The 72,089-nt window shown below is 35.9% G+C and overlaps 2 protein-coding genes and 1 pseudogene across 2 annotated transcripts; 2 read left to right on the top strand and 1 right to left on the bottom strand.

Moving 5' to 3' along the window:
- Window positions 1-9,288: 9,288 nt before the first annotated feature.
- Window positions 9,289-11,065, top strand: LOC140872350 (xyloglucan endotransglucosylase/hydrolase protein 3-like). Its single transcript, XM_073275170.1, has 4 exons — window positions 9,289-9,478; window positions 9,970-10,073; window positions 10,226-10,425; window positions 10,611-11,065. The coding sequence occupies exons 1-4, from the start codon at window positions 9,313-9,315 to the stop codon at window positions 10,978-10,980; spliced, it is 840 nt and encodes a 279-aa protein (XP_073131271.1). The 5' UTR covers window positions 9,289-9,312; the 3' UTR covers window positions 10,981-11,065.
- A 26,622-nt stretch (window positions 11,066-37,687) lies between these two features.
- LOC140871932 (xyloglucan endotransglucosylase/hydrolase protein 3-like) lies at window positions 37,688-39,500 on the bottom strand. Its single transcript, XM_073274676.1, has 4 exons — window positions 39,428-39,500; window positions 38,585-38,688; window positions 38,238-38,437; window positions 37,688-38,057 (listed from the first exon to the last, which is right to left on the bottom strand). Exons 1-4 carry the CDS (start codon window positions 39,441-39,443, stop codon window positions 37,688-37,690), a joined length of 690 nt encoding a protein of 229 aa, XP_073130777.1. The 5' UTR covers window positions 39,444-39,500.
- Window positions 39,501-43,167: 3,667 nt separating this feature from the next.
- Window positions 43,168-55,190, top strand: LOC140871933 (xyloglucan endotransglucosylase/hydrolase protein 3-like; annotated as a pseudogene).
- The last annotated feature ends 16,899 nt before the right edge of the window (window positions 55,191-72,089 follow it).

The raw sequence follows: 72,089 nt of genomic DNA on the forward strand, positions 1-72,089 counted from the left end.
AACCCCCGATCAACACTTGTCAAAACTCACGGCTGAGTCATCGAGCATTGCTGGCTGGCTGAGATCGGAACCTCCGTTCCTGATCGGAACGTCCGATCACCGTGCATCCGATCTGCTTCCGAAGTGGTCAGGATCGGAGCTTCCGAACTGGGATCGGAGCTTCCGATCTGGCCCAAAGTCAAAAGCCCAAATTCCTCTTCCGAAGTCCAATAACACTCCGAAATAGATCAATTACCAACCCTTAATCATGTTTAACATATTATTATCTTAAAATGGGTTCCGGGTTACTACAGTTTATGTGCTAGGTATCAATCTGATCCAAAAATAACTCATTTAAAAGCTGTTATGCGAATTTTGAAATATGTTTCGGGTACATTGGATTTGTGATTGTGGTATAGGAGGGAAACCAACATTAACTTTGTAGGTTTTAGTGATGCTGATTGGGCTGGTGATGTTAATGATAGAAAGAGCGCTATGAGTGGGTGTTTTTATCTTGACAATAATTTGGTTTCATGGTATAGTCGTAAGCAAAATTGTGTGTCACTTTCGACTGATGAATATGAATATGTGGCAGCCGGAAGTTGTTGTTCACAACTTCTTTGGATGAACCAAATGATTGAAAATTATGGTTTTAAGAGTGAACCCCCCATTGTTTATTGTGATAATTCGAGTGCTTTTGATATATCAAAGAATCCAGTCCATCACTCTCGCACAAAACACATTGACATTCGTCACCACTTTATTCGAGATTTGATAGAAAAATGTATGATTCGAATGGAGTTTGTTGGATCCAATAACCAATTGGAATATATTTTTACTAAAGCATTAGATCACGAGAGATTCTCAACCCTTCGGAGGTCTCTTAGCATGTGTGCATTATAATTCTTTGACTGTGTTGTCCTCGGTGTTACAACACCATAGACAACACTGTTGTTTTTATTTTCATGCATATTTAGGATTTTAGGCATTCTGCATTAACTTTGTGTTGTGTAGTGTTAAATCTTTGTTACAGTGATTCGAGTAAAGCCAAGTTTTTCAGCAAAATTTTTTTTTGTACATGCTGGCCCTTGAAATTCGAACTCTGACTAAACCACCAAGTAGTTGAGGGATGTACGTGTATTTCATGTTATTTTCCCATGTGAAAGGTGGTTTCGCAAATTCAGTGTTCAGATTTTTATCAAGTTTGTTGACCAATGTCATAAATACAAACTTTATCAAAGATCGGAAGAAAATGGAAAAAAACTACCTAATTGAGTCCAATGAAGACTGTTCTTTTAGTGTGCAGGCTACCAATTCTGGAATTTTTCTGAAAGACAAGGGTAATCAAGTGAGCAAGTTTCAAATACTTTTGAAAACCTTTGGTGTTTTTGATGATGTTGTCAACACGAGAAGCAACACTATACATGTGAACATATCATTTGCTTGTAATTGCATTTTATTTTATGTTACACTCTGTTTAGGCATAAAATAGGCCATGCATATGCATTTTTTGCTAATAGGGTTTTGATTTTGGGTAAGGTTCCAAAATAGACAAATTTTGATGAATTACCTTATTTACTAAATATTGAATTTTTGTGAATGATTTTTGTTTCAGTGGATTTAAGCCGATGAGGAGTTAATTCTGGATGATTTGGACTGAAATATTTACCTCGGATTATTGCCTTATTTATGGGATTTTATCTCTTAATCTCGGTTTTTAAATTTTGGCCGTTAGGAAAGTTACCGTTAGTAACTTGGAGAGATAAGGATTTAGGGTAATTATGAGTTTGTTAGAGGGAAAATATTATCGTTTGTGATAAGGATTATATATATGAGGTTTCGTATTTATAAGTCATTATCATCTTCTTGAATTGTCAATTAACCCGATTGTTTCTCTGCAAACCCTACCCCTCTCTCACTTTCAAATTTGATTTTCAATGGCAGGCTTTGATCCTCAAGATATTAGAAGCGAGATGGGGCATTTGGATTCTGATGTTGCCGTTGGTGTTGTAACACCGAAAGCTCCTCCATCATCATCTTCTCTGTCGATTGTTCCAGTTCCCATGGAACCCGTACCACTTGCTACAATCATGCCTGGTGAACCTGGAAACGAGATCGATGTGGAGAATTTGACCAATTTTGATGTTCTAAACCATGTTCATCCTCCTCCACCGATAGTCCGTATATAAAAAAGGCAAGAAGGCTACGATCCCGACTTTACTCAGTCCAAACGATTTTACAAGGGTCCTCTTATCTCCATGGCCGAAGAGAATCGTAGCTCTGGTGATGACTCAGAGGATGCTGATTACGAGTTTGTTGCTCGCAAAAAACCCTCATCCACCGATGCCTCTGCCTCCGCTCCAACTGCTGAATCTGATTCTGAGAGCGGTAATTCAAGTTCTTCTGATAAGGTTCCTTTTCCTGCTCAAACCAAGCAAGTAGATGGTGAATCATCCAATCCTACGGAGACTGATTTTTTTGATGAAGATGCCACTCTGGCACAAATCTCGGAGAGCCTCAAGCAAAGAAAGGCTACGCCCTCTGCCTCCACAGGTCATCTCTCCAATGATGAGCCTCATACTGAGATGATAGAGGAGTTTGCCGAGGGCAAAGAACATCAAGATACTGATAATTCCTCATCTTCCTCTTCTGCCGATTCTGATGCTGAATCTTCTGATAAAAGTGCTGATATAGAAGACGAAGAAGACTCTGATGAGGTTTCCAACATGAATGCTGATGACAAACCTCTGGAGAAAGAGGACATTTCAACTGCTGAAGCCAGTGTTGTTGTTGGTGTTGTTAACACCATTGACAACACTGTTGATGAGGAATATGATATCGACTCTGATCATTCCCTCATGTTTTACTCTGAAGAAGCTGCAGCAGTTTGGCCTCTCTTCATTCATAGAGGACTGCTGGATGAGAGAAACATTGATGTGAGATCCTATGATAGGTACAATCTCATTGATTTTCTTAAGCTTCGCAAGCTCTACTCTACTGTCATTGCTGTTGTGCCATATTGCAAGAAGGCACTTCTGGAATTCTATGCAAATCTCACTGCCCCGGTTGGAGATCCAGAATCTGCCAAGTATGGACTTGTTTATCTTCGAGGAAGATTGTTTGAGTTTACTCCGTCAGTGATTAATGCCCTATACTCTACTCCGGATGTTGAAGATGGTGTTCATCCTGATATTAATACAGTGATATCAGTTTTGACTGGTGGATTGGCCACAAGTTTCTCCGATCACTTCTCGGTGGCCAAGCTCACTTCATTTTACTCTGCTTTGCACAAGATCTCTGTGAGGACACAGGCGCTAATCTCTCAAATCATAATGATTAATTCAAGATCAAATAAGGACATTTAATCCAATAACATGAATTAAGATCAAGCAATCAAAGGACTAAAATTTTTTTTATTTTTTTTTAAAAAGGTTGCCCTGCGCGCGCGCGAGCTCGCCTCTCGTGCGAGCGCAGGCCAACGGGACAGCAGCCCTGCAGGTTGGCTCGCGCACGCGCGAGCTGCATGCTCGCCCGAGCGCGGGCCAATCGTCCTGGAAAAAAATGCAGCACTAGATTTCTGTTGTCCAAGCCTTTCCAAGTCATGTAGAACATCTAACAAGTTATGCCAATGCTAACATAATCCTATCCAAAAGAATACAAACATGTTCATGCCAAATCCTCTAAGATAATATCAAAGTTAATGGCATAAATAATACAAGCATCTTCATAACCAAGAGAGCATGTTGCTACAACAAGATAAGTTCCATTTATTCATATAAACCAACTCAAGTTTACATGTAGAATCTACAAAAGTGACTCAACTAATTTCAAATGTAACAACAACATAAACATCTAGATTAAAGTCTAGTCTCAAGCCTTTAATACAAACATCAAAACATGAAAGGATAAACTACTCCAATGAATTCAACATATCAACATTGGAATCTAAATCTAACATGCTTGATATTACAAAAGAACATAACTTCTTCTATAACCCGAGTCTCCACTCTAATATCTCAATCTCTCGTTTCCATGTCAAGTCTCACTCGCTTACTTTTCAACCTGATGCAATGCATACATACAAGCAAAACAACAGCCGGATAACTCCGGTGAGAATAAATCTCAGTATAAAAGACATATATATAAATCAAGTAGATATAATTCAAATAAAAAATCCACTATCACAATCATCATTTCCTTATACCCTTACCTGTCGAATATCTTTCAAGAAAATTCATTCAATAACATAAAGACTCAAAGACAAGTTGAGGGTTAAAGGATTCAAGTCTCACAGAATCGATATTTTTAAAAATAATCTCGTTGGGATCCCGGGAATATAATAAGGCCCAAAATCAAGCTTCCTACCTACGCTCCCGCTCGAGGTGATAACAATCTCGTATTCCCTGGACTGTGAACACTATACTGAGAATCGTGGCAAAAAGAAATCAAGTCAGATCTCTAGCCTCTCATATACAAGTTCACCACGTCCAATATTTTCTTTTCGATTCTGTTTTCAAGGTTTCGAAATAATTGTGGCTCAAGAGGTTTACTCTCAACTCTATAACCAATCTACTATAACTCATCAATTCAAAATAATCTATACTCATTAATCTCAAATAAATATCAATCAACCAAATAAACTAAGTCAAGTAATTCATATAGATCCTATAAGATTAAGTAAACCAATTAATCATGCATGTATGTGATTTAATAAACTCGAAAACCACCACATTCTCGAGTTATTCTACCTGTCGAGGGTAATGTCGAATCATACCTTGATCTTGATCTTTTCTTCTCAAAACTCTTGTAACTTCTGATCACACAAGCTTCCACAAAAATCTGCTCAAACCTTCTTGCTATTCCAAGATCTAGTTGTGTCCAACTTGAAGCTCATTTCAAGTCACTTCTGGACTCGTCGACTTCACTTCGATATCCTTCAACTTCAATCTGACTTGAAGTATGTTACAACTCAACATTATCTTTCCCAAACTCATTTCAACTCATCAAAGTTTAATCAACTTCAAGACTTGTTCAATAACCAAAAATCCAATCGACGACGAATCAATTCGAAACCGATGATTCTAATATTTTAAACATCAACCAAACATTGATATCTAACTCATATCACTATCATTACATCACTACAATTTCGAAATCAACACCCCAATTTTTCAGAAATTCATCAAACTAAAACCGACGGCGTAACGGCTCGAATTCGGTAATTCCAAAAGCATAAACATCATCAATACTATACTTCAAACTCATTTTCATACTCATTCCAATCTAAGATACACGAAATCAGCAGCATAAAATTTCCAGAAATTCAGAAAATATTCGATAAATGAAAAACATGTCCAAACGACGATCTTTTTGCGAACCGTCTTAAATATACTATCGTCGTATATACTAGAACATATTTATACAATCAATTCTTAATTCTAACAACATATTCAAAATTAAACCATCGTAGAATTTAGCCAAAATTACGTCAAAGTGTAGCACTCAAAGCCGTGATCGCAAATATACGATCAATTTGAAATTCTACCGGCCGGATTGATTTTTACCGAAATTGGAAAGTAAGCAATCGGCCATGGAATTAATTCTCTAAGCTTTCTGCCTTTTCTCTAGTTGGAAATCTGATGGAGATTTTATATTTCATGCAATTCCATACACATCACACGTGTAATCCATTATCATGGCCAAAATTGCACTTTGGTCCCCAAGCTTCTCAAATTTTGCAAATCAGTCCCTGGTCCAAGTTAATCCCATAAATAATCAAGTAAATCCTTTTTATTTCCAAATTCTTAATTTCAATTCTTAAATCCCAAATAATCAATTCCAATATTTTATTCTTTTAATTTAAGAATCCCAGAATTTAATTCTCAAATATCCGTAATTCTCAAATTAAATACTTTCGACTCGGAAATTACATCTCTAATTTCCATAATTTTTAAATTGAATATTTTCCAAATACGAAATTTAAATTCCTAATTTAGTAATTAATATTCATATTTTCAGGGCCTTACAATCTCTGTGTGTAATTGGACGCCCTCATCCAACTCCAATGTGATCACAAGACCACATACATTCATTATACATGCCATAGGCACAGACGATGCTTTTAATTTTGGAAATATGGTATTCCGAACAGTGATGCCATTTGTCGATGGAGGTTTGAAATCCACCAAACTACTTTTTTCCTCAATTTATGGTCTTTTGAAATCACAGGGTTTCATTCAAAATATCACTGAAGAACTCTCTCAACTCTCCGATGAGTTGAAGATCGCAGCTGCACTTCTGAAAGGAAATAGGAAGATTGATCTTCCTTGGAGTGAAGTTAGTCACAATGCTGCTGCTGATACTACTGATGTTGCACCCGGTGTTGCCAACACGGGTGACAACACTGAAGAAACAGTGCCTATTACTACTCCTCTGGAATTCACTACTGCTACTATTCAGCTCTTAATGACTCGTGCTGAGGAGAAGATTGCTCAAGCTCAGGAAGACATTGCCTTCTATAGCACGGTCTTGGCTGATTGTCGAAGACAACTTGGCATTTCTGGCCAAACAGGGGGAGATAGTGCACAAGCTGATGAAGCTGGTCCATCCGGGACTAAAAATGATAATGATGAAGCTACTGATCAAGAGGGTTCACATAGTGAAAGTGATCAGTTTTAGATTTTTTTGCTTCATTGTTTAGTTTCTTCTCATTGATTAATATAACTATTTTTGTTTACTTTAGTTATGTGCTTTATTGATCTACACCTTATAACCCTCCTATGCTATGTTATGAATCATAGGATCCCTAAGTCATGGTTCATGTTATCATTGGTGTTGCCAACACGAGAGACAACACTTTAGGGGGAGAAGGATTTTTAAACTCAGGGGGAGTTTATGTTTATTCCTACTTGTGATTTGTTTTGTCCAGAAAGCAAAAATGGGGAGATTGAAAGAAATTCTATTCCTTGAAATTCTCGGTCCTAATTATTAAGTAATATTTGATTTTACTTTCTAGAAAAGTTATAATATTTGGCAAATATTATGTTTATATTTCGAATATCTTATGAAATATATTTGCAATGATCAATTATATCTTGATAAGGTAGTTAATAGATATATTAAGTATTTGATATTATCAAGATATGATTTTGTTAGATTTGATAGAGTTTTATTCCTGCTTAAACATGTTTTCTTATTCATGTAGAACTCTATCTAAGGAAACCTTCTAGTCTTGGACTCTAATCTATAAAAGGAGGTTTTCACGCACAATAAAGAGGGGCTTCAGACGTACAATCCACTGCGTAACCATTGAAGAATTCCATTAGTGAATTTGAAGATTCTGAAGCAAGGTTTTTGCAATCATCGTTATTGTTTGTCCCCGTGTTGCCGTTGGTGTTGAAGACATCGGAGACAACACTGTGGAAATAGTGTTGTTCGAAGATCTTTATTGTCTCTTCAAATTTAGGCTACAGGAGTTGCATCTGATTTGTTTTACTCTGATTATTTAGGATGCAAGTTTGATTTCTCAACTTGTTAAGAAATTTAGGATTTACTAACTTTTCGTAAAATCACTAGGATTATTTTTGTAAGACTGATCTTACTTTTACTAGTGATATTTAGCCCTAAGGCACCCGCACGAGTTTTTATACTCGTGCAAAATTATTTACTTGTGTTTTATTTACGCTTTAATTTTTCGCTCCACTGTGTTGTTGTTGGTGTTACAACACGAATAACAACACTGCATGTTTTACATAACAAATCACGTACACCGTTTTTTTCAGGGGCTCAGACGCTACTCTCCGGAACCAAACCAAGACGAAGACCACAAAGGTTCTCCAAACCCAAACTCACGCCTACACATAGTAGGAAATCCCAAGACACTGCCCCACTCTCTTACACAGATCGGCAGCCTCACAAAGAAGCCGTTGGATTGAATGCTCACACAGAAACGAGGACGAGAGAGGGCAGCAACACTACACCAAAGAAGAAAGCACCAAGCTACCTTCACTCTCTCAGTTCTCACACAACAGACTTCAAGGGCGGACGACCGCCTCACTCTCTTGCCCTCACAGAAAGCACACATTAATTAGCAGAAGGAGGCGCCTATGGCCCTCACCAAACACAGTAGTAAATCCCAACCCTACGTGAATGAGGAAGAAAGAGAAGCATCACACACAAAGAAACGCTATGCTTCACTCTTTTCTTGATCTCACTCAATCACTCTCTTGGACGCCTCACTCATAAGCAGAACAAGGAAAATGGAATGCTCACATTCTCTCTCACAAAGAAGCTGCCTCACACAGAAGCAGAAGAGAATAAATTGAACACTCACTTAGAGCCCGTTTGGTTTCAGTAGACAATTAAGTAAAAGTGATTTTTTTTATTAAAAAGAAGTGCTTTTATTAACACAAATGTGTTTGGATAAATTTTAAGTGCTTTTAAAAGCACTTATTTAGGCCCCGTTTGGTTTCAAAAGCCAGATCACAAAAGCACTTTTTTTTTTATAAAAAAAGTGCCTTTTTGGTTAACAAAGTGTTTGGGGTGGCCATTTAAGTGCTTAAAAAAACACTTTTTAAAGTAAAAAATAGAGCTTTTTCAAAAGCTAAAAATTGTAGCTTAAAAAAGCATTTTTTTTAAAAAAATTATCTATCAAATCCAAACGGGCTAAGCTAAAATAAGTGCTTTTTTAAAAGCCCATATTTATAGCTTTTCAAATGCTTTTTTTAAAACTCAAATTTTAAAAAGTGCTTTCAATATATTTATCCAAACACAAAATTATTTCAAATTTTACTTTAAAAAGTACTTTTAAAATCCAACTTAAAAAAACATTTATTTTTTAAAAACTGAAAGCAAACGGGCCCTTAGCAGATTAGGGAAAAGGGGATTAAATACAAGACTTGGTAGTGGGCTGAATAATTATAATGATAGTTGGGCCAAAGCCCAACACGCTGCCTAATGACATTTTACTATTTTTAAATTCAAATTAAGCAGGGAAAAAACATTATTAATCAAAAATTTATATTCAGAGAAAAAATAATCGCAACTCAAAATTATTTGAAGGGAAAAGCAAATATATTTTTTTAAAAAATCACATTGACTTTTAATTACCACAATGTTTTAACTGTAAATTATTATAGATTTTATGTGAGATATCTCTTTTGCAAATAAAGGTAATAAACTTTAATGTATTTACAACTGGATGGGAATTTTAAACAATACTAATTAATTATCTATTAACAATTAATTCTACTTGCATGTATAAATACCACCAAAAATCTAAACAATATAACACAATAGTTTCACATTAGTATTCTTAAATATTTCTATTATTTAATGGATTTTATAATTATATTAACCATTATTCTCAGTGTTCTTTCAATGAAATCAAATGGAGCAAATAATAGTTTTGATCAATATTATACCTATTTATGGGGTACTGATCATTTCTGGGTTAATCCTCAAGGAACTGAGGTGCAACTTAAGATGGACAAAAACTCAGGTTAATTGATATGAATTTTTTACTATTATTGCATTATTCTGATTTCTGATCACTCGTTTTTTTAAAAAAATTCTTTGAGTTTGTATTATGTTTTTTAGAGTACACTTTGCATAATCAATAACATATATACACTCACACACACACACACACACACACACACACACATATATATATATATAAATATATATATAAATATATATATTTGTATAAGAGTCAACGAGATGAATTCGATCTCCATGATTCGCAGAGAATGCAATTATTGGAGATATCGATTGTTTGAGTGCAATAGCTATCCATGCTAATAGGGTAATCACATTTGGACATAGTTGCCACTGTTGTCACCAGATATAGATTTTGGTGAAGCGACAAGGGCTCGATACTACATATACAGTGGATTAAATGTTTTCCACGCTGTAACATAACAACATGAAAAATATTCATGATCAATTAATTATGTCCTTATGTATATATATTTTTCATTGTATGTACAGGTGGTGCTGGATTTAAGTCAAAACTGGACTTCGGATCTGGGTTGTTCCATATAAAGTTGAAGACACCAGATAAGAAAACAAAGGGGATTGTTACATCCTTCTATGTAAATTGTTAACTTTTGCTATGATTTCTTTAATAACTGATATACACTACGTACAACATAATTAATATCGGCATATATTTGATCATATGAATATGATGAATATAAATCTAGATTATTTATTTATACATGTTTGTTAATTGGTGTAATGACAGTTGACTTCGAACCCAGATGATGGCACACCTCAAGGGAACCATTTTGAGCTCGATTTCGAGTTTTGGGGTGTGGATAGAAGGGTACAAACGAATATTTTTCTTAATGACGGAGGGCGGAGAGAGCAACGCTTTCATCTGTGGTTTGATCCATCCAAAGATTTTCATATGTACCAAATTATCTGGAACTCACACCAAATAGTGTAAGTGTCCCAATTTTGATGTGATGCTTAAATCCAATAATTTTGACATGCAACTTAGCCAACTTTTGAATTAAGAACAAAACTTAACCAATTTTATTTTTCCAAAAAAAAAACCCTTAATTTATTCAATCCTAGAATGAAATGTTTTATATAATTAAATTCATATTTGTTGAATGTGATTTTAGATTCATGGTGGATAACATTCCCATAAGAGTATTCAAGAACAACAGTGCCAAAGGGATAACATTTCCAAACAAGTCGATGCATGCAGATGCAAGCATATGGAATGCACCATTTGCGGGGCCTGTTACATGGAGCGAAGCCCCTTTTATAGCCCAATATCAAGATTTTGGTTTCGATGCGTGCTCGGCGCCGGCTAAATCCGGGGATATTTCGCACTGTTCTTCGCAGCAATATTTTTGGAACAAACCTGAATATTGGGAGCTGAGTGCAGCACAAAAACAACAAATGGATAAATACAAGAAATCTTATATGTTTTATGACTATTGTTCCAACAAGATTACTTGGAAACCGGAATGCTCACTTAATGAGTAACGAGTAAACTCAATTTTATTGTAATAAAGGTTCTTTACAATGTTGTCATTTGGTTCAATTAATATGATGGCAACCTATTGCTTATTGGATGATAAATCATTTTATTTTACATAATAAGAATGAATTATAATTCACTGAAAGAACCATATGCGCGGCATGTATTAGAAAAATATAAGCCATATATTGCGACAGACTCGCACGAGAAGGTGTATGTATATGAAATCGAATTTTTAACCATTTATCAAGAATTTTTCCACTAACTCGACACTACTTGAGGGCATATATATATATATATATATATATATATATATATCTAACTTATTATATTAATTTATATCATTTAGGTTTGGTCAAACTCTGGACCCATGAACCTAACTGGTTCAATCCGGGTTGGAGCCGTCAAATTTTATATAATTTTAAATTTTCAATAAAAAAATTTAAAAAGTTTAAAAATCATTAAATTTATTTTCCAAATTAAATAATAATAATATTCAGTACAAAAATAATATTATCACTATTTAAAATCTATTAACTTGTATTCAATAGATAATTAATGAGAAGAAAAAATTAATGATATATTTTTATATTAAACATATAATAATAAAATAAAATCATTACAATAAAAAAAATTATAAACTAAAATTATGGCTAGAGTATTAATTATTTAAGTATAATAATAATAATAATAATAATAATAATAATAATAATAATATACATATATATTTTATATCTATATATATGTAAGTATATTTTGGCGGACGAGTTTGGTCAAACCAGGGACCTTTCCACATCTTTTTAGACCCATTAGGTCGGGTCTAAACCTGCTCCACCAGGACGGGTTTAATACAGGGTTAAGTCTAGACCCGGTCAATTGTCATCCCTAAAAATAAGTAAATTGAGTTATTAATTTAGTGGCATGTTCGAAAGTGGGTGGTGGGTTTGGAAGGACCGTCCACATTTTTTAAAATTATGTTATTATGTTATTTCGATAGTATCGTATGTATGTTGAGGAGTTTTGAAAATATTTACGAATGATTAATTATTTTCTAATAATTTAAATCATTTATAATCAATTATTATATTTGATGAAATATGAAAGATTTATATTATTTAGGGGAAATCACAATTTTAGTCTTTAATTTTTCTTATTTGTGATTTAATTTGGTCATTTATTTTTCATATTTCAATTTTAGTCATTTATGTTTTGATTTTTGGCAAACTTAATCTTTTTTCGTCGAAAGTGATGATGTGACAGTACACAATTCAGTTTCAGATCGTCATTGCATTGCTGCCACATCAGTGTCATGTCCGAAAAAGGACTAAAGTTAAGATAAATGACTAAAATTTTTATATCAGACAACATATAAGATCGAAATCTCATAAAGAAATAAACATACTTGACCAAACAATGTTTTATACTATTTTTTTTTTGGTGACGTTGGAAACCGCAGCTGCTATCTTCGGTGTGCACTGGATAAACCCCCGGACTAACGCAATAGTCTGCAAACTACGTTAATCAGGTAAACCACATTAGGCAAGCCCTGTGTGACAAGCTAGTCCAAGAAGGTGTTGGTAGGAGGAATCGAACTTCTGAGTACTCCTGACTAAGAATTCACCTACTTCACCAATTTGGATACGTTAGGAGCAATGTTTTATATTATTTATTCATACTTAAGGTGGACCCTTTATCGCACAAATATTACTCGTAGTCACATTTTTTTTTTTTTGTTTCGTTTGATTAATTACATGATAATGAACGTCGAACGATATGGATCAGAGTATCAGACAACGAATGAGGAAAGGACGACTTCAAATAGCACGAAACGATGCTCACCTCATCAAATATATCGAGGTAGAAATGGCTGCGTACAGCTCAATAACCGAGGCTGTCTTATTTTTAATCTAAACTCATAAAAAAAACAAAGCTCCTGCACGTTTTCATTTACACTAATATTCCAGTGCACATGCTATATACGTTCTTGTATATTAATCCTTTTTTTAATGAAAACAACAAAAAATTAAAAATAAAAGTAAATGTTATTAAATTAAAAATGCAATGTTTTTGTAAACAAATAATCATCAAATTAAGCGCAATAAATACATCAATTTTACAAAGATAGATAGCATTTTCGTAAACAAAAAAACACCGAAGGACATAAAGTAATTGTCATTTTGGTAAACAAGAGACAATATCAAAAGGTTATGTAAAAAACAAAGAGACCACATAAAATGACCATTTTACCAAATAAATTTGATTTTATTGGGAATTGAGTTAGAATATAATCTTATATTCGTCTCAAACTTTACCAATTAACTAGAAAAAAGGTTAATTACAAATACCATATTATAATAATATAAAGTACTCTGGTGCATGCGTTGCATTCTTGCACAGTCTGTTTTTTTAACAAACAAAAACAAAAATAAAATTTTAAATCTTAAAAATGCAAAAAAAAAAAAAATATAACATCTTCGTAAACAAATAGTTACCAGAAAGCAATAGATGCGTGAATTTTAAAAAGGTGCGGGATATTTTCGTAAATTTTTTTTTATAAAAAACAAGGGCAGAAAGTGAGTGTTATTTTTGTAATTGAGAAAACATCTAATATCTAAAATAAAAGAAGGTCAAATAAAATGACTAATTTGCGCATTACAATTTTGGTTTTTTGGAATTAAGTTATGATATAATCGTAATTTCTTCTCAAACTTCACCAATTAATTGAAATTAAGTTAACTAATGGATCGGTAAATTTTCTTTAAATCCCCAAATCTAAACATAACTTTGCATCCAGTCTTGTCATAACAAAATTGTGTTTGAACTCCTTGATCCATGACAAAATATTTTTGCACTCCCTAGATCCACATGTTTTTTACGGATGAAAATCGGTACAAAACATTGAAAATACAGAATTAATACATGATATTCGAGCATAATTTTTTTCAAATCTGGTACTACTATATGATTTTTATGTAATAAAAAATATATGAAAGTATTGATATTAATTACATATTTGTCATTTTTTTAATGAACAATGGTACTATATACAACACATTGGAATATGATATTAATATATGATATTGGAGTACCAATTGTTTTAAATCTAGTACTAATATATGATTATTGAGTATTCAAACATGTGTTGCAAGTGTTGATATAAATAAAATTGCCCAAAATTTTATCTTTTGTATCAGATCTAAACTAGTTAGTGTTCAAATATAATATATTAGTAACATAGTTTCAATATTTTGTATCGATTTTCACATGTATTACACGTAAAATAATATATGGGTCCAGGGAGTGTACGTAGAAACATTTTGGTGTGAATCAGAGAGTGCAAACATATTTTTTTCCCTACAATAACTGAATGTAAAGTTATGTTTAAATTTGGAGAGTTAAAACAAATTTACCCTTAAAGGATCTCTACTATAACGATATAGTAAGATATTTCACCCAAAGTTTAATTAATTAACTCTAAAATCTCAAAAACTTTCAAATTGTGTATTATTGATCGAACAAATGTACTTGCTAACCCCATTACGATATATGTAGTAAGCCACATTCCTGTAAGTATAGAACTCAACTAATTCAGTAAGCACCTGAGTTTCCTAGTAGCTGGGATGGACCAATAGTCATACACCATGTAAGATTTCGGTAGCGTTCCATTATTTGTTTATGTTAAGCATTTAGTTCCGAGTATTCAGGCTTGTTCCGAAAATATTGTGGAGACGCGCAATGGGCGATGCCGGTGGATTGAGCCGGATCGGAACACGCGTCGACATTGGAATCTTGATAATGAGCGAAGAAGGTGGCTTGACCCCGGTCGACGACTCCGGCCCAGGGTGCATTCGATATGGTCGCCTCTGCATGCATCGACCTGGTTGGATACTCCATGCACTCTTTTTTCCATATATGTTTGATAGGTTACACCTAAAAATTCAACTGGGTCTGAGCCCAATCATGAATGCCCACTCCAAATATTTTTGAGGCCCAAACTTATTTAAATATTATATATATTTAATTCAAGCAGACCCTGAATTCTACAAAAGCCCATAAGAAGTCTTACACGTAAACCATGATTTGTTAGCTGGAATAATGCAGCAAAACTTGCGTCATCGAAAGTTCAAAGAGTCAATAGCGGGAAGGCCGCCCAAAAACTTAGAGAAATTACTGGAAAGAGCTGAGAAATACATACGAGTTGAAGAATCTATAGAGCCGCACTACTTGAATAAAAGAAAAAGAGAAGAAGATAAATCTGATATTAGAAAGCGAGACGAGAAGCAAACAGCACAGAGCCCTCGCCTCCAGAATATACCTCTCAATGCACGTCTGACCAATATACTGGTCGTGGCTAAAAAACAGGGATTGTTGCGTCCTCCTCGCCCAATGCAAAATAATCCAAAGCGCCAATGTTCGGAAAAGTACTGCCATTTTCATAAAGATAAATGTCATACTAGGGAAGATTACTTCAGTTTGCGAGCAGAAATTGAAAAACTCATAAAGCACGGACATTTTGGGGAATTTTGTGGACAAGTCCCACGGTGAGAAGCAAGATGACAGGCTTCGGGACGAACAACCAAAACGTGACTATCAAAAGCGCCATGAGGAAACTGGGAAACAACATGAGCAAGCTGATGAAAATTTACCCTCGGGAGGGGTAATCATCGTAATCACTGGGGGTCCTGCTTGTGGCGATTCGAACAATGCAAGAAAATCTCTTCTGCGGGCAGCAAAAGAAACCAACAATTTATCTAGCCCCACATCCTTCCTGATATATTAAATTGGAACCATCCAAGATGAATTATCATTCAGTGAAAAAGATCTGGAGAACCCTCGGGGTACCCATAATGATGCTTTAATCATCTCAGCCACAATCTCCAATTTTTGGGTAAAGAAAATTCTAGTGGATTCAGGAAGTGCGGCCGACATAATTTTTCATGATGCATTCGTGAAGTTGGGTATTAGTAATGCACAGTTAACTCCAGTCAACACTCCACTAGTCGGATTTTCTGGAGAGATAGTTGAAGCTTTGGGAAAAGTAACACTTCCTCTTTCCTTGGGTTCTTACCCCAAACGGTCTACTAAGATTGTGAAATTCCTTGTAGTAAAATCTTCATCTGCATACAATGTGATATTGGGACGACCAAGTCTCAATATATTCCAAGCCATCAGATCGACCTATCATATGAAGCTGAAGTTTCCGACTCCAAGAGGAGTAGGAGAAACCATTGGTGACCATCGTCTAGCCAGAGAGTGTCATGCGGTGACACTACGGGGTTCATCAGGAAATTGTAAAAGACAAATTTCTAGTGAGGAAAGAGCACCGAAACCTGGAAAATTTTTACGTGAAAATGGAATACATTTGGTGGATGAAGAAGCCGAGAGCAAAGAGAGAATAACAGCAACCGAAACTCTGAAACACGTGGCAATCATTCCAACTGATCCCAAGAAAACCCTGAAGATCGGGACCGAAATACCTCCTGAGTTGGAAGAGAAGTTGAAAAATTTCCTCGGTCTCAACTTGGATGTATTTGCCTGGGGAGATGAGCCTCTGCCCGAAATACCTCATGAACATGCGCTCCATCAATTCCGTATTGATCCAAAGATGAAACCTGTAAAGCAAAAGAAAAGAGCATTTGGTCCAGAGAAAAATCGGCATATAGCCGCTAAAGTGGAGAAACTCTTAGCGGCAAAGTACATCAGACCAGTTACATACCCAGATTGGCTTGCAAATGTTGTTTTAGTACCGAAGCCTGGAGGAAAGTGACGTTTGTGTATAGATTTCACTGATCTCAATAAAGCATGCCCCAAAGATCCGTTTCCACTCTCACGAATTGATTTGCTAGTCGATTCGACAGCAGGATGTGAGCTGCTCACTTTTCTTGATGTGTGTCAAGGATACAATCAGATTGGTCTTGAAACGACCCTGACCTCTACTAATTAATAATTAAATAAATACGGGTTTTCATAAATTTTCGGCATGACCTAACTATTTAAATAACAATCCACCTGTCACAGACATCAATTTAAAAGAAAAGAAAACAACTGACAATACTAAATAAACTAGACCGAAAAAAAGAAACGAGAACCCAAGAAATATTTTCGTTAATCAAATATCTCAAATTCTTAAACAGTTTGATATTACAAGCCCATAAACCATAAATAAATCCTTTCGTTTACACTGTCCAATCAATAAATAATAAACTTTAAAGTAATAAAGATTGAACAACTAATGCGGAAGACTGACATATGTCGGAGGGAAGTGCCGTGCCCGCATTGCAGTCTGCTCGATAGTCATGCCCCTCAATCTCATAAAATAATCTAACCTGCACCAAGTAAATGTAGTGAGCCTAGGGGCCCAACAAAAATATGGAAAAAATAACGAGTACTACATAAATACAAGCACACACAAATTAAAAATAGCTTGTAATAAAATATATTTTTGTGCCCTTAACTTAAATAAATGTTTTCTGAATAAATGACGTAAACATGAATGAAACATATGCATGGCTAAGTTGAACATAAATAACTGAATAAACTGAGCTGAAAATAGTCATAAATATTGAACTTAGATCCTTGGATTGTGACTCTGTGATTTCGATCATGATCATGGCTGCAGTGCACTATGCCGCAAGGAAGTCAGGATTTCTCCCAACCGTCTTGCCCATACTTGGTAAGGGAAGCTAGGATTTCTCCCGGCCCATCCAAACCCATACTTGGTAAGGGAAGCTAGGATTTCTCCCGGCCCGTCCAAACTCATAAATTTGGTAAGGGAAGCCAGAACGTCTCCCAGCCCATCCAAACCCATACTTTCTATAGTCACAATCATCTCACTTTGTTCCTGAAAATATTTTCTTTCATACTTGAATATGGACTTAGCATGCATATGTAAATATGTCGTACATGTAAATATTTGATCGTTAATCATGCAAATGACTCACTCATGGATGATCGGGATGGTGATTTAGGAACTAAACCAAAGGATGGGAACACTAAATCCATAAATTTGTACTTAAGACAAAATGGGAGCGGTTAGCCCGTAAAATTTATAACTTACTCGATTCTTATTCAAAAAGGATTCCGCTTGAAACCACGACTCCATGGCACTTAGAACTAGGTAGAGAAATCATCCTCGGAATTTATTTCCTAAGCAATTATTTTACAAAAAAACTAATTTCGGGCAGCAGCCCTTGAGCTTAAACATTATTTCTGCACCTAATAAATAAAAAAAACTCTTACACTCGACCCAAACTTAACCGAATTACTTCCCGCTTGAAATGACGTAATCCCGACATGTAAGACTAATTCCAGACCCAAGCTCATAGCCAAATTCTGGTTTTAACCCAACCTTAGTCATATATTCCCGGACAGCTCAAACGTTCCAGAAATTCTGCTCAAGCCCACTACTTGTACTTAAACAAAAACTTAACTATATTTCTCCCAAATCTTCAAGTCACTAAACTAGGACCAAGACCAACATTTAACCTCATTACAAGCACCTACAACTCACCTCAAACCTACCTAAACTCAGCTCGAAAGCAGCCCCCCAACCACCCTCAAAACCGAGCCTCTTATTCCCAATTTCGATCGCACCTCCAAACAAACTTACAAGCCAACTACAAGCCCACATAAAAGCTACCATGTGACTACATTTCACCCATGGTCACCATCCCAATTCAACACCAACAAAGCACAAGATTTTTGAACAAACATGATATGTAAACAATCCGAAAAGTTCGAACCACAGGCCATGAATAAAAGTCTGGAAAGTTTTCGAGCACATGCCATGAACAGCCTGGAGGTTTCGAACACCTAAGATATGAATAAAATTGGAAATGCTCGAACCAACACCGTGAGAGTGAAATAAATTTTGAACACATAGCATGAAAGCAAAAACATCTGGACATTCCGAACTCATGCTCGTGGTATCAACTCTAAAATTTCGAACATCACACCATGACACGAAATCTGGAAATTTCTCGAGCCAACATGCTAAGGGAGAACCAATCTGAAATTTCGAACAAAAAAGTATGGAGAAAACAGGACATTCAAACTCACGACATAAATATACAAGTCATAGCAGTAACCCGAACCAAGCAAATGCAAGAAATTTCTTAAAATTTTCGAAGAGCAGGGCATAGCATATAAACCAAAATTTGACAAGAAATGCATCACACAAATTATATTATTCCACATATTGAAGGAAGAAAACCATCATCCTTGCCTAAACTTAGAGAAGAAACGAAATGGGGAGCTCGAAAGGGCTGGAATCGAGCCGAGGGAATGGAGAAGAAACTCGAGCAGCTCGAGCTATGGATGAGCTGCGCCGCTGCTGGTGGCTGTCCGGACGTGCAGGCGGCGGGCGGTGACGGGAAACAGGTGAGGGAGATGAAGATGCCACTTATTCTTGGTGAAGAGGATTGAAGAATGTCGTGAGGTGTGTGTGTGTGTTAGGCGTAAGTTTTAGTGTATATTTTGGGTGTAAAATGTTGGAGGCTAGGGTTTAGTCTTGAGTCTAAGGGGTGTATTCGTTGCAGAGATTTATTGACTTTTTTTAAATGACAAATTTTTGTGGAGTTGATAGATTTCTGCAAACTTTTATAGAATCTCACATACTTTTAATTACTTTCACAGAATCTTGCAGATTTGTTTTTCATGACTTCTATTGACATTTGTAAACTTTTTTCATGACTTTTATTGGCATTTGTAAATTTTTTTGTAGAATCATATGTGTTTTGTAATTCATGATTTTGATTATGCTTTATTTAGTGGAATTATTAATCGAGTATCAATATCTTATATTTATCTCTCTTTAAAATAATTTTATTTCTTTAAAATAATTTTATCTATCATATAAATAGTTTTTACTTATCAATTTCGTTTATAAAAATCAATAAGTAGTATTAAACTTGTTGCAATTATGAAATTAATATGAATCTATAAAATTTGAATTATTTAGTTTTATATAGTATAATATTCTCATTTATATAATATATATATACACACACATTCGTGTTAATAATTTTTTAAAACTACGTCAACATATATAAATCATATACATATACATATACATATACATATACATATACATATTATTATTATTATTATTATTATTATTATTATTATTATTATTATTATTATTATTATTATTATTGTTATTATTATTATTGTTATTATTATTATTATTATTATTATTATTATATATGTATATGCATATTTATATTAAAGTGAATAAAATTTAAATTTTGATTTATAATAAAAATTAAGCTACAAATTAAAAATATAAAAATTAATTAAAAAATCAAATTTTATATAATTAATAATGAATTAATTATAAAAAATTATTATTGTTATTTTCAATTTATGAACAATAAAATATTATAAGTTTTTGTCGTGTAGTATAATAAGTTTTTATTTAAAAATTTAATCAATATGATTTTAATTCTCGTGAGATTTTGTAATTAAAATTCAAAAAATTATGAAAGATAAAATTTTTATTTTATTTTATTTTAAAGGGGTGTATTGGTTCTTAGAAATAGAAAAAATATGTTTGTATATATATTATTTTTAATTTAATATAACTAATATTTATGTGGCTAGTTTATAGACTATTTTAATAGAAATGAAAAAAAAGTGTGAAAGTGTCCATCCAAATCTTTAGGTTCAACCAAAGACAATTATGGACATTTTATTGTTGTACCTTTGCCTTTAAATATTGTACTTAATAGAATTCCATGGAGTTTTTAAAAGTTCATTGACATTTTGAATACCTCTAGATTTTTGTAGAGTTTTTAAAAGTCAAGTTTGAATACCACGTGACTTTTTAAAATTCTACAAATGTTCATCTTGAATACCACTAAACTTTTGTGGAGTATATAAAAGTCTAGATTGAATACCTCTAGACTTTTAAACTCCATAAAAGTCATTAAAAGTATACAACCAATACACCCCCCTTAAGTGTAAGGTTGAGAGTGTATGTATAGGTGTAAGCATATAAAATGTGAGTGTGTGAGTGCAATGGGAAAAGTGCTACTCAACTTTAAAAGTGCTACTCAAACTAGCAACTTTGGGTCTAAATATTTAATTGCACTAAAAAAAAATGCACAAGCTAGAAAATCCAGGAATTAAACACTATAAATATTTTGATGTCACGACAACGAGTAAAATATTTAAATAACAAGTTGAGCGATTAAAATAATTTAAACAGGCTAGGCTAATGTTTAAAATAATTTAAATAAATAAACAAGCGAAAATAAAATAAAATAAATAAATAAAAATCTTTAAAATGATTTGTACAATTATAAAGGATTTAAATAAATAAGCTAGAAATTTAAAATAATTTAAAATAACTAATCACTAAACTTAGGCTATTTAAAATAAATAAATTGGACACTCGAAAATATTTAAACAAATAAGCTAAACAGTTAGAATCATTTAAAATAATAAACTAAACAATTAAAATAATTTAAATAAGCAAGCTTAAACCTTTAAAATATTAACACAATGAAGTTGCACAATAAAAATCATTTTGAATAAATAATAAAATATTTTATTAGCACATAATTTCAAATAAATAATTTAAATAAATTAAACTTAAAAATAATAACAATCCTAATATTTATTTAATTTAATGCATGTGATTTAGTAAATTGGATTTTAGGTGCTACGGGTCTAGCATCAGAAGATCAAGAAAAAATCAAGTTTCATCACTGATAGGGGGATTTATTGCTATGATGTTATGCCGTTTGGGCTGAAGAATGCTGGGGCTACCTATCAACGTCTGGTAAATACCATGTTCGAACACTTGATCGGGCGTAACATGGAAGTTTATATAGATGACATGCTCGTCAAAAGTATCTAAGCGTCTAATCACTTGGAAGACCTTGAGGAATGCTTCAGTATACTCAAAAAATACAGGATGAAACTTAATCCGGATAAATGCACTTTTGGTGTACGAGGAGGCAAATTTCTTGGTTATATGGTGTCAGAACGAGGAATAGAGGCCAACCCTGAAAAAATCAAAACAATTTTAAACATGAATCCTCTGAAGAGTGTAAAAGACATCCAAGAGTTGATAGGACGTTTGGCCGCCCTCAACCGATTTATCTAAAGATCTGCAGACAAGGGTTTACCATTTTTCAAAATGCTGAGAAGTGGGAAAGGTTTTCGATGGACAGAAGAGTGTCAGCAAGCATTTGATGAGTTGAAAACACATCTGACCTCTCCGCCGCTGTTGGTAAAACCAAACGAAGGTGACACCCTGTTAATTTATCTGGCAATATCTGCGGAGGCGGTAAGTGCAGTATTGGTTTCTGAATTAGGACGTGAGCACAAACCAGTTTATTATATAATTCAAACTTTACACGAAGCAGAATTCAGATATACAAAGATCGAGAAACTGACACTGGCTTTGGTAACTGCAGCGAGAAAACTACGTCCTTACTTTCAGTCTCATCCAATAATTGTACTCACCAATCATCCTCTCAAACAAATTATCTCGAGTCCTGAAGCATCAGGAAGAATGGTTAAGTGGGTGATCAAACTAAGCCAATATATAATTGAATATCGCCCGCATCCAGCGATTAAAGCACAAATTCTGGCTGATTTTCTGGTAGAGATGACAGTAACTCAAGAAGAAAGCTCCACCCTGACGTGGATGGTTTATGTCGACGGGTCATCAACCTCTACAGGAAGCGGGTGCAGGTATAGTTGTGGAAAGCCCACAGGGAGATAAATTTCAATATGCCATCAAATTTCTATTCTCTGCAACAAATAATGAGGCAGAGCATGAAGCTTTCATCATGGGAATTCAATTGGCCTTATCGGTCGGAGCAAAAAGACTGACAATACACAGTGACTCCCAACTTATCGTCAGTCAGGTTAATGGAAATTTTGAAGCGAAGGAAGATAAAATGCTTGGATACCTCATTCAAGTGAATGATCTTCTCTCGCGTTTAGACAACTACGGTGTAAAACAAATATCTACAGTGGAGAATGAGTCAGCGGACCGTCTCGCCAAGTTAGCAAGCTACTTGGCCAACATTGATAATAGAAAAATTACATTCCTAACATATGGCAAGGAGAAAATTGATGGAAGTGATGTTACAATCTTTTGTGCTGACAACGAAGAACCTAGCTGGAAATATGAAATAATCGACTATTTGAGGCAGGGTAACCTTCCTGCTAACCAAGTCGAAGCTCGAAAACTTAGAGTGAGAGCTGCTCGGTTCACGATCATTGATGGAGAACTGTACAAAAGAGGTTTCTCTTCACCTTACCTAAAGTGTCTAATTCCAGCTAAGGGAAACTATGTGCTCCGTGAAATTCATGAAGGAATATGTGGAAATCACTTAGCTGGCAGAGCTCTTGCAGGGAAAGCACTACGCCAAGGATACTTCTGGCCAACGATGAAGCAAGACGCTATCAAGTTAGCGAAGCACTGTCATGCATGTCAGGAGCATGCTAACTTCCATCACCAGCCGGCTACAATCTTGCAACCCCTAGAAAGTCCTTTACCTTTTGCTCAGTAGGGAATGGATTTGGTAGGTCCTTTTCCTCCTGCTACCGGACAAAGAAGATTTCTGATAGTTGTTGTGGATTATTTCACCAAATGGTTCAAAGCTGAACCATTGGCCAAAATATCCGAAAGAGATGTAATCAATTTCTTATGAAAGAATATAGTATGCAGATTTGGCATTCCTCAAACTTTGGTTTCAAACAATGGAACTCAGTTTTCTGGAGCGAAAATAAAAGATTGGTGCAAAGGACTTTTCATCAAGCAGTTCTTCACTTCTGTTGGGAATCCTCAAGCAAATGGGCAAACCGAGGTCACCAACCGGACCATTCTACAGCACCTCAAAACACGTCTGAGCAATGCTAAAGGAAAATGAGTGGATGATTTGCCAAGTGTTCTACGGGCATATCGAACCACTCCACGCTCTTCAACTGGAGAATATCCTTTCAACCTGGCCTACAAAGCGGAATCTGTGGCTCCTGCCGAAATTAATTGGAGAGCAATCATGACAAGTGAAACAGTACACTTCATCTGGGAATGACCAAGCCCTTCGAATTTCATTGGACTTGGTGGATGAACTGAGAGATGAAGCTTCGATACGAGCCGAGAGATATCGAGCTTGTATGACTAAAGCATACAATGACAGAGTCAAACCAAGATCTTTTCAAGTAGGAGACTTGGTTTTGAGAAAATCTGACATCTTGAAGTCTGTGGGTAAATTGGACCAAAAATGGGAAGACCCGTACAAAGTAATTGAGATTGTGATGATGAGAACATATCACCTCCAACATTCAGATGGAAGAATACTTCCCAGACCTTGGAACGTGGCCAACCTGAAGAAGTTTTATGCATAAACTGCAACTCTCGCCAATAATAGGCTAAATTTACCTTTTTTGTTATTAGCATATTTTCTTTATGTTTGTCTATTACAATTTTGTGATGCAGTTTTCAACTAATTTGATTATTTTGTTATACAAGCAGATTACTTTGTCGAAAGCATATCAAATCTCATCTTCTATATTAACGCTTACTTACGACATAAACGTCATAGACCCTAGCAATCATAAAAAATTCCCAACAATAAGAGGCTTGGCCAGCCCCATGGAACATTTGAACTTATGACGCTGTAAGAGGTCAGGACGACATAATAATATTATAAGTCCCGGGATACCTCACCACGCACCAAGTGGGTTTAGGAATTCCCCATGAGACAATCTTGGGAGATTGATCCCCTCCCAAGTACTCCAATATTAAAGCGATAGTATTTTATTCATCAAACAAATATGCAATAGCAAATTCAAATTGCAAAAGAGATACGATAATCGACGAAATTGAATATATATATGAATATATATATATATATGAATATATATATATATATATATATATATATATATATATATATGAAAAGGAATTATTGTTTTTCCTTTGCTCCTCCACCAACTATTTACTTACTCAAAAAGAACAAACAAATTCTAGGACTTTGACTTTGTTAAAAATAAAAAATATTGCCCAAAAGTGGCAAGAAATAATAAACTAAACTGCTCCACGGCTCCAAAGAGTACTCTCTATGTAGCTTCGACACACACACCCGTCGTTATTGATTATATAAGCTAAAAATTCGAGCGCAAAGCTTCTATCATCTCCTCATCACCCGGACCTCCCAATAAATCTCCTAAGGGAGGATCCGAGTCATCCTCAACTCTTGCAGTACTAGGTTCCGGAATTTTAGGGTGAATCATCATAATAATTTCCTCCGGAACTAGTTTAGTATTTCGTAGTTCTTTGAGACAATCGACTACAACTTCATCATGAATAACGATCGCCCGTTGAATCACTTCATCTCTAAAATCTGTGGTACTCGATAGTCTTCAATCACTTTTTCTCCTGTACTTCGCAAAAGACTCTTGCCTACTGTCGAGTTGAGAAAGTTCTCTCCGGTCTCCGATTCATGGGAATATTTCCCCCTAAGTTGCTCCATCTCTTTGCACAATGCATCGTACTTTTTGGATTTTTCTTCAAGCTCCTTTTGCGACTTGAAAAAATCATCTCGAGCCTTAGTGTTTACCTCGCCAAGTCTTTTGCACTCACCCCTTAAGGACTTCAGCTCGTCATCAAATTTTTTCCCAGAATTTCGAGACCTCTCTTCTCGAAATTGAAAAGTATGGGCAAGCGATAAAATCTGCAAACACCCATAGATAAAGAATATTATTTACAACGTAAAAGTCATAACAAGTAACAAACAAATAATAATATACCTGAAAGGCAGATGAAGCAAGAGAACGAGTTAATACTTCAGCAGGCTGAGGCAGTAGATGCAACCTATCATGATCTCCAATGAGGTTAGCTCCGGTTCTCCAACCAATCTCTTGATCCCTCAAATCCCAAAAAGAGCCAGCATTATTCCTATGATTCACACCCTCCAAGAACAAGTGATGACCTTCACGAGTGTCGGGAGGAACTGCCCGGTCATCATAAGCACGTCTTCTTTTTGGATTTATTCTACCATTATCACTCTCCCTAATACGGGTATACCGGACAACATCATTTCTTCTACCACCATTCCTGCTATCACGAGCATCAGTATTTTTACCTAGTGGACCAGAACGATTGACACGGTCGGATGTCCCGAAAGAATTCCTCCTCCTTGGAATCCCTTGGGAATTGTGATTACCCCGATCCATTGGGGACTCTTTTCTCGACATCTTTGATGAAGTCTTCTCGTTTTTCTCTATGCAAGCACGAACCTCCGCCAAACTTATTTTGTCGCCTACAAATAAAAAAAATAATGATCAATAAATAAAATTAAAAAAAAAACACGAGTAGAAGACTCCCAAGAAGACGCAAAATACAGTTATCAAAATTCAACGTGGACAAAGCATTACCAGTAGGTACCAAACTCCTAGGATCGACTATTTCTTCGAAAAGACCTAAGGATCGACAGTCAATCTGCAAAGTGCGGTGAGTTTTACCAAGTATGATCTTTCTAGGCCCCGGAATCCAAGTCGTGGGCACCCCCCATCATAATCCCAAACATAAAAAAACTTTGATCTCCACGTACTCTTTGGAGAAGCAAATCGGGATAAAAACTTACAGTCCACCAAAGGTTGGAAATAAATATAAGAGTTTGACATGGAACGACGCACCACGAAGAGCGAGAAAAATAGCTCCGCCGTCGGACTCAATTAAATATCGCTCATTCTACGAAAAAAACACGAAAAAACAAGGATAGCCCCCGGGGTCAACTAACTAAAACTCACACCAATCCTACAAACAATTTCTATCAAAATGACATTAGGAGGAAGCGAAAACCCATAATTAAAATACTCCAAGTAAACGGTGAAATATCCCGCAGGAGGGCACTGACAAGAATCTTTTTTTTTTTCGGAATTTTCATAATATGTTTGTCAATAATTCAAGTTTCTTGCATGAGGTTGAAATTTTTGAATTTCTCAATACACACTCCTCAACCCCCTCCGATAAACCTTCGGATCTACTCCTTTCACAATGGTCAAGTTCACTAACAATTTTTAAGGGGGGTCGGACTCTCCGGATCATCTGGCAAAGGGGCATCTAAATCACTAAAAGGCGATAAACAGTCATCAAAATCAATATTGTCACTAGACTTCGTGTGCGGAGATAGATCGTTACTCTGATTCGCCATCAACAAGGATAATATCTTACCCCGAGATGGACACCCTGCAAAAATATATATATATTTTAATATATATATATATATATATATATATATATATATATATATATACTTTATACTCCTACAACTTTCACGCAAACAATTAATCAAGTCATAATATTTAAAGTGATAAACACAAAGTTATCACGATTTTATATCAAAATTGAGTAATACATTTAAACAAAAACATAAAAAATTATTGTTCACAGTTCACATAAGAATTATATAGCACAATAAAAATATATGCGTATATACGTATGCGTGTATTCATGTATCTATCTATCTTTTGCACGGCCCAAAAATTCATTGGTGCCATCTCGCCGCTAACTGGCCGCTGACTCGCCGCCAATTCGCTGCCAACTCACCGATGACACGCCGCAGATTCGCCGCCATTCCACCACCGGAAACAATCGCTGGCCGCCACTTTTCCTTCTTCGCAGATCTGGAGCCGCCGTTTGTCGTCACCATCTCATGATGGATAGATCGGCCTCTGCTTCTCCTCCTCCGTAGGCACAGATCGGCCGCTGCTGCTTCTCCTCCTCCGCTGGAACAGATCGACCGCTGCATCTCCTTCTTAGCTGGACAAGTTCGCCGCAGAATCTCCTTCCCTCCGGAACAGCTGCGTGCCGCCTCTTCCATCTCACGACTTGCTTCAATCGTTTGGTTCATTACTCGATCTGCCGTTGCTCTTGCTTCCTTTTTTAACCGTCGTTGCCGCCGCCTCTCAGGTAGTGGGCCGAGGATCCTTGGAGATTGTGGATTGATAGATAGATAGGGACTTACACATATACGCATAGACGACGCACATATTTGTAGAAAAGATGAATCTACACGGTTTGAGGGGCAAAGAACACTATACACACGATCTCACTATGCAAAAGCAGCAAAACACAAAACAAAAAGGGGAGAGGAGAGAGAGAAATAAAAGTTGACCAAGAAGAGTAAAGGGCACGTGGTGTTTATACCTGCCATGGGACTGTTTGATCCTCGGTGTTAATTTAGACAAGCGAATACTACGACAAAAACTCAAAAACAAAATTGGGTTAGTAAGTTGTGATGAAAACATCCTGCGGAGCTGAATTTATAATGACAGTAGTCGATAGATTTCTACTTGGATTCTACAATTAATATTCTGCTGGGATTTTGATTCCTATCCAATTACATTGTAATTATTATTATTCTGCCAGGATTGTAAATAATATTTTTGATCCCCGTAATTTTTGCAGTGGCAAACAATATTCGTTCTCGGCAACTAATTTCTGACAATACTCCGATAAATTTTTTTACTCTCGGTCCTCTCACCACACGGGACATGCCCGAGAGTGGGGGGCCTATGATAGGTTACACCTAAAAATTCAACTGGGCCTGAGCCCAATCATGAAGGTTCACTCCAAATATTTTTGAGGCCCAAACTTATTTAAATATTATATATATTTAATTCAAGCAGGCCCTGAATTCTACAAAAGCCCATAAGAGGTTCAAGCCCGTTAAACTCTCTGATCATCTATAAATAGCTCAAGTCACCTCATTATTAAGGTACACACTTTCTTTAGCACTATAACGCTCTACTCTCGATTATTATTTCTTGAGTAATCACTGACTTGAGCATCGGAGTGCGATCTCCGGGAACCCTCCCGGCTCCTCTGACTTGTTTTGTGACGTAGTAACAACCTACTGAAGATCTCCACCGGGAACATACAAGGATTTGTTGATACTTCGAACTTTGCGGAAGCAACGTGTCATATACAAGCGATTTTTGGCTACATCAATGTTATTCTTGAACTCTCTTATGGAATTTTATCCACAAACAATCTATGTATGTTTAATATATAAAATATATTAAATATTTTCTTTCAATCGATATCCTTGCAATATACTCAAAATAAAAAATATGGTGTTTCAAGTAATATAGTACATAATGAAAATAATTAAACTTGAACCGCTCAAATTTAAAACCTCATTTATGATCAGAGAAATGAAAAAACTTTAAAATGCAAAAATTTTCATGTTCATTTTCCAAATGAAATCAACAAATTTTATAATCCTACAAATAAAACACTTGAAAACACATATCATTTCCAGTTTTCAATTAAGAAAATACAAAATAGCATAGAAAATCATAGAAACTAAATGAAATTAAATCATTTCAAAAAAAAAAAAAACTCTCCCCAATTATTTACAAGAACCCACATGCAATTGCACGCATCAATAAAATCAAGTAGTTCAAAACAATTAAATCTAATTTTAGAAAATACTAAAATCTTGATAAAAAAATATTGAACTTTTAGAGCAAGTGGTAAGAAACATGAATGGGAAAATGACTTGAATTAAGAAGAACAGTTTTCTCTTTGTTTCAATTTTTTTTTTTTAAAAAAATCAAACCAAACCAAACCAATCTCACAAATATATTTTAGAAAATAAGTTGGACCAAATATTGTGCTAATAAAAAAATTAACTCGGGCTAAGATACATATATACCATAAATAATAACTAAAAAAAATATCAACCCTGAGCTGGAGCCCACCCCAGCTTTTGGGGTGGCTCGACTCCTGAATTGAGTTGTTTATCGGTTGTATTTTGCTGCATGGGCCATGGTCATGGGTTGTTAGATTGTTTAAGATTTCACAGCAACTCTGAGTATATTTTTTGTTTAAGTTTAACTACATGCTTAAATTCCTGTTAGTAGGATCTCAGTCAGGTCACTACAGTACTGATGTTAACTACATATTTATAAGATGATACAATAACATGATAAATAATCAATGCATCGAAATAGGTATAGAATTTTTGTTTCTGTGTTTAGAAAAATTATTTACGTATGCAAAACAATTCCTCTAGTTTCTTTTCTTGAATCTTAATTCGTTTATGGAACAACCCAAATCAGATTTTTAAATTCACCTGCACCAAAAAAAATTTCCGGCAAAGATAAAATAAGAACAAGTTCAAGTTGTACTTGTGTTTTTCAGAATACGTAAATAAGTGTTGTTTTGAAGTTAATTAATCTACGAATTTTGTTATAAATTAAAAATAATATTTAAATATATTAATAAATTTTTAATATAAATTTGATGAAATAAAATATCAGACTTAGAACCATGAATAAAAATATTTATTATGATATGAAGTATCAAGCATATGAGGTAGAGATGACATTGTTTTTTAGCATGAAAATGACAATGATTATGTGTAAATCTATATCAAGATAGCATTACGAATGGGAGATAACATAAATACATGCTACTCAAATAATTTTTTCATATCAATTAATTTATCCTAAGGAGAAATTTGATTATATTTTTCTATCTAAGGCCATTTAAAAGAATCCATCGCAAAAAATAAGAAACGGATGAAGTCCCAGTGTATAATAACCTGGTCCTATTTTACAAAATTAAAGGATTTAAACACGTTAGAAAGTGACATATAATTTTGAAAGTGTCAAAACATGTTTAAGAATTCATTATTTGGTGAAAATAAGTGTAAAATCATCTCCAAAATGTCCGAAAATGGTAGGGAGACGTCCCGGGGTCGTAGCGGAACTGTGTCCAAGTTGTGGGACAGTCGCCATCAGCGGGCTAACGACTGACGAAAGTATAACTTTCTATCCCCCAAAATGTTAGAAAATATTTATTAGCTTAGTTAAGGATTTTAGAGAAAGATTAGTGTTGCATGGGTATTTTGCATTGTAGTACTGGACTGTAGATGCGAGAACATCTAGGAGTATGTTATTGAGGTACGTAAGTACAAACAGAGATAGTGAGCTGAATATACATGTTTATGTGTTGCATGATTATGTGTTGCATTATTATTTGTCATGAAATGCATGATATACTGTTCATGATTTGTATGCAGCATTTGCATAACATGTTGAGTCTGTTATCCTTTCGAGATAGCCAGTTGTTCTAGGGTCGCTCAACTCTAGGGTTGTTTCTATTGTACAATAAGGTACCATGTGACACCCACTATGTAACGGCCCGAAAGTTAAGTGACTGATCTGACATCATGCATGATGTTAGATTGACTGTTTTGAATTTAAAAGTTTAAATTCTTATGTGTTAGATTTAAAATTATGTTTATTTCTAACGTTTAACGTTGTATTGAGATTTTAAATGTTAGAGGACGATGATTGGAGGCTTTCAAGTGAAGAGGTAACCGTACATGAGTTGAGGTATTAAGTTAACTTTATTTTCGATTATTTAGTGATGAGGATTTTTAGTCTAGTTAATAAAATGATTTAATTAAATTTTTAAGAATATCTGGTTATTAGAATTTAATTAATCTGTAGGAGGAGCTTTATTTTAATTTAATTTATATTGGGTTAGTAAAATATTAGAATTTTTATTGTGACGTCCTGTATTTTTAACATTTAATAAAAGAGTTGCGGAAAAAAAGAAGAAAATTTTTCAAAACTTTAAACGATGTAGGGAGTGCATCACGCTAACTCAAAATAAATTTCAAAATATAACTAATAACAATATAATTTCGTGACTCCACCACGCACAATATATTTGAAACACAGAGACAACCCTATTGTCAAGACCATCTAAAATACGGCACGTCGAAACTTACTACTAACATTTAAATAGGATGGGAAAATGTGATTTACTATAAACAAACTACTTACATAAAATACATTTGAAAATAATCGAGGAATCCTCACAACAATATCGAACTGAATGAACATTTAAAATATTAAACATTTGGAATCCTCAAAACTCATCATTAAAAGACTGACGATGAAAATAATTAAATCATTACATTTAAATATCGTACATAAAATATTGTAACAAAATGATATAAATAAAAAAATGTAAATCTTTTTGCTTTTAACGCATCAGAGCTTCTGCACTGTCATGACATGCAATATCTTCACCTCTTGGACTCTTCAGCCATGCTACCAAAGCTTTTTAAATCAAAACTGCTAAATCATCTGCACCATTCAAGTATAGTGAGTCTAAAAGACTCAGCAAGATTAAAATATGCATATCGATATCATTATTGCTTCAAAATACTTTAAACTTAAAATGACTTAAATATACATAACATGATACCTTGAACTTGAAGAATTTTAATGTAAACATCATGGAACTTTAAACATATAATCTTGAACATGAACTCAAAAATCTTAAAATATGCAAGGAACTTAAACATGGACATCAACTTACTTAACTTTAAATCTTGAAAATAGACTTCATGCATTTTCTCAAAACTTTACCATTTCATTCTTAAATAAACATTTGTAATTAACATATAATAAAAATCATGCAACTTGGACAAACATCAAACCATGAACATAACATAAAAACTTATCATTTTGGGGTGATGAATTATGTGAAATTGTGGAAACCTTCATAATGGGCACATTCGTAGTTCCTGTTGATCAACAAACATTTTCTTTCTTTTCGGAGGCCCTTCCGGAGCTCATCCCGGAGTACCTAACCCGTACATTGAGCCATATGGCATTATGCCTCATAACATTCGTTCATTCATTTTCGGAGGCCCCTCCGAAGCTCATGCCGGAGTACCTAACCCGTACATTGAACCATATTTAGAAAGGTCCCTCCGGAGCCCAAACCGGAGTACCAGTCCCGTATTGCCACCACAAAGACACATAGAACATCAAAATATTTTCGTGCATCAACATATCATATCTTCATGATTCATCATAACATTATTCATTCATGCTTCATCATCTTTCATTTCATCATCATATCATCGTATCATCATAACATATCATTTCATTATGAAGCATCATCATATCATCGTAATTTCCTTCATAAACTTTTATTCATGAACATAAAACTTTACTCGAAAACTTCATGTATGTCTTAAATGATAAAAATCATACCTTTATATTGAACATATGTTTTATGAATGAAACTTAGACATGTACATGCATCACATAAAGTAATCGATCCATATAAGTCGTTCTTTTCATTTTTGACTTAAAACTTGAAACTTTTTGCATAAAAACTCTTAAATATATTTTAGAATCCTTAAAAGATCATAACCATGAATTTAGGACCTTAAAATAACATAAAAAATAAGGAATTTCGAAGGCAAGGCGCGGCCGCGCCACTTCTTAGGGGCGGCCGCGCATGCCCTGCGCAGATGTGTCTGCTTGCTTGCTCTCAAACTCTATTTTACCATCATAATTTGGAAAAGTGGTAAGCATAAAAGTTTTAGCCCTTGATCTTGGATTTCTAATGCCGAAAATTTTACCTTAATTGGATTTTTCAGTAAAAATATATGTTCATTCTACCGAGATGTGTCAATGCTGGAAATTCAAATCACTCGACACACTTCGGGGCAATTTTGGCCAATCTTCCAAAATGATTTTGACAAAACTCAAAACACAAAAGTTGTAGATAAATAATTTAGTTTTCTAATAGAATTGGCCTCATATAATTTGGATTATTACACTAATTTTATCCTCAAAATCATAACAAGTATAGGTAATCCGGTGCCACCAAACACAACTTCAACACTTCAAACTTCAAACATAAACTTCTTTTACCCAAAATCCTAACTACATAAATCATCAAAAATCATTTTCTTGTAATTGAACAAGGGTTAACTAACTTCAAACACTAAGATTTTAAATGATTTTGTTTTAGAATCTTTAAACCGTAACTACCATCAAAATTGCTCCACTTCTTCAAAATCTCAAAAATTCATTTTCTTTCAATTAAACATCAAGTTCTCATCTTTAAAACTTCCAATAACATCATAATCTTAAAAAGATTCATTATTTTCTACACACCTATCAAAAACTTGTCAAGAACGACCACGCTTCACAATTTCAACAATTCATAACTTGATACTCGTAATTTTATGCTTCTTCAAAATCATAAACCATTAAAACATGCACATCAACATACATTTTCATATTAAAATAATTATATCTTGAATGGGTTTCAAAACCTTAAAATACTTGAAAAACTTGCCTTAACCGAAGATGGAGTTGATCCGGATTCTTGGAAACGAGCTAACCACGAGATGAACGAGATACGAAGCTTTGAATTTCTAAATCTTGTAGAACCACAGGGGAAGAAACAAAGGATAAAAGAAGAAGATTGATGAATGAAAGAAAAGAAACGTGAAGGATGATGGGAGGGGAAAGAGTCAAGGGACAAGGTAATAATGGTGTGGGGAAGGAAATAGGATAAAATAATGCTCGATTATTACTTCTCGTGTGTCGATTTCTTAAAATGCAGCGTAACAGACATGCCTTAAATCGAACTATAAAATTTCTACTCTCGACTCTTACGCTATAACTGTAATGGACTGGGCTTTTCTCTCTGCTGGCCCAGCCATTTTGCTACTCATGGCCTTCTTCCCCCTGGTGGGAAGTTTCATGCCCTTCCCAGACTCGAACCTTGTACCTCCAGGCTAAGTACAAAGTCTTATCAAGTTTGGTACCATTGAGCTAATCTTATCAATGGTACCAGACTTGATAAGACTTTGTACTTAGCCTGGAGGTACAAGGTTCGAGTCCTGGGGAGGGCATAAAACTTTTCACCAGGGGGAAGAAGGTCATGAGTAGCAAAATGGCTGGGCAGCAGAGAAGCCCAGTCCATTACAATAACCATATGAGTACTATACTTAAAACACTCGTAAAAATATTCTCTATCATTTCGTGAGTAGTTTAGTCTCGTCCCGTGAGTCCAAAATCAAACTCGACCTGAAACCATCAACTCAATCGAAATCGTTAAAATAATATAGACACAATTCATGAAATCATATGCATAATAATAACTTAAAACAATTTAAGAATATAAAACCATTTTATCAATATTACTCTTTTAAATCATAAATAATAAAATTAAATAACTTAAAAATCATTTAACATAACACATGAAATCATTTAATTAAGAATAACTATTAAATCTTGATAAAACAAAATAAAATAACTTAAAACTCATTTAAAATTCTTTTAATAAATCATGAATGGATTTATGAGTTTTCTGGATATTACATTTATTCTTTTATTTTACCTGGACTGAGTTGGTAGAAAATATCAATTAAAACTTAAGTTTTGGACTGGGCATATATTTCTATTAGAAATTTAATTAAATAAAATTAAGCGTGTAAATAGAAAGAAAAAAGAATAGAAAAAGAAAAAAAAAAGAGAGAATCAGACATGAGATAGGCATAAACGCGAGAGGGAGAGAAAGGCGTGAGAAATGGTGTTCATCAAAGGTGAGAAATTGTGTTCCGACCAATCTCCGATCCCAGAAACGCTTTCAAGATCAACCGTTCTTCGGTAAGTCAAGTAACTTCATGTACCGTTGAATTCATATAGATTTCAAATGATTTTTGATGTATTTTTGATGATCTAGATGTATATGTATGAGATACTCAAAATACATGATTTATTTGTGGGTTTTATCAAAGAAAAGTGAGATTTTGGAGGCCGTATATGTACCGTATACGGTACTATACATATATACAGTATGTATATGTGTACTGTACATGCATATGGTGAGTATAAAGTGTGTGCATGTGTATTTGGTTGTGTGTTTGTGTGTATATATGCGTGAGGTGTGCGTGTGTAATGTGTGTCCGTGTGGGTGCGCGTGTGTGTGTGTTTATGTGTGTGTTGCATGTGTGTTTAAATTTCTGTATGTTTTGTGTTCGTATTTTGTTGTATATGTGTGTATTAGGGGTCCTAGTGGGTGTATTGTGTGCTGGTATGTGTGTGTATGCGTGTGTGTATAATGTGTGTGTGTCTGTGTGCGTGTGTATGGGTTTTTGTATGTGTTTGTTTGATTTTGCAATGCGTTTTGGGTGTTATTGTGTTATGGATTTTTGTGTAAAGGTTGAGGTGAGGAAAATAAATTTTATGGCTTGCGATGAAGTTACGATAAAGTGGACGATGTGTTGAATAAGGTCTTCGGGTCATAATGTCCCGCCAAATGAGGTAGGCGGAGTGTTGGATAAGGTCTTTCGGGTGCATAATGCCCCTCCACAGACGGAGTGTTGGATAAGGTCTTCGGGTCACAGTGCCCCTCCAAACCTGGATATCATTGTATAGTGTTTGATCAGACGACCATAATAAAGAAGAGGAAAGTTTTTGATCCACAGGTCGAAAGGAAATAAAGTATTTTGAGGTGTGTGTCGAGGTGAAAGAAAGTATGAGGTGTCGTGTAAGTGTCAACAGTAAAATAGTATTTTTAAGGAAAATTGTAGGTTTGTGTGCCTGTGTGTGCATGCTTGTGTGTGAAAATTTATGAGAATTAAAGATTTTAAAAGTTGAGGAAAATTTTAAAGTTTGTTTTATTTCTTTGCTATTTTTGATACTACTTGCTGAGCCATTAGACTCATTAGACTTCTTCGGTGCAGGTGATGAGGATGTTTGAGGCGGTGCAGTTAGGCGAGGGTGGTGGCAGTGAGCGGGCGCTATCCAAGACCATGAAATCTTTTCCGCAATTTTAGAAAAAAACATTTTATTATATGTTTAAGTTTTGGTTGGAAGACAAATTTTAAGTTTATTGGAATTTTTATTATTAATGGTGGTTTATTTTTAAAAGTTTTTAGTGTGCCATAATTTTCCTAAAAGACAGTTTTGTTAATTATTTTAGTTTTTGCGCTGTTGAAAGTTTATGTAATTGCTGTTGATTTATTTAAAGAATGTGTCTTTTATTTCAGTGTTCATCCCTCCTCAGTTTATATATAAAAAAAATAGCCAGCATTTCATATTATTTTTTAATGTCATTATTTTAAAGTTATTTTAAGTTAAGAAAATGGACGTTACACACTGTACCGACGGGGCAGGGGCAGTGTGTGCGGTTTACCTAAGACTGTTCAAGATCGAGTCTAGTGTGTGTGGCACCCACTGAATCTTTGGAGCATCATGCACATATAGACTTGTAAATTCGATACATTACGTACTGGGCATTATCGCTCATGTTGAATGCATCATATAGACTTGTAAATTCGATACATTACGTACTGGGCGTTAGCGCTCAAGTCCCTGCTTTTATCTCAGACACCTCATTTGGCAGGGCAAATTTGCAGGTGGACCAGGAGCGAGATCAATGGTTGGTCGGTGACCAGTGCTTGATAGCAGGGGTCACCAGAGGTTTCTAGATTAAGATTTATTCAGTATTTATTGTTATTCGATATGATTGTAATAATTTAAGTTGTTCTCTGTCAGATTGTAGAATGTTTAAGTTTCTGCAGTAACTCTAATTTTGGTTTTTTTTTTCTGTTCAAACTTAAATGCATGCTTAAGCTTTCTGATTAGTAGATGATCGTGGTGTGGGTCACTACACAGTGTTTGGTACATATAATTAAATATGATAGGAATATTTTTCTAATATATATATATATATATATATATATATATGTTTCGTTCATTGAATGATTATCCATTCTTATTATATTTAAAATAAATGATTTATCATCTAAACAAATTTGTCATCGTCATGTTAATCGAACCAAATGATAACATTGTAAATATTTTTATTTCAATAAAATTGAGTTTAGTTCAATTACTCACTCATTATGCATTAAGTGAGCATTCCGGTTTCCAAGTAGTCTTGCTAGAACAATAGTCATAAAACATATAAGATTTCCTGTATTTGTCCATTTTTTGTTTCTGTGCTGCACTTAGCTCCCAATATTCAGGTTTGTTCCAAAAATACTGTTGCGAAGAACAGTGCGAAATATCCTCGGATTTAGCCGGCACAGAGCACGCATCGAAACCAAAATCTTGATATTGGGCTATGAAAGGGGCTTCGCTCCATGTAACCGGTCCCGCGAATGGTGCATTCCATATGCTTGCATCTACATGCATCGATTTGTTTGGAAATGCTATCCCTTTGGCACTATTGTTCTTGAATACTCTTATGGGAATGCCATCCACCATGAATCTAAAATCACATTCAACAAATATGAATTTTATTATATACAACATTTCGTGCTAGGATCAAGTAAAGGTTTCTATTTATTTTTCAAAAATAAAATTAAGTTTAGTTCTTAATTCAAGAGTTTGTTAAGTTGCATGTTACAATTATTGGATTTAAGCATCACATCAAAATTGAGACACTTACACTATTTGGTGTGAGTTCCAGATAATTTGGTACATATGAAAATCTTTGGATGGATCAAACCAAAGATGAAAGCTTTGCTCTCTCTGTCCTCCGTCGTTAAGCAAAACATTCGTTTGTACCCTTTTATCAACGCCCCAAAACTCGAAATCGAGATCGAAATGGTTCTCTTGAGGTGTGCCATCATCTGGGTTCGAAGTCAACTGTCAATTACACCAAATAACAAACATGTATAAATAAATAATCTAGATTTATATTCATGATCAAATGATATATATGCCGATATTAATTATGTTGTCCGTAGTATATATTAGTTAATAAAGAAACCATAGCAAAAGTTAACAATTTACATAGAAGGATGTAACAATCCCCTTTGTTCTCTTATTTGGTGTCTTCAACTTTATATGGAACGACCCGGATCCGAAGTCTGATTTTGACCTAAATCCAGCACCACCTGTACATACAATGAGATATATAAATATATACATATATATATATATACACACACACACATGCATACATAAGGACACAATTAATTGATTATATATGAATATTTTTCATGTTGTTATGTTGCAGTGTGGAAAATATTCTATATGTAGTAACGAGCCCTTATCCTTTCACCAAAAAATATTATATATATATATATATATATATATATATATATATATATATATATATATAAAAGGACACAATTAATTGATTATGAATATTTTTCATGTTGTTGTGTTGCAGTGTGGAACATTTTTTTTAGAGTACAGTGTGGAACATATTTAATCCACACTTTTTTTAGAGTACAGTGTGGAACATTATTAATCCAATCTATTTGTAGTAACGAACCCTTATTGCTTCACCAAAATCTATATCATGTGACAAAGGTGGCAACTCTGTGCAAATACCAAGATTTGATTACCTTAATAGCATGGATAGCTATTGCATCCAAATAATAGGTATCTCAATATAAAATTACATGTTTTGCAAGTAATGAGAATCGAATTCATGTCGTTGACTCTGATACAAAAAATATATAGACATGCGCGCGTGTGTGTATAAATTATGCAAATAGTACTCTAACAAATATATAAATACAAACTCAAAGAAATTTTTTAAAGAAACGAGCTAGTGGTAAAAAATCAGAATAATGAAATAATAGTGAAAAAAATTATCAGAAATCAGAATAATGAAATAATAGTAACCTGAGTTTTTGTCCATCTTTAGTTGCACCTCAGTTCCTTGAGGATCAACCCAGAAATGATCAGTACCCCATAAATATGTATAATATCGATGAAAACTATTATTTGCCCCATTTGATTTCATTGAAAGAACACTGATAATAATGGTTAATATAATTATGTAATCCATTAAATAATAGAAATATTTAAGAAAAATAATGTGAAACTATTATGTTGCATCGTTTAGATTGTAGGTCCGGTGGTATTTATACACGCAAATAGAATTAATTGTTAATAGCTAATTAATTAGTATTTTTTAAATTTCCCATCCAGTTCTACATACATTAAAATTTAAATTTCTTCCTTTTATTTGCAAAATAGATATACATGCATTCACATAAAATCTACAATAATTTACAGTTAATCATTGTGGTAAAAGTCAATGTGATTTTTTTTAAAATATTTGCTATTCCCTTCAAATAAATTTAAGTTGCTAATTATTATTATTATTATTATTATTATTATTATTATTATTATTATTATTATTATTATTATTATTATTATTATTATTATTATTATTATTACTATTCAAAAATTACTATTATCACTTTTTAATAATGTGAGTAGTAGCAACGTTTTAAAAATAAATAACGTACTTATCAGAGCAGATTTTATATTATTATCAATTATTTTACGCTAAAAAAAGAGTAAAAATGAGAGAGAGCGGAGCGTGAGACGTGAGAAAGGAGAGGAGAAGGGGAGGGCGGCTAGGGTTTGTGATTGGAGGAAGAAGGCTCGATCCGAGGAATTTTTGATCATGTCCCGGGCATCGATCCATCGTCGCCGTCATATACGCTCTAAAACGAGGCAAATAAAATCCATTTATTTGATGTATCGTTGAAGCATTGTGAGAACCCGAAATTTCAGTAAACTGAAAATTTGGTAAACTGAAATCAGTAAACTGGTCGGGGGTCAAATGAAATTTGAGTAGACTGAATTTGAGGTAAACTGCTTGAAGGAAGACTGAAATTTGGCAAACTAAACTTGGTGAACTAAAATCAAGGCAGACTGAACTTGAGGTAAACTGAACCAGGGTAAACTGAGTTGACCAATTGACCAAGATGAGTCCAGTAGCTAGATTGAAATACATCTGCTCCAAAAATCATAACTTATGCATTAAATCAAACTTATGGCAAATAATGTAGGCAATTAAGGAAGATCCTAAGGGCGTGATTGGTATGCTTGAATGAAATAGAGTTGGAATGGAATCAACTTTGAAATGAAATAAGAACAAGAATGGAATGATAAATTTATTTCATTTAAATGATTGGTACCGAAAAAATAAAACAGGATGGAATGAAATTATTTTTAATTATCAAGTCATTTTTCACTAAAATTCAAAATATTGGCTACTCAAAAATATTTATTATAGATTAAAAAATATTTATTATAATTATTATTTAAAAACAATAAAAAAATTATAACTATTAATAGTCTATTAATCATTATAAAATTATCCTTATACTATAACTAATATAAATATTAATCTTAATTTAGTAATTATTATTATTAGTATTTTATTTATTAAAATAAGTGTCTTTTAATAAATATTATTATAGTTATTATTTAAAAATTATTTTATTATATTATAAATTTTTATAATATACGTGATATTGTTAATTTTATTTATTTGGTTATTAATATTTTCATCATCATTCAATTGTCATAATTTTATATTTATAAATGATAGTGTCCTAATTTGATAACATTTTATTTTTATGATTATTATTTTAGGTATTTTATTAATGGAAATAGCCATTCCAATGGGAATGGACATTCCCATTCCAAAACCAAACCAAGCATGATTGTAGGGAATGAGATGAGAATGTTCATTTCATTCCTACCTCATTCCCTCCTACCAATCATGCCCTAATAGTCATATTCTTCTCTATAAATAACACTCATATTTATGAGGTTTGCTACATGAAATACTGAGCAAAACACAAAATCAGTTGAGCAGAGCAGACCAGTTGAGTAAAGACAACCGAAATTTGTTTAGCAAATCTACAATAAGTGGTCGTTTTGTTTTAAAGTAAAGAAATTCTGTTGTTATTTTCGATTCCAACATGAATTTTTTTATGAATCAGCACTTTGTGATTTTTTGGTGTACCAAAACTTGTGAACTAGTGGTAGGAATATATATTTTGTCACTCCAAATCTTTAAATCTCTAATCTCATGCTTTAGAGGAATACCAATTAAGGGAATGATATCAGTTAGCTACAAATTTTGCAAGTACTTGGTGCATTGCCTGAAGTTTATGTTTTCTAAATTTCTAAAAGAATAAGTCTCTGTCTCTCTACTCTGTTATATCATGTATATGAATGAAATCCTGTTAAAATGATTTTAAACGAATGATGGGATCTTCTCCCATTTACTGAGTGACACCAATATCATTCACCCCACCCGAAACACCCATATCAGATAAGAATGAGGAAGAGCTCGAGGATGATGAGCAAAACCAGGTCTGGGGTTGATGAAGAAGACCAATAAACTGATGATGCTCAATTTATGTTTATTTCTGCTTCTATTTGGTTGTAATATATAAGATTTTGCGTATCAAGTTCTGTTGTTTTCAATTAAGGATTGTAAAGATAATTTAAATTTGAGTTTATGAAAGACTATGTAATTTCAATTTCGTGAATGAGTAGACTGGTTATTACAAAATTCTGTACTCCGAAACTTGTTGTTTAATATGAAAACGTTAAATAACGCCGATGTCAATTAGGCCCAGTTTCAGGACGTGATAACCATAGTAGTGTTTAAAGGATCTAGACGTGATTTGATGAATTATGTATATGCATATGAAAAATTCAGTGTGTTATATTGTGTGTACTGTGTGTGCGTGTGTTATTGTGTGTATGTGTATTCGTATTGTGTGTGTGTGTGTATTTGTCTGTGAAGTATGTGTGTGTTTTTTATGTGTGAAGTGTGTGCTTTGTGCCTGCAGTGTGTGTGTGTTTTTTGTGTGTGCAGTGTGAGTACTGTGTAGGTGCTGTGTGTGTGTACATATTAGTGTTGTGTTTGGTGGTGTAAATGAGTTAAGGTGAGGAAAAATGTTTAAAGATTTTGTTGGCTTATGTTGAAGTTACGACTAAAAATAAACAACGTATGGATGTAGGCCTTCGGATCATAATGCCACGTCAAACTTGGATTCCTTGTATTAGTTCGATTAAGCTCCCATTAAAAAGTTGAGGTAGGAGTTTCATAACCACATGTCAAAAATTTTGAGGAATGCGTATTTATTTTTAATTAAGATGAAATATGAAAGGTGTGTGATGTTATGTGAATGTGTAAAGTTTAAATGGTTTAAGAGGCATGTGTATGTGTTTATGCTTGCATGACTTAAATTTGAGGATTTAAATGTGAATTGTGTTGAAAATTTTAAAGTCGATGAATATGTATCTTGTCTCTTCGGATATACTTGTTGGTCCCTTAGGTCACTAGGTTTATTTGATGCAGGTGAGGATGATTGAGTGGTGTTTGCTGGCGAGGATAGTGGTTAGGAGCTGAGGGGCACTTATCCGAGCCTTAATGTTATTCGCGATATCGTTTTAAGTTTATGCACTTTTACGGATAAAGTATGGTATGCTTAAATTGGTTGAACTTGAGGGCTTGAGGATTTTATTTATTATTTGAGGAAATTGTCAAAATTTTTAATTCTGTTTATTATAATGAATATAAATTTAGATTTATTTATTTATACATGTTTGTTCATTGGTGTAATTGGCATTTGAATTCGAACATAGATGATGGCACACCTCAAGGGAACCATTTCGAGCTCGATTTTGAGTTTTGGGGTGTGGATAAAAGGGTACGAACGAATGTTTTTTTAACGACAGAGGGTGGAGAGGGCAACGATTTCATCTTTGGTTTTATTCATCCAAAGATTTTCATTTGTACCAAAGTATTTGGAACTCAAACCAAATAGTGCAAGTGTCTAAATTTAGATGCATGTGATGCTTAAATCCAATAATTTTTACATGCAACTTAGGCAATTTTTGAATTAAAAACAAAACTTAATTTTATTTTTTAAAAAAATTCAAAACTTTATTCGATCCTAGTAAGAAATGTTGTATATAATTAATTCATATTTGTTGAATGTGAATTTAGATTCATGGTGGATGGCATTCCCATAAAGAGTATTCAAGAACAATAGTGCCAAAGGGATAGTATTTCCAAACAAATCGATGCATGTAGATGCAAGCATATGGAATGCACCATTCGCGATACCGGTTATGTGATACCTCGGTTCTAAACATCTAATCTCGGATTAAACAAAAATTGAGCATACAAGATCCAAGATTAAAAGCAATAATAAATTTTTTTTTTTGAATAGTGTCTCGCTCGATCGGTAAGTGTGAGGCCTCGGTTCTAATCTTCTATTCTTAAGATAATATAAACAATTATCATGCACCATCTGTAAGTTAAGGCAACAAGAAGAAATAAAAAAAAAAATTCTTTTTTTTTGAATGAACAGTACTGCGCTCGATCCTATAAAAGCCTAGGATCGAGCGCACCACAATTACAAACTCTCTGCCGAGAAAAATGCAGGGTGCCGCGCTCGATCCGGCAAAAAGCCAGGATCGAGCGCACCATTTTCTGAAACTCTCTGTCTCAGAAATCACAGGGGCCGCGCTCGATCCTGCAATAATCTAGGATCGAGCTCACCCCCTTGCCCAGAAAAATTCAGAACATGGAATGCCTTTCCTTAAAACTCAATCCAACAATAATCATAACAACACAAAAGCAAGGCTAACCAATGCCATTCAAGCCATTCTATGCTTCAAAACATAAACATGCATTACAACTCAATTCTTCCAACTAGTACATAAAATTCTGGAGTTCAACAACTGTTCAAAGTAGAGGACATGCAACAACAACATAACGATGAAGTTCGATATCTAAACATGTTCCAACAACACTAGGTAGACATGCTGACACGACTTCTAAACCGAGTCTCACTTCTACATCTTTCCCTCGGAGCTAACCATGTCTCTTCTGACTTGTTCCTGCCCCACCTGTTGCCAAGTACACATACAAACAAAGCAACAGCCGGATAACCGGTGAGAATGATAATCCCAGTAAAAGAAACATAACAAGTAATACAACAATAAACATGCTTTCAAGACAACAACGAAATCAATAACAACGTAATGAAATGCATGTCTTTAAACCGGGATATCAAATCTGATAAACGAGGGATTGCTGCTGTACTTTTGGGATCCCGAGGATGAGATCACATAACGACTCACCGACTCTCTCAATCGAGGTGGTGCCACGTATCCCACTTCTCTAGACTTTGAGCAACTATAATGAGTATGCTAGCACCAGGAAAAACGACTACGACTACGACCTAGGCCACTCAATCATAGTTCCCAAACGTCTAAACAAAAAGGGCGGTTCTGCCCGCTAGAAACAAGATTGGCTCAAGATGAATGCATAACATTACATAAACATAAGCCACATAAACAACTCAAATAACAACCAAAATACAAGTTCCACATGCTAGAACAAGTATTGATGCAATATGTGATTTGAAAGGGAAACTCGAGAACCAACAGTCCCGAGTATGCTATCCCGCTACGATGACTGCTTTTACCTTTCAATGCAGTAGTTCCAACTCTGGAAAAGCAACAAAAAAATATTGTATCAAAGACTATACAATCTAAACAACAACTACGGTTCAAGGTAATTCTCTTTACCGTTCTTCGTCCAACTCTCGACGACCAAATGATGCTAACACAAGGCTCGACAAACTCCAACGAATCTGTACGAAGATAAGAGATGATCAACAACAACGATTACTCACGAGCCAAAGTGCAACAACTCAAAGGGTTCGAAAGCTCAAAACTCAAACCGACGGCATAACGGCTATAAACTGAACAAACCGGAAACGCAGACAGCAGTTCAATAACGATATAACCTCATAACAATGCCCAAAACAACAATAACAAGGAAACCCCATCAATCTCAAAATCCAAGTTTTTGAAAATGGCTTTCAAAAATCTTAACAAATCCGAACGTCGCTCTAATTCAAAACCGAGAGATAATAAACGATCAGAACTCCGCCAAGAACAACATACTAGAATCTAAATCGATTCTAACAACCTCCGAAAAACAAAACATATCCGATCGGAGAAATACTTACGGTATAACGGAGCTCTCGCTGCAGTGATCGCTAATCTGCCTTCAGAATTAATTTCTAACGAACGGATCGAGCTCGGACTGGATTTTGAAAGCTTGAAGAGGGTTTGAGGCGTCTCTAATGGTGGATATTGGTTTGGAGAGGAAGATGAAGACTTTTCCCAATCAATTCCAAGTGTAGATAATATATCAAAAACAATATTTGCATTTTAGTCCCTGAAATTTCCAAAATTTGCAAAAAGGACCCTGATCAAAATCAAATCGGCTCGAGAACTCTATAATCTCCGATTAACTCTAATAAACTCATTTAAGATAAAAACAAGGCGTTACAATTCTCCCCCACTAAGAAGAGATTTCGTCCTCGAAATCAACAAGAACCACAACTCATAAGATAGAATAAAGAACTAAAGACAGTAAGAAGAACTCACGTCATCCGAATAACTTCGAAAATCGCTGTCTCATGTCAGATTCTGTCTCCCAAGTCGCTTCCTCGACGCCGTGATGGCACCACTGCACTTTCACCAACGGAATCAACTTGGTTCTGAGTTGCTTTTCTTTCCGATCAAGGATCTGAATCGGTCGTTCAAAATAGCTCAGAGTCTCGTCTAACTCAGCTTCGTCAGGCTGAAGGATATGAGAAATATCTGGTTGATACTTTCGCAGCATAGAGACGTGAAAAACGCCGTGAATACCAGATAAAGACGGAGGAAGTGCAAGTCTGTAGGCAAGATCACCTATCTTCTCAAGAATCTCGTACGGCCCGATGAATCTCGGAGATAACTTCCCTCTCTTACCAAATCTGACAGTGCCTCTGAATGGAGAAATCTTCAGAAAGACTCGGTCTCTCTGATCAAAACTCAGAGGTCTACGCCTGACATTCGCATACTTCGCCTGTCTATCTTGAGCTGACTTTATTCTGGTCTGAATGATCTTAACCTGCTCTGCCATATCTCTAAGCATCTCCGGTCCCAAAACTGGTGACTCGGACAAGTCATCCCAAAACAACGGAGATCGGCATTTCTTACCGTACAAAGCCTCAAAAGGCGCCATACCGATACTTGCTTGGAAGCTGTTGTTGTAAGAAAACTTAACAAGAGGCAAATAATCCTGCCAACTAGTGCCAAAGTCTAGCACTACCGCTCGCAGCATATCCTCTAACGTCTGGATAGTCCGCTCTGACTGTCCATCGGTCTGAGGATGATAAGCTGTACTCAGATGCAAACGAGTACCGAGTGCCCCCTGAAGACTGTGCCAAAAGTGAGAAGTGAATCTAGGATCTCTATCTGAAACGATCGACTTTGGCACACCATGCAATCTCACAACATTGCTAACATACAACTCAGCCATCTGATCATGACGATACGTCATTCTGTACGGAATAAAACAAGCAGACTTCGTCAATCGGTCGATCACTACCCAAATAGCATCGCATCCTCGAACGAATCGTGGTAGCTTCGTGACGAAATCCATGAAAATGTGATCCCACTTCCATTCAGGAACAGATAGACTGTGCAACAGACCTCCTGGTCGCTTCCGTTCTGCTTTAACTTGTTGACAGTTCAGACACCGAGATACAAACCTCGCCACATCGCTCTTCATTCTCTTCCACCAGAACTGGTTCTTCAGGTCGTTGTACATCTTACGACCTCCAGGATGAATACTAAACCGACTGCAATGAGCCTCTCGAAGAATACGCTGCCTCAACTCCGAAATATCAGGCACAACAATACGGTTATTCACAAACAAAACATCATCTCTAACCTGGAATTCAGACTGATGCCCAGATCTGACTTTCTCTACTGAAACCTGAATGCTAGGCTCAGACTTCTGTGCTTCTCTGATTGCAACAAACAACTCCGGTTCTGCTTGAACAGCAAACACTCTGATAGTCTTCCTATCTGTTTCAAACTCTAAACCAAAAGTGTAACAATCATCGATCAACTGAGAAACACCAATAGTAGAAAGAGATAAAGAACATAGCTTTTGGCTCAAGGCATCTGCAACTGCATTCGACTTTCCCGGATAATACTTGATTTCACAGTCGAAATCCTTCAACAGATCTAACCATCTTCTCTGTCTCATATTCAGCTCTGCCAGTGAAAACAAGTACTTAAGGCTCTTAGGGTCCGAAAAGATCTCGAAAGACTCACCATAAAGATAGTGACGCCAGATCTTTAGAGCAAAGACGATCGCAGCTAGTTCAAGATCATGAACCGGATAACGAGTCTCGTGTGGTTTCAGCTGCCTCGATGCATATGCCACCACATGCTTATGCTGCATAAGAACACAACCCAAGCCTCGGTTAGAAGCATCACAATAGACTGTGAAACCTCAAGTACCCTTCGAAATAGAAAGAATCGGAGCACTGGTCAGTCTCCTCTTCAAATCAACAAAGCTAGCCTCACAATCTGCAGTCCAGACAAAAGGCGCATTCTTCTGAGTCAGCTGGGTAATGGGCTTGGCAATAGACGAGAAACCCTCGATGAATCGGTGATAATAACCAGCTAAACCCATGAAGCTTCGGATCTCAGGTACTGATGTCGGTCTAGGCCAATTCATAACCGCTTCAATCTTGCTGGGATCGACAGAAATCCCATCTTCAGAAATAATATGACCGAGAAAGACAACTCGATCTAACCAGAATTCACATTTAGACAACTTGGCAAACAACTGCTCAACTCGCAAAATCTGCAGTACGGTCCTCGAGTGCTCTGCATGGTCAGTACGGTTCTTTGAGTAGATAAGAATATCATCGATAAAGATAATGACGAACTCATCTAAATAACGCTAAAAGATACGGTTCATCAAACCCATAAAAACCGCTGGAGCGTTAGTCAAACCGAACAACATGACTATAAACTCAAAGTGACCATACCTCGTTCTGAATGCGGTCTTAGGAACATCTTCCTCTTGCACTCTCAGCTGGTGATAGCCTGACCTCAGATCAATCTTCGAATAGACAGAAGAACCCTGCAGCTGATCAAAAAGGTCATCTATTCGGGGTAAAGGATACCTGTTCTTAACTGTAGCCTGATTCAACTGACGGTAGTCGATACAAAGCCGCATAGAACCATCCTTCTTCCGAACAAACAGAACAGGAGCACCCCAAGGCGATACACTAGGTCTGATGTATCCCTTGGCAATCAAATCTTCAAGTTGCTCCTTCAACTCTCTCAGTTCAATAGGTGCCATACGATAAGGAGCTTTGAAAATAGGTTGAGTACCTTGCACCAAATCGATGTTGAATTCGATCTCTCGAATAGGTGGCAATCCAGGAACATCTTCTGGAAACACATCAGCAAAATCTCTAACCACTGGTAAGTCAACCAAAGCTGGGCTAGATTTCAGTACATCAACCGCATAAACCAAAAATCTTTCTGCACCTCTCTGTAACAAACGAGTCATAGATAACACTAAAATCAAAGGAATTCTAGACCGAGAACCCTTACCAAAGAATTTCCACTCGTCTGCCATTTCAGGTCTGAACCTGACAACCTTCAGAAAACAATAAACTGTTGCCCTGTACTTGGTCAAAGCATCTATACCGACAATACAATCAAAATCTGACAGCCCAAGCACAATATAGTCGAATTCTAACAAATTCCCCTCAAAACAAAGTTCACAGTTCCTGACTAGTCTGACAGAAACAATTCCTCCACCCAACGGTGAAGTAACAGCTACTATAGTAGGCAACAACTCAGTAGGCAAGGCATGAAATAACACATATTTCTCAGAGATAAAGGAATGGGAAGCACCCGTATCAATCAAGACATGAGCAGAATAACCAAAAATCAAACAGTTACCTGCTATAACATCATCAGGTGCTGCCTGAGCCTGATCCTCTATCAAAGCAAAGACACGTGCTTGCTGTCTCGGAGGCTGGTTCGCACTAGAGTTACCTCCCTGTCTGTTTTGCTGCTAAGGCTGGAAAGAGTGCACTGCAGAAGACTGCCTCTCGGGTTGAGCTGCAGGTCAAGATGAACTTCCGCTCTGAGCTCTATCTCTGCTACGCTGAGGGCACACCTTAGAGAAGTGTCCCGGTTGCTGACAGGTGTTACAATTACCAAAGACTCCCACACACTGATCCGGTGTGTGTATTCCCCCACACTTGCTGCAGTACAAGGATGATGATCCAGAACTCTGTCCTGAACCGAATTGCTTCGAACCACTGGAGCTAGAAGAACTGTTCCCCTGCCTCTTGAACTGTTTCCCCCTTGCTTTGTACTGATCCCTTCTGTTTCCCCCACTGTTTCCACCTTCTAACCTCTACTGCTGGTTCTGATGCTGAGGTGGCTGATTTTGATACTGAGATGGTTGGTTCTGATACTGCCTCTGCTGCTGAGGTGCTACCTGGTTACCTCTTTGCCTCCACAAGCCTGCTTCTGCTCCCTTTGCGTGATTCATGGCATCCGCAAAGTTGTTAGGCCTGTTGGTGTTTACCAACGTGAAGACGTCGGGGTTCAAACCATTGATGAACTGATCTGCCTTAGCTTCTTCATCTCCGGCAATTAGCGATGCAAAACGCAACAGACTATCGAACTTAGCCACGTACTCTTTAATGTTCAGATTCCCTTGCCTCAGGTTGGCAAACTCTGCTCCCTTATCTTTGTGATACGAGATAGGGTAAAACCGCTTATAAAATTCAGATTTAAAAAGAGTCCAAGTAACTTTCGTACCTCTACTCTCCATTGCTTTCTTTGTCATGATCCACCAGCTCTTAGCAACCCCACGTAGCTGATGAATAACTAACCTGATTCTGCGGTCATCTGTGTAATCTATGGAATCGAACAGTTGATCAATATCATCCAACCAACTCTCGCAGTCAACTGGATTTTCTGAACCCATCAATAACGGCGGATTAAACGACTGAAACCTCTTCAGCAAGGTTTCCATAGGCGTTGCTAAAGCATCCAACTGATCAACTTCAGTTCTAGCTTGCTCAGTCGCAGGGATAACTGGCGGTGTGTTTTTGTTTATCACTCGACGAGGACCCATCTGAATAACAAAGGTTAGGGCACAAGATATCTCAATTGCTACAACCGGTGCCCCTCTACAACCGCTCAGAAAAACCGGATACCAGTCGATAACATAAGCAGTTATATCTCAAGTAGATCATGCCTTATAAAAGTAAATCACATAACCATGTAATTCAAATAATTCTCAACAATAAAGCATGCTCGCATGGAATTAATTATACAGCTAAAATAATTCAAACACATGCGAGGAGCCAATACACGCAGACTCGATCTACCCGCTCACTCTAGTTCAACCAAGAATCTTATCTCTCTGATACCACTTAATGTGAGGCCTCGATTCTAATCTTCTATTCTTAAGATAATATAAACAATTATCATGCACCATCTGTAAGTTAAGGCAACAAGAAGAAATAAAAAAAAAATTTCTTTTTTTTTTTGAATGAACAGTACTGCGCTCGATCCTATAAAAGCCTAGGATCGAGCGCACCACAATTACAAACTCTCTGCCGAGAAAAATGCAAGGTGCCGCGCTCGATCCGGAAAAAAGCCAGGATCGAGCGCACCATTTTTTGAAACTCTCTGTCTCAGAAATCACAGGGGCCGCGCTCGATCCTGCAATAATCTAGGATCGAGCGCACCCCCTTGCCCAGAAAAATTCAGAACATGGAATGCCTTTCCTTCAAACTCAATCCAACAATAATCATAACAACACAAAAGCAAGACTAACCAATGCCATTCAAGCCATTCTATGCTTCAAAACATAAACATGCATTACAACTCAATTCTTCCAACTAGTACATAAAATTCTGGAGTTCAACAACAGTTCAAAGTAGAGGACATGCAACAAAAACATAACGATGAAGTTCGATATCTAAACATGTTCCAACAACACTAGGTAGACATGCTGACACGACTTCTAAACCAAGTCTCACTTCTACATCTTTCCCTCGGAGCTAACTATGTCTCTTCTGACTTGTTCCTGCCCCACCTGTTGCCAAGTACACATACAAACAAAGCAACAGCCGGATAACCGGTGAGAATGATAATCCCAGTAAAAGAAACATAACAAGTAATACAACAATAAACATGCTTTCAAGACAACAACGAAATCAATAACAACTTAATGAAATGCATGTCTTTAAACCGGGATATCAAATCTGATAAACGAGGGATTGCTGCTATGCTTTTGGGATCCCGAGGATGAGATCACATAACGACTCACCGACTCTCCCAATCGAGGTGGTGCCACGTATCCCACTCCTCTAGACTTTGAGCAACTATAATGAGTATTCTAGCACCAGGCAAAACGACTACGACCTAGGCCACTCAATCATAGTTCCCTAACGTCTAAACAAAAAGGGCGGTTCTGCCCGCTAGAAACAAGATTGGCTCAAGATGAATGCATAACAAAACATAAACATAAGCCACATAAACAACTCAAATAACAACCAAAATACAAGTTCCACATGCTAGAACAAGTATTGATGCAATATGTGATTTGAAAGGGAAACTCGAGAACCAACAGTCCCGAGTATGCTATCCCGCTACGATGACTGCTTTTACCTTTCAATGCAGTAGTTCCAACTCTGGAAAAGCTACAACAAAATATTGTATCAAAGACTATACAATCTAAACAACAACTACGGTTCAAGGTAATTCTCTTTACCGTTCTTCGTCCAACTCTCGACGACCAAATGATGCTAACACAAGGCTCGACAAACTCCAACGAATCTGTACAAAGATAAGAGATGATCAACAACAACGATTACTCACGAGCCAAAGTGCAACAACTCAAAGGGTTCGAAATCTCGAAACTCAAACCGATGGCATAACGGCTATAAACTGAACAAACCGGAAACGCAGACAGCAGTTCAATAACGATATAACCTCATAACAATGCCCAAAACAACAATAACAAGGCAACCCCCATCAATCTCAAAATCCAAGTTTTCGAAAATGGCTTCCAAAAATCATAACAAATCCGAACGTCACTCTAATTCAAAACCGACGGATAATAAACGATCAGAACTCCGCCAAGAACAACATACTAGAATCTAAATCGATTCTAACAACCTCCGAAAAACAAAACATATCCGATCGGAGAAATACTTACGGTATAACGGAGCTCTCGCTGCAGTGATCGCTAATCTGCCTTCAGAATTAATTTCTAACGGACGGATCGAGCTCGGACTGGATTTTGGAAGCTTGAAGAGGGTTTGAGGTATCTCTAATGGTGGATATCGGTTTGGAGAGGAAGATGAAGACTTTTCCCAATCAATTCCAAGTGTAGATAATATATCAAAAACAATATTTGCGTTTTAGTCCCTGAAATTTCCAAAATTTGCAAAAAGGACCCTGATCAAAATCAAATCGGCTCGAGAACTCTGTAATCTCTGATTAACTCTAATAAACTCATTTAAGATAAAAACGTGGCGTTACAGTAAGATTCAACCGAGCGAGCAAGAATTTGCAAACTCACTGCCCGGAGAACACCAGCTCCGCTCGATCGGTAAGATTCAACCGATCGAGCGGGAAACCTTTTTTCAAAATAAAAACTTGGCCCAAAGTCCATCGCTCGATCGGTCAATCTCTACCGATCGAGAAGTGACAGTTCTGAGCAGAAAAAAAAGCAGAAATTAACCAAAACTCAAGTCCAAAAAATTCAATACATAACAAGGTACATATTACATGCAACGACAATATTCAATCCACAACATTCGAATAATAGAAACTACAAACATCAACCAAGTTCGAGTTCTAAACATGCTTCAAATATAAACTAGATTGACATACTGAAACGACTTCTAAACCGATTCCCACTTCTATCTTTCACTCTGGATACTAACCAGGTCTTCGCTGACTTGATCCTGCCCCACCTGTTGCCAAGTACACATATAAAACAAAGCAACAACCGGATAACTCCGATGAGAATGATATTCCCAGTAAAAGCAACATAACATGCAATAACAAGTAAAATAACAACGACATGCTTTCAAGACAACAACACATTCAATATCAATATGAATGAAATGCATGTCTTTAAAATCGGGATATCAACTCTGATAAACAAGGGATTGCTGCTATGATTTTGGGATCCCGAGGATGAGATCACGTAACGACTCACCGGCTGTCTCAATCGAGGTGGTGCCACGTATCCCAATCCCCTAGACTTTGGTGCGACTATAAGGAGTATGCTGACACTAGGTGAACTTCTACAACCCAGGCCACTCGCAGTATAGCCCCCAAAACGTTTAAACAAAAAGGGCCGTTCTGCCCGCTGAAATCAAAGGTTTGGCTCAAGATGAATGCATATGAAAACATAAAGCATTAAGCCATATAACAAAGATCAAACAACAAAATACATGTTCCACATTCTAGAACAAGTATTGATGCAAGTATGTGATTTTAAGGAAAACTCAAGAACCAACTGTCTCGAGTGTGCTATCCCGCTAAAACGATGACTGCTTGTACCTTTCGATACAAATAGATCCAACTCTGGATGCTACAATAAAAGGTTATATCAAAATTTATACAACCTAAACAACAACATCTCTCAAGGTAAACTCTTTACCGCTCTTCGCCAACTCTTCGACGATCGACTTCTGCTAACTCTGTGCTCGACAAACTCCAAACGAATCTGTACATAGGCAAAAGATGATCAACAACGATGAACAAACCCATTTGCCAAAGTTCTATGATTCAAACGGTTCAAAATCTCAAAACTTAAACCGGCGGCATAACGACTATAAACTGAACAAACCGGAAACGTAGACAGCAGTACAGCAGTACAGCATTGAAAACAACTCAAATCAATGCTAAAACAACAATAACAACTCAAATCCAACACATCTCAAAATCTCCATTTTCGAATTAGGCTTCCAAAAATCATAACAAATCCGAACGACGCTCTATTTCAAAATCGATTGAGAATAAACGATAAGAACTCGTTCAAGAACAACATAACCGAAACTCAATCGATTCTAACAACATCAGAAAATAGAAGTCTAGCTGATCGAAGAAAAACATACGATAGAACGAAGCTCTCGCTGCGGTGATCGCTAATCTGCCTTCAGAAATAAATTCTAACGGACGGATCGAGCAGAAATCGAAATCACAAAGCTAGGAGAAGCTTTGGGGTGTCTCTAATGGTGGAAACGAGATGGAGGAGGAGGATGAAGTGAAAAGAATATTCAAAGGTCCCAAGTTAATATATAAAACTCCAATTTTGCACTTTAGTCCCTGAAATTTTCAAAAATTTCAAAATAAACCCTGCTCAAAATCAAGTCGGCTCTTGAACTCTGTAATCTCCGGTTATCTCAAATAAACTCAAATAATATAAAATTGGGGTGTTACAGGTTACATGGAGCGAAACACCTCTCATAGCCCAATATCAAGATTTCAGTTTCGATGCGTGCTCGGCGCCGACTAAATCCGAGGACATTTCTCACTGTTCTTCGCAGCAGTATTTTTGGAACAAACCTGAATATTGGGAGCTAAGTGCAGCAAAAAAACAACCATTGGATAAATACAAGAAATTTTATATGTTTTATGATATTATTGTTCTAGCAAGACTACATGGAAACCGGAATGCTCACTTAATGAATAATGAGTGAGTGGTTGAACTAAACTCAATTTTATTGAAATAAAAGTACTTTATGATAGGAAAGCATAACTTCCCTTGTAAGACATAAATTTTCCTCAATTATTTTTCTTTTTTATTTAAATTGTGATCATATGTTTGTCTTTATTTGATTCTTTTTTATCCTTAATTATAAAGATTACTATATTTTATTAAGTGATATGATTTGTTTATTCGATTATCTAAATCTTTTATTTTAAAGAGTTATTTACTAACAAAATACTTGTTTCCATGTTTGCAACACTCTTTCAAGAGGAAACAATCTAACTCTTTTATTTGAAGCATGAAAAATAGATCGAAGAACTCGGAGCGAACTTGAACGAGAGAAGAGAGCAGACACATAAACTGAAAAGAAGATTCAGAAACCAAGCAATCGAAGATCTCATGTTCCGATTGAAGAATTCTCGCCACTTTCTTGTAAAAACCGTGAATTTGGGAGACCAAATTAGTGGGGAATGTTTAGAATTTTAATTTATCTTAGATATTCAGATTTAGTTTAGTTTATTTAATTATTATTTAGTTGTGTGTCAAGATAAAATTAAATCAGTTTATCATATATCAAGAAGGAGTCAAATCTTAGAGATAGAGTTATATTCAAATTTGGAAAGCATTGTGTCCTAATTGAACCCAACTACAATTTCTGCCTTTATATAGGGACTCAAACCCCATAGAAAATACATGAAGAATTTTTTCATACTCTCTCTACATATTCTCGAAAACTATGGCTAAGAAAAAGGAAAAAAAATGCTCAAGAATCTATCCAATAACACTGCCTGATTTTCGAAAATATCAAGGCCGTATTTTTGATAAGTGGACTTTTGTTTTAAAATATTATGCATGCCTTAAAATTTCGATCGTTCATGATATATTTTGACATATTGTTACGTAATTCCTATTCTTCATGTGATTTTGTTAAAAGTGTTTTTGGCACTGTTATGACTCGAATTATGAGTGAAAAGGAAATTTGTGAACCATGAATAAGGTACGACCCTGATGCGGTGGGTAATAATAACCGACAAATGACCTCATCACTTAGAGAGATTATATATAGGGGACTGATCATTTTGTCACAAATAAGAAGATGAATTTCCATGTCGGGACAAATCAAGTTCAATCATGTCAAGTTTCGTTATGATTTTTCTAATTTGCTATGATTACACACACTATGATATAAATATTTTTTGTAATATGTCATGTTTGTAATCCAAGTATGAGTTTTCTCAGATGAATATATATATATATATATTTCAAATATTTGTATTATCAATCGGCCCCCATTTGCTGAGCGGCACCCATATCGCTCACCCCTTACTTTTTCTCCCAGATGATACAGAAGAACAGTTAGAGGATTAGGAAAACGACATGTTTTGGGGATGGTGGTAGGAAGAGCTTTTCAATTTGGTTTTGTTATTTTTGTTGGAATATTATATTAATATTTTGATTATTAAATTTATTAGACGCTTCCGCAAGCTTTTGTTAATTTTTGGATTCACGAGTTGTAAAGACGATATTTTGGAAGTTATTTATGAAAAAAACTGGTTTGGTATAGACTGTAATACGAGGCTGGTTGTTTTTTTTAATAATTTTTGTTAATTTAAAACAACACTGGTGACACGTCTCAATCTCAGGGCGTGACATTTCTGATGTTGTCGGTGGTGTCGTACAACACTGGCAGACAACACCGTGGCCACTGCCTATTGAAGATCTTTTTGGCCTTTTACTTGCAGCTTTGTTTCTGATTCTGACCCTTTGGTTTTTTATACTTGTTTTATAGTTTTTAGGGTGTGGTTTTAATATTTCAACTTGTTGATATTTTGATTTTTTTTATTTAACACTCTTTGGTTTTTCTTTCCAGTCATAGCATTGATTTTAGAGTATAATTTGGACTTCTCAGCGTGTTGAAAAATCTGATTTTTTATAGGTATTACTTGAATTGATTTTGTAATCAAATATTACATTGTTCTAGTAATAGTTTTTGCCATGAGGCAACACACAAGTACTTGTACTTGTGCATGATAATTCTAATGTTGATTATTTATTTGTTTATTGTTTATTTCTGCTGCGTAATTAATACTTATCTGTTTCAATTAAAACTTAGTAAGCATCAGGTGTTGTTGTATTTGTAACGTCCCACTGTATCAAGACGAGTTTTTCCAGCGTGCTTATGTCGTCACTCACACACCTTGAGAAACTTCCCAGGGTTGGGGGGGGGGGGGTCACCCATCCTATAATTATCCCAAGTCAAGCACGCTTAACTTTGGAGTTCTTATACGATAAGCTTCCGAAAAGAAGATGCACCTTTTTTATATGAGTTGTACATATCAAATCTTTTGTACCTCTCATTTCAGTATGAGATCGGTTCATTCATATCACCCGTCACCCATTCTTTTTGATGGGGTTTTCATCTTTCAAGTATTAATCACTCATATTGCGGACCATGTATCGTCCTAGGACTTTTTGGCTCTGGGTGTCACATGCCCACCAGCTTCCGCCTGGTTCGTCCCCGAACCACACCGTACTAGGAGAGTCCAAGCTCTGATACCATTTGTAACGTCCAACTGTATCAAGACGAGCCTTTCCAGCGTGCTTATGTCCTCACTCACACATAGGGGTGGAATCGGGTCGGGACCCATCCCATAACCCCCTTACCCGATTCCCGTCCCGATAGGAATTGAGATATTTTTTTTCTCCCGATCCCGTACTCGAGAAGTTTCGGGACCCAAATGTTCGGGATCCCGTCGAGTCGGGAGAGGGTAATCCCGAACAATATTTTTTTTTAAAAAAAAAATTCTATGAAAATATTTTTAAAAAAAGAATTATGAAGAAAATCAAAAAATTTCTTAGTACATTACAAATAAATTAAAATTTCTTTGTATATAACTATTAAAAAACTAAAACATTTTCTTAGTACATTACAAATAAACTAAAACATTTACTTGATTAATCTAAAAACATATAATTATTCATAATAATAAAAAAGCAAAATAAAAATTTATAACTCAATGTTAATATTAAAAAATATAAATATAAAAAAAATTATATGATATATAATTATAAAAAATTAATATTAAAACATAAAATTATAAAAAAAATATTTTTTTAATTAAAAAATATTGTTAAAAATATTATTTTTATATTTGGGTCGGGTCAAAAATCCCGTCGAAAAGAGTTGTCTATCCCGATCCCGATCTTGAAATTGATCGGGTTGGGAAAAATCCTGACTACTCACGTCGGGAAAAGTTCGGGACGAAAATGGGAAGGGAATCGGGAAGGGTCGGAATTTATGTGAAATTTGTCAGCCCTACTCACACACATCCTGAGAAACTTCCCAGGGAAGTCACTCATCCTATGATTGCCCCAAGTCAAGCACACTTAACTTTGGAGTTCTTATACGATAAGTTTGTAACGCCCAGAATTATTTAATTTTAATTCGAAAATATTTAATTTTGGAATATTTAGAGTTTTGATTTAAATTCTAATATTCTTAAATTATTTAGGATTTAAATTGAATTAAATGATTGACCGAGGATTGAATTGCAATTAAGCAAGAATGGAAGGGCCAAAGTACAAATACTTGAAAATTTGTGGACACTTGTTATTATGATATGTATTCACGTGTATGTCACCATTTTTCATCAGACAATTGAGAGGAATTGGAACAGAGCAAGTCGAGCTCTTTCTTTTCTTTTGCTTTTGTAACTTTCAAAATTCTGTATCTTTTAATCCGGTTATCCGTTTTTTATTCCGAAAAATGTTCTGGATTCCTTGCGACAAGGACTTCGATTTGATGTAAGTATCTTGTTGATTTATTTGGTTTCTAAATTGGGTGTGAAGAACTCAGATTTTGAGCATGAGGTTTATGAGCTTATATATTTGCTATATTGGGAAAATGAATCGACGAACGAATATCGTTTATGCTTATTATGATTCCAGCTTATCATTCGATATTCATAACTGCTGATATGTTGAGGAATTCTTGCTGGTTTTCGATGATTATGGTTGATATGAATTTGGTTTTGAATTTGATATCGTATCGGTTATCGATTTTAGCCGTTATGCCGCCGAACTTGTGATTTGAAGCTGTTTTGATTAGCTTATGATCAGCTGTGATGTTGTTGAGTTGGTTGCTGATTTTGTAGCATGATATACTTCATTTCAGATTGTGTTTGAATGCCACCGAACTCGAGAACGTCAACTTCGAATCGGTAGAGATTTGAAGCAGGGTTTGAAGTTATTCTACAATAGAGTTTGATTGGTTTTGAATGCAGATTTTGATACAAGTCTTATGGTTGGTAATTGTACAGATTTGGATAGCTAGAAGACATCTTGAAACCACACTTGAAAGGTAAAAGTGAACTTCTACTTGAATGGGATTAAAACTCGAGATGGTTTGTATCGAGTTCCCTAAATCACATACGTATTTGATTATTTGCTTTTATGTGTTCTTATGTGAATTGTTGAATGAGTATATGACGTTAATGAATGCTATATGGAGGTTATATGTGCATTCATCTTGTGAGACCTATTCCTTGATTTTGAAATGAACTGAAGCGTTCGATTAGACGATTTGAGGAACTATATATGTATGGCCTGGGTGGTTGAGTTAGCCTAGCGTCTGATTTACATGTATGGTGGCTTCAAAGTCTAGAGAAGCAAGATAAGTAGCCCCACCTCAATCGGGAGTGTCGGTGGTTCAGTTACGATATCTTTTTCTCGGGATCCCAACCGATGAAATGAGAGATTTCTTGAGAGAAGCCTATTTTAAATCATGCATTGTATTTTACTTTATATCATGAGTTTGATATACAATTTGATTTGCATGATTGTTGCTTTTACTGGGAAATATGTTTCTCACCGGAGTTATCCGGCTGTTGTCGTGTTTGTATGTGTGCATGACAACAGGTGGTTCAGGAACCGGGCAAAGACGGTCTTGATGAATCGAGACTTGAGAGATTAGAGTGATGATCCGGTGTAAAGGTCAAGTTGTTGTCATTTTATGTTAAGAACAAGAGTTGGAGTTTTTTAGCTTGAGACTTGAACTTTTATTTAGAATGTATGTTATTCTAGCTTGTATAACACTTGAACTTGAGGTGTTTACTTTAGAAATGATATGATGAAGGTTATGTTATGGTCTTGTTGATGACTCCTCTACCTTGTTTGATGTTGTATCTTGGAGTTTGATATAGCTTGTAGTTGGATCAAAGAAGCTAAGGCAGCAGCTGATCTTTCATTTTTTTTTCTGGCTGATTGGCCTGCGCACGGGCGAGCCCTTGCTTGCGCGCGCGCAGGCCAAGCCATGGGGTTGCTGCCCCATTGAGCTGCGCATGCACGAGGGGTGATCCCCCCCGCGCGCGCAGGTCATTTTATTAAAAAAATAAAAATTTTTGTTGCTTTTGTTCTTAGCCATAATCCATGAACCTTGGATTATTATGTTAATTTGAGAGATTAAGAACCGGTTCGTCACAACAGGTGGTATCAGAGCGATAAAATTCTGGACTGAGATAGATAGTGAGTGGGGTAGATCGAGTCTTCTTCCTTGCTTACTTATTTTATCATGCTATGATTTATTTACATGATTGAATTACATGTTGTAAATGCTAGCATGTTTTGCTTTCAAGTATTTGATTACATGATTTTGTATTTTTATTTGAAAGTATGTTTTACGATTGTTGAAGACGCATGCTTACTGGAATATCTGAAACGATTAGAAGCATGTGTTATGTTGTTTTATGACATGCTTACCCGATTATCTGAATTGATTGGAAGCATGTTTTGTATTCGTACCATGATTATTTATTTAAGATTGAATCAAAACCGAGTCTTGATCAGAGGTAAGATGATCAGAGGAGGACTGAGATAGATTTGATGATTATGGTATCCTAACCATTTTGATAATCAGATATGTCTCGACGACCACTTCTTAGACCACTAGTTCCTACTCCTCTGCCAGAACAGACAGTTGTAGCACCGACAGTGCCACAAGCTACAGAAATTCCGAGCACTGAACAAAGAAGTACCTCTAGAGACATGACAGATATGACTGCCACTCCAATGGAAACATTGCTTAAACGATTTCAATCCTACAAGCCGCCAACACTAAAGGGTACTGAGAATGCTGTTGAGTGTGAAAGTTGGCTCGATGATATGGAAATGTTATTTCATTCCTTTGATTATGGTGATGAACGGAGAGTCAGACTGATAGGGCACCAGCTGCATGAGGTTGCAAAGAGTTGGTGGGTCACAACCAAGAGAGCTTTGGAGCGTAGAGGGACTGTACTCACTTGGAAAGTCTTCAAAACTGAGTTTTACCAACGCTTCTTCCCAGTGTCTTATCGCAAAGATAAGGGTGCTGAATTTGCTAATCTGAAGCAGGGGAATTTAAACATTGAAGAATATGTTGCAAAATTTTCTACCTTGTTACGCTTTGCTCCACATGTTTCTGATAGTGACGAGGCAATGGCTGATCAGTTCATTAATGGACTGAATCCAAAAATATTTACTTTGGTAAACACAGGGCGACCGAATACTTTTGCTGATGCTCTGAACAGTGCCAAAGGAGCGGAAGCTGGTTTGATAAAGAAGAGAGGAGCTTCGTATGTCGCTCAGCCTCAGAGACAGCCACAACCTTCAGCTCAGATTCCACAACAACCTCCTCGATTTGAAAGTGGTGGTAGTAGCAGTGGGAAGAAGGGATATTTGCAAGCTCGCGGGAAACAGTTTAAAAAGTCAAGGAGAAGTTCATCGAGTTCCAGTGGCTCAAAAATGAATTCAAAAATGTATTGTAGCAGTTGTGGTGGAATTCATCCGACCGATCAGTGCCGAGGTGTATCTGGGAGTTGCCACATATGCCATCAGACTGGCCATTTTGCGAGGGTGTGTCCTCAGAGAGGTTCTGGAAGATCACGAGGTACAGAGTCATCACGATCAGTGACTCAGCCCGAGAGGCAAGCCTCTTCTGTTCATTCCTTCCAACCATCACATCCACAGCAACAGACAAGGCCAGGAGGGAGTCAGACAGGTAGTCAACCCTCGAGACAACAAGCTCATGTGTTTGCACTGACAGAAGAACAGGCACAGGGAGCACCAGATGATGTGATTGCAGGTAACTGTTCTCTTTGTGGTTATCCTGCATATGTATTGATAGATACAGGTGCATCCCATACGTTTATCTCTGAACAATTTGCATTATTACATGCTTTGCCTGTTGAATCATTACCTGTTGTAGTATCTGTCTCTTCACCTTTGGGGAGAGGTCTTATATCCATGCAGATGGTTAAAAATTGTTTGTTACAGTATGATGGTAATGGGATAGAGATAGACTATATTGTGCTTGGTTTGTTTGATTTTGACTGCATTATCGGGATTGATATGCTAACCAAGTACAAAGCTACCGTAGATTGTTTCCAAAAAGTTGTGAGATTCAGATCTGAGATGGCTGGAGAATGGAAATTCTATGGTAAGGGTTCTCGTGCTAAGATTCCTCTGATTTTAGTATTATCTATGACTCGACTTTTACAGAAATGAGCAGAGGGATATATTGTATATACAATTGATGTACTGAAAACTAGCCATAGATTGGCTGATTTGCCAGTGGTTAGTGAATTTGCTGACGTTTTTCTTGATGAAATTCCGGGATTACCTCCGTATCGTGAGATAGATTTCAGCATAGAACTGATGCCAGGTACTGTACCGATTTCTAAAGCACCTTATCGAATGGCACCAGTAGAATTGAAAGAATTGAAAGAACAATTGGAAGATTTACTGGCCAAGGGATACATTCGACCCAGTGTTTCTCCTTGGGGTGCTCCAGTATTATTTTTCAGAAAGAAAGACGGTTCCATGAGACTTTGTATCGACTACCGGCAACTGAACAAGGCAACGGTAAAGAATAAATACCTTTTGTCTCGTATTGATGATTTGTTTGATCAGTTGCAGGGTTCTTCTGTTTATTCCAAGATCGATCTGAGATCTGGATACCATCAGCTAAGAGTTAGAGATTCTGATATTCCGAAAACTGCTTTCAGAACCAGGTATGGCCACTATGAGTTTATAGTTATGTCGTTTGGTCTGACGAATGCTCCAGCTGTGTTTATGGCTTTGATGAACCGTGTTTTTCAGAAATATCTTGATGACTTCGTTATAATTTTTATTGATGATATCCTGATATATTCGAAGAATTTGATTGATCATTCAGAGCATTTGAGAACTGTGTTAAAGACTTTGAGAGCTGAGAAACTGTATGCCAAATTGTCGAAATGTGAATTTTGGTTAAAACAGATAGTCTTTCTTGGACATATTATATCCGGAGATGGTATATCTGTTGATCCAAGTAAATTCGAGGCTGTGATCAGTTGGTCTAGACCAACATCTGTTCCAGAGATACGTAGTTTCATGGGTTTGGCTGGGTATTATCGCCATTTTATTAAAGATTTTTCTAGTATTGCGAAGCCAATTACTCAGTTAACTCATAAGAATGCTCCATTTATCTGGTCCGAAGCTTGTGAATCCAGTTTTCTTGAGTTAAAGAAACGGCTGAATAGTGCACCAGTCTTGACGATTCCTTCAGGTACTGGCGGTTTCACTGTTTATTGTGATGCATCTCATCGAGGTTTAGGATGTGTATTGATGCAGCGAGGGCATGTGATTTCTTATGCCTCGAGACAGCTGAAGCCTCACGAGACCAGATACCCGATTCATGATTTTGAATTGGCCGCCATTGAATTTTCTTTGAAGATTAGGCGACACTATCTGTATGGGGAACAGTTTGAAATTTATTCTGATCACAAGAGTCTGAAATATTTGTTTTCACAGTCAAAACTGAATATGAGACAACATAGATGGCTTGATTTGCTTAAAGATTTTGATTGTGATATTAAATACTATCCGAGAAAATCCAATGCAGCTGCTGATGCATTGATAAGCACGAATATTATAGCTTATTTGGCACTTTATTTTGTCGTATTCGTGCTTATTAGGCATTTTATTCTGAGTTTTGCGCTTAAATCGTCATATTTTCTATGTTTGTAGGTTTGACTAAGATTTGAGAAGAACTGAATATTGAAGAAAAAGTCAAACAATTCAATGCCACGTTGGAACTTGGCCGGATGACACGGAAAAATCATAAGAGGTCAAGAATATTGAAGAGAATTTATTGCACGGACCCTGTGCATGATTTGGAATATGGTCCGTGCACCTTCGTAGCAATGGATATTTGAGGAAAAATAATGCACGGACCCCGTGTATCATCTGGAAAAGGGTCCGTGTACCATCGGCTTTTGATATGTTCATCACAGAAAAATGAACGGACCCCGTGCACCGTCTGGAAGAGGGTTCGTGTAGCTTTGTAAAATGTTTAAGATGGAGTTTTAATGCACGAACCTAGGCACGGACCATGTCCGGGGTCCGTGTACATCGCAGATATGGAAAAAAAATAATTCGTGCAGAATTTGGGAATTTTGGAACTCTGATTATTTTGGGCTACATTTGATATTATTTTGGACGAAAATAAGGGAGGTATAAAAGGGAATCAAGCCCTAATTCAAAAGAACTTTTGACTCTTAGACTTTTGCCAGATTCGAGATTGGACGGCTGAGAGGAAACGAAGAACGCAAGCAAGATTCGGCACTATTGCTGAGAATTTTCTATTCTTCTTTTTCTGTTTTATTTATTATGAATTCAAACATGAAACTTTTGTTTGATTTTATTATTATGGATTAGTCGTCCTTTGACCGGGGCCACAATAGGGCCAGACTATTGATTTTTGTTCATGAAACGGATTGATTGAATTTTGAATTATGAAATATTTATTGATTAATGTTTGTGCATAATTCTTGCTTTTAATCTGGCCAATTAATTGCATGTCTGTTATTCGATCTGGACTTGAAAAAGAAAATATTGAAATTAGTTTCAAAAATATTAATCAACACATGGTTAAACTGACTAGAAATAGTATTCGGTTTCAGTGTGCGATTTTAGGCGAAAGCTGAAATTCCATAACTCGTGAATGCGTTTTTGTTTAATTAAATTCAATTAGAAATAATTGGACTTTTAAATGAAAATATGATTATTAATTCTAGAAATAGATTAATAATTATTCTAGGGAATTTCGTCGTGAATATGAATGAGTTTTGTTTGATTAAATCCAATACGTGGCAATCATCGATGTCTGGTACCGTTGTGTGTTCTTGGTCGTTTTCCTAAAATTTGAATCAGTCTTAAAGCTTTTCTGCTCTTTTAATTTAATTTAAACTTTTGCTTTAGAATAATTTATTTTATTTTAATTAGTAGTTAATTTATAAAAATCTCTTATTTTAATTAGCCTAGATTAATTTGAATAGTCTATATCTTAGTATTTAAACATTAGTCTCTGTGGGATCGACTTGGACTCTGTCCAACTATATTATAACTTGACCTAGTTCACTTGCTAGAATTTTTCCAACCGAAACTTTCGGTCATGTTTTTGGCGCCGTTGCCGGGTACTATTTGTTTACTATTAGGATTGATTATTTATTTGAGACTAGGTTTTTATTTTACTTTGTTTAATTTTTATTCAAGTGGTTGATTTGTGCGCTTTTATTGTGAAAAATTCTCGCAAGCGTACGAGTGTCAAGTTTTAATATAGTGATTTAAATCAGATATCGATCCCACAGGGAGTAAAATGAAAATAATCAGTGCTTGTAATTAAAATAGTCTAAAATTTATCTAGAAAATCAAACTTTGAGAATTTCGCATAAAATAAATAATCAATGAGTTTTGATAAGCACGCACACAATTTTCAGATAAAATCAATCAGAGAAAAATGGTCTAGAGGTTTAGATTTCACCTGGTTTCAACAACAGTCAATCCTAATTAATTTAGTTTCATTAATTCCAATCAATTAATAGCCAAGAACACTTAAGTTTATTATTTCCATCTCCCGAGCAACAAATAATTTTTATCAACTACAATTCAATTCCAATATTCTTATTAAGAATTTATCGCAGTGATCTATCACAAAACTATGTTCTTTTTAAAGGCTATGTTAAAATTATACACTCTCCCAAGCTGTATAAATAATTAACAGTGTAATTTCCAATGTCCTATTCAAAATCTCCTCTCCTGAGCAATGATTTCAAATAAATATAACAAATCAATTATTGATAAGATAATTGAAAAGACAATCAATTCTAGAAAAAACAATTAATCTAGAAGAAAGTCAATTCAATAAAATCAAAAATTCATGAAAGTGTCTACACCAGGTTCCATCCGACCTCTAGACTCTAAAAAATTAGTTCATAATAAAATTCTGAATAAAACAATAATTCATAAAATTCAACATATTCAGAATAAAATAAATAAAAGATAAAAGAAACAAATCCGTCGATGTGATGCCATGTCCGGTCTATCGATCTCCATCTTCGTTCTTCAAGTAAAGCCCAAAAATTCTCCTTCAAAAATCTTCACGATCAAATATTTTTCTGATATGCGTGTGGTGTGTTATGGCGGCTCCCCCTTCTGATGGAATTAAATTTCCTTTTATATCGTATGAAAAAGCTCACTCAAAAGCCCACGAAAATAATTTCCCAAAATAATAAAACGCTCAGATTCCCGATCGGGGCGGGCGCTCAGTACATGGCGTGGGCGCGCCTCAATCTCGCTTTCTCAATCTTCAAGGCACAGCGCGATTGCGCTTAATTGAGCGCTAACAACAAGCGCTGATAGTCAAGGCCTACTAAGAAAAGCACATCTTCTCTCTTGTCTGATCGTTCCTTTTCTTTCTTCTTTTCTTTCCTTTTATCCTTTTAATTTCTTTCTCCTCTAAATTCTTATTTTTTTTTCACTTGTCCAAATAATTTCAATAATTTTCTACAACCACAAAAACAAAAAAATACCCACATAAATCTGCTCGAAACAAATATTTAACAATTAAAATCATATATAAATTAAGTGTATAAAATACACTTATCAAATACCCTCAAACTTAGACTTTTGCTAGTCCCGAGCAAAACTATTCAAAACAAATAAATTCCAAAAACTACTACTACCCAACAACTAACAACAATAGTCAAGAAATATTATGGAGCAATGGCCTCAGCAGTGATTTCAAAAATTCATATCCAATCTCATCCAACCTACTAACACTTGAAAGTTTCAGTCATAACAAAATAACCGCATAAACTCACAATCTCCGCAACTCACGTTCAAAACAACATTGTCCAAATTCAATTCAAACATTCATAGATCATGAGGACTTTTCAAGGTAGCATAGGATCAAATTATAGGAATTTAATCAAAAACACTCACAATTAGGTAAATGCAAAAAATAATAGTGTGTAAGTGTTTAGATCAAAATTCATAATCATTAAAAGTATCAATCAACAGTCCATAGGATAAATTCTCGCAACTCTTCTCCACTAGTATATTGGGCAACTGAGACTCGGTCAATAGGACTTAATTAGCTTATAATGTAAGGCCTGACTTATGGCTACAAATGAAGGATACGAATTCAAATTAAGGAGTAAATCATATTTATGCTCTAATTACGACTCCTTTCATTCACAATTTCACACTTATTTTTTCTTCACTTCCATGATTTTTCAAATTCTTCACACTTTCTTTCACAACTTTTTTCAACTCTTTTTTCTACTACCTCTTTTCATATTTTCAATTCATCCACCACACCATTTCATTTTTCAAAAATAACACCAGTAGCATATAACATTTTAACACTCAAATTACTCCCTTAAAGGTAGGAATTAGTGTTTAGGCTAATTAGGTAGTCAATGTAGGACCTTGAAAAAAATGACAAATGGGGGTTTAATCACACGTTTACACGCATGTCATTCGATTTTCAATAAATCTCAAACAAGGTACTAGGGAAAAAATATTAATAGGTAGCTTGAAAGGCTCAAACGAATTCAGAAAAATCGCCTAAATCATTCTTAATCACAGTTTTTCCCGTATTTTGCCTCGAAGAGTGTCCGAACTAGTTTTAGACAAGTCTCAATCCACAATTAAATCATACAAAAATCAACCAGTGCAGAAAAAAATAATAATCAGCAGTTAACGATGATTTTCCAACAAATTTCAGATTTTCTCGTACCTCACTGTACTCATATACGTGTAGGCTCAAATGGAAAACTAGGATAAATTAATTCAATGAAAGTTAGGCCCAAAAAAAATCCAAACAATGCCTCAATCATATCTATGTCTGTATGTTTCAAAACTCAGATTCAAGTATTAATCACAGAGTATATATTGTTCATCTAATTGGTTCCATTTTTTCAAAAATATTTATCAGATAGATAGACAATCATGGATTTCAGTTATAGCACAAAAATTATTTATCAGCCATGCATCCATTTCTTTCTTGACTTCTTTTCAACTCAACTCAACTACACAATTAAAATCAAACAAAAAATTTATCTATAAAGCACACATAATTAAACAACTCAACTTTCAACCAAAAAACTAAATCAAACATTGATTCACCCCCCAAACTTAATATAATCATTGTCCCTAATGATTAAAAACAAGAAAAAGAACAAGGGACTCATACCTTCGACACCGAGCATCAGTACTCGGTGTTATCATCCTCCATGAGAAAAAATTCCAGCATGTAATAAACCATAAAATAAACCCTCAGGGAACATGAACATGCATAGTAACATCATGGAGAGCTTCAGATGTGAATTCGAAAGGAAGAATAGCCCTTGGAGATGCATGGATAGGTGCTGCAGCTCGGGAATTGATGGAAACGCTGCTGGGGCTTTATGGCCGCGTGATTGCACTTGAGATGGAGCGCTGATGGGGAATTGGAGGGCATGGAGGAGTAGCAGCTGGTGAAGCGCATGAGGTATCAGATATGGAAATGGTTTGCATAAGACGTGCAGCAGCTGGTAGGAGCTTTTGGCATGATGAAGTGCAGATGATGTAGCAGCTAGGAGCATGCGCTGAAGGGGAGATGGGACGTGCGATAGCGCAGGATGGAGGGGGGTGGTGTGCGCGTTAGCGCTTTGAGGGGTGTAGATTAGGAGCGCTGATGGTGGTAGGCAAGCGCGATAGCGCTGCAGCTGGCACGGATGTAGGTCTTTTTAGCGCAAGGTAGAGAGCAGGTGGCATGCGCGATAGCGCTAAAGCTGGCGCTGTTTAGTAGCACGATTGCGCATGTTGGAGCGCTATTCGTGTGTTAGTGCAACGAATGGGAGGCGCGGGCGCTCGAATGGAGTGGCGTGGGCGCACCTTTAAATCGCAAAACAACTCCAATTTCGTCCAGGTAAGGCGCGGGCGCTCCGATAAATGGGGCCGGCGCGCCGCTTGCTCTAAATTTGAGATTTCTGGAGCCTGCAAATTTTTGAAAATTAAGAAAAATTAAGCTCAAAAATTTAAAATAAAAAAATACTTAAAACAATTAAATAAAAAAAATTAAATAAACTGAAAATAAAAGCAAACAAAATAAAATAAAAGAAAATGCTTGGGTTGCCTCCCAAGTAGCGCTTAGTTTAAAGTCTTCAGCCCGACTTTCACCGGTGTTAGATCTTCCATTTCTCTTTGACACGCCAAATAAATTCCACGAATCGCCTTTTAAATTTTGCTTTCTTTTTTTTCGTGGATAAATTTGGCGCTTTACTCTTGGATTCAACCTCAAAATCGGCTCTTGGACAACTCTCCAACTTCACAACTGGTTCAATTAAGCACAATTCTTCAATGGGTGGAGTGGGTGCTTTCGCGAATAAATTGAAGACCACTCGTTCGTACTCCACACCCATTGATAATTCACCCTTCTTGACATCTATTTTGGCATCAGCAGTAGCAAAAAACGGGCGTCCAAAAATCAGCGGAGCACCATGATCCGCTTCAATGTCCAATCTCACAAAATCCGCCGGGAAGATAAATTTATCCACCTTCACTAGAACATCTATAACAATTCCTAAGGGATATGTAATGCTCCGATCCGCCAACTGCAATGAAATCATAGTGGATTTCATCTCGCCCAACTCCAAGGCCCTGTAAATAGATAATGACATTAAATTAATACTGGCCCCTAAATCACAAAGTGCATTATTAAAATAAAAAGAGCCAATAGAACAAGGAATAGTAAAACTCCCTGGATCCTTAAGCTTTTGTGGCATCTTCTTTTGAAGCACGGCACTGCACTCTTCAGTAAAATTGATCACCTCGTTCTCTAGCAGCCTCCTTTTCTTGGACATCATCTCCTTGATGAACTTTGCATAGTTCGGCATTTGCTCCAAAGCTTCAGCAAAGGGGATGTTAATGTGAATTTTCTTGAAAATATCCAAGAATTTGGAGAACTGCTCATCCAACGCCTTCTTCTTGAACCTCTGCAGGTAGGAAAGTGGAGGCTTATACATCGGTTTCGGCTCAGTTTTAAGCTCCTTCTCTTCGACTTTCTTCATAAATTTATCCTCTTCAATAGCAGGTTCTTGGACTCCAACTTCTTTTCCACTTCTCAACTCTATGGCATTGCACTGTTCCTTAGGATTCACCTCAGTATTGCTAGGGAACTGGCCGCGGTTGTTGTCTTTCAGTGCGTTTGCCAACTGCCCAATGCTAGTCTCCATGGATTGCAACACCGCGCCCATGTTGGCCATGTGCGTCTCCAAGCTATCAAGGCGAGACTCAGTTCTGGCCATCCTCTTACCTGATTCCTGCACAAAAGTACTAACCACATCCTCCAAACACGGCTTACCCTCACTCTTATTTGTCATGAACCCCGAAGGATTCAACACATTATTATTGTTAGCATAAGAAAACTTTTCATGATTTCGCAAGCTAGGATGGTAAGTATTAGGGACAGGGTTACCTCGATAGCCTCCATAACCTCTTTGATTGATGTACTGGGCTTGTTCATGATAGTGAGATTCATCCATAGCACCCAGCACACATGCTGGTTCTGCAACACTCACTTTATTCAACGCAACTACCTGTGTAGTCAGTGCAGATAATTGAGCAGTGATGGATGTGAGAGGATCAACTGCATACACTCCAGCTGGCTTCTTTACTCCCATACGCTCATATGGCCATTGGAAACTATTGACCGTCATCTGCTCTAGCATATCATAGGCCTGCACATGGTCCTTAGTAAAAGTGCTACCTCCAGCTGCAGAATCCACATTCATCCTCTTAGGCGCATTCGGTCCGTTGTAAAACCACTCGATCTGTTCCCAATCTGCAAAATTGTGGTTAGGACAATGTCTAAGTAATTCTTTGTACCTTTCCCACGCCTCGTATAGTTGTTCAGTGTCCATCTGGCGGAAGGTGCTGATCTCTATCTTCAACTGGGTGGACTTGGCAGGTGGAAAATATTTAGCAAGAAATTTTTCTGCCATCCCCTCCCAAGTAGTGATGCTTCCAAACGGCAGTGATTGCAACCAACTCCTTGCTTGATCCCTGAGAGAAAAAGGAAACAAGCGTAAACGAATAATATCCTCAGATACACCATTAATTTTTATCGTATCGGTTATCTCCAAAAAAGTGTGTAGGTGTAGGTGAGGATCAGCAGTGGTGCTCCCATTAAATTGGTTCTGTTGAACCATATTGATCAAGGCCGGCTTCAGCTCAAAATTGTTTGCGTTGATAGTTCCACGAGCTATTCCAGAATAGTGAGCCTGGATTACTGGCCTGAAGTGATTTTTAATTGGCACCTGGGGAGCTTGTTGTGCTTCTTCTTCAGCCATGTTCCTTAATTCTTCTCTTCTAATTCTTCTTAAAGCACGTGAAGTGCGCTCGATCTCCGGATCAAACAGTAGAGAATTCGCACTTTGAGATCGTCGCATAGACTGCAATTAAAAATAAGAAGAAATTAATTAGTAACTTAAAATAAAATAAAAAACTCTAAATTAAAATCTAGACTAATTGGTAACAAGA

Source organism: Henckelia pumila, unplaced genomic scaffold (assembly GCF_033568475.1).
Source record: "Henckelia pumila isolate YLH828 unplaced genomic scaffold, ASM3356847v2 CTG_461:::fragment_3, whole genome shotgun sequence".
In the NCBI taxonomy this organism is placed as follows: Eukaryota; Viridiplantae; Streptophyta; class Magnoliopsida; order Lamiales; family Gesneriaceae; genus Henckelia; species Henckelia pumila.

Excerpts from the sequence above, each read along its gene's own strand:
- LOC140872350 (XM_073275170.1), top strand. The coding sequence starts at position 9,313 with ATGGATTTTATAATTATATTAACCATTATTCTCAGTGTTCTTTCAATG. Across the intron at positions 9,479-9,969 it reads TAAGATGGACAAAAACTCAG|GTGGTGCTGGATTTAAGTCA; the intron begins GTTAATTGATAT and ends TTGTATGTACAG. Across the intron at positions 10,426-10,610 it reads TGGAACTCACACCAAATAGT|ATTCATGGTGGATAACATTC; the intron begins GTAAGTGTCCCA and ends ATGTGATTTTAG.
- LOC140871932 (XM_073274676.1), bottom strand. Across the intron at positions 38,438-38,584 it reads GGATTGTTACATCCTTCTAT|TTGACTTCGAACCCAGATGA; the intron begins GTAAATTGTTAA and ends TGTAATTGACAG. Across the intron at positions 38,058-38,237 it reads TGGAACTCACACCAAATAGT|ATTCATGGTGGATGGCATTC; the intron begins GTAAGTGTCTCA and ends ATGTGATTTTAG.